This window comes from Molossus molossus, unplaced genomic scaffold (assembly GCF_014108415.1).
Source record: "Molossus molossus isolate mMolMol1 unplaced genomic scaffold, mMolMol1.p scaffold_m16_p_13, whole genome shotgun sequence".
Lineage (NCBI taxonomy): Eukaryota > Metazoa > Chordata > Mammalia > Chiroptera > Molossidae > Molossus > Molossus molossus.
The window spans coordinates 93,099,875-93,160,822 of NW_023425348.1; the positions used below are offsets into that span (position 1 = coordinate 93,099,875).

At 50.6% G+C, this 60,948-nt stretch overlaps 2 protein-coding genes across 4 annotated transcripts in view; one reads left to right on the forward strand and one right to left on the reverse strand.

The window, feature by feature from the left end:
• The window catches only part of TCIRG1 (T cell immune regulator 1, ATPase H+ transporting V0 subunit a3), a 9,421-nt gene extending 610 nt beyond the window's left edge, over positions 1–8,811 (forward strand). Inside the window, exons 2-20 of the mRNA XM_036258947.1 lie at positions 1,639–1,759; positions 2,086–2,164; positions 3,005–3,225; positions 3,308–3,393; positions 3,659–3,785; positions 3,869–3,951; positions 4,163–4,256; positions 4,376–4,588; positions 5,269–5,413; positions 5,892–6,031; positions 6,098–6,255; positions 6,341–6,431; positions 6,889–7,007; positions 7,091–7,304; positions 7,574–7,699; positions 7,840–7,950; positions 8,024–8,141; positions 8,386–8,569; positions 8,647–8,811. Coding sequence (XP_036114840.1) covers positions 1,643–1,759; positions 2,086–2,164; positions 3,005–3,225; positions 3,308–3,393; positions 3,659–3,785; positions 3,869–3,951; positions 4,163–4,256; positions 4,376–4,588; positions 5,269–5,413; positions 5,892–6,031; positions 6,098–6,255; positions 6,341–6,431; positions 6,889–7,007; positions 7,091–7,304; positions 7,574–7,699; positions 7,840–7,950; positions 8,024–8,141; positions 8,386–8,569; positions 8,647–8,725 — 2,505 coding nt within the window. The 5' untranslated portion in view covers positions 1,639–1,642 and the 3' untranslated portion in view covers positions 8,726–8,811. The remainder of the gene's footprint in view (positions 1–1,638; positions 1,760–2,085; positions 2,165–3,004; positions 3,226–3,307; positions 3,394–3,658; positions 3,786–3,868; positions 3,952–4,162; positions 4,257–4,375; positions 4,589–5,268; positions 5,414–5,891; positions 6,032–6,097; positions 6,256–6,340; positions 6,432–6,888; positions 7,008–7,090; positions 7,305–7,573; positions 7,700–7,839; positions 7,951–8,023; positions 8,142–8,385; positions 8,570–8,646) is intronic.
• Positions 8,812–10,825: 2,014 nt separating this feature from the next.
• CHKA (choline kinase alpha) lies at positions 10,826–60,491 on the reverse strand. Of its 3 annotated transcripts, XM_036259396.1 has the most exons (13): positions 59,911–60,251; positions 46,221–46,332; positions 33,407–33,436; positions 32,365–32,418; positions 23,802–23,915; positions 21,324–21,457; positions 20,841–20,945; positions 19,762–19,820; positions 17,797–17,884; positions 17,360–17,468; positions 14,578–14,684; positions 12,890–12,971; positions 10,826–11,956 (listed from the first exon to the last, which is right to left on the reverse strand). In XM_036259396.1, the coding sequence occupies exons 1-13, from the start codon at positions 60,249–60,251 to the stop codon at positions 11,897–11,899; spliced, it is 1,395 nt and encodes a 464-aa protein (XP_036115289.1). In that variant the 3' UTR covers positions 10,826–11,896. The 3 variants fall into 3 exon arrangements, with proteins under 3 accessions (XP_036115289.1, XP_036115286.1, XP_036115288.1); XM_036259393.1 differs by lacking the exon at positions 33,407–33,436 and having other exon boundaries at positions 59,911–60,491; XM_036259395.1 differs by lacking the exons at positions 32,365–32,418; positions 33,407–33,436 and having other exon boundaries at positions 11,731–11,956; positions 59,911–60,332.
• Between the last annotated feature and the right edge of the window lie 457 nt (positions 60,492–60,948).

A 60,948-nucleotide genomic window follows, 5' to 3' on the forward strand; every position in this document is an offset into this window, starting at 1 on the left:
CAGGGAAGGGGTCTAGCCAGGTTTCTACATACCCATGCCCACCACAGCTTATCCCATCCAGGGAATGCCCAGGCACGAGGACCCCGTGAGTCAGGACCCCAGGCTGTATTTGCCACAGCCGCTGCTTAGGGCTGCTACCCCCCATGAGTCCCCAGACCTGGCTTCCTACGGCCCCCCATTTGGCCAGCTCTTCCTTTCTGGGTGCCCAGGGCAGAAAATAGCTCTCCCCTGAGCACATATTTGGCTCTGGGACTCCCAAACCTTCAGCCCGGCCTGGCTCCTGCCTGACTTGGCCACCTGCTGACCATGTGATCTTGAACCTCACCTCTCAGTTGACCATAAAACGAGGCTACAGTGCCTTCTCCCTTCAAGACTGCTGTGAAATTTAAATGAGATAGTGTGGGTGAAGGGATTACACGGGGGCTCGGTCATCTCCCCATCCAGGTCCTGTCTCTGCTGGGGGTGGCCAAGTCCCATTTCCCCAAAGAGGAAGTGGAGGCTCAGAGAGGGCAAGAGACTCCCCCAAGATCACACCGCCAATCACAGCTTGGGCAGGGCTCCTACCAGTGGTCCCTGACCCTTCAGGAACGGAACCCAGCTCCTCCTACACGCCCATCCTGACCAGGGCCGGCTTCTGCAGCCTTGGGCTGCCTCCAGGGCATTCTCTCCTCTCCTGGCGGACCGGACTGCATTCCCTATTTAGACTTAAGTAAACCAGGCCCCGGGGGGAGGAAGTGACCAGTTGGGCAGGCCCCACCGGCCCAGACAGTGGGCCAGGCACTCTGGCGCCAATCCTTCACCCCCAGTGGGGGCCTAGCTTGTGCCTGCCTCCTCCCTGCAGTTTGAGAGCTAAGGAAAGTGAGTCCCACAGAGGGAAGTGGCTGGCCCTGGGTCCCAAGAGCAGTGGCCACAGAGCCCTGGCTTGTGGGTGGGAGCATCTGCAGGGCCCGTCGGAGCCACCACGGCCACCCGTGCCGGCGACTGAGCAAGGCCTGGCCAGACCCTCCAGGCTCATTTTCAAGTTTGCAGTTTCGCTTTCAAGTTTAGACAACCTGAAAGGCTGCCCCCGCCCATACCCACAATGCCTATAGCCACAATGGCTGCTGCCAGGCAGCCCAGGCCTCAGGAGAAGGGCCCCCATTCATCGGTGTCCCCTCTGCTTTCTGCCCTTCCTGAGCCCCGGGAACCCCGTGCAGACGCCCATCCCCTCGGCACACGGTCATGGCGGGAGGGAGGAGGGCTCCAGCTGCCTGTGGGGACAGGCCCGACCTACGCCTGGTGTCGGTTGTCACCGTTGCTCCCTGGGATAGAAAGACAAGGACCAGTGAGGGCCGGGGCAGCCAGGAGGCCACTGCTGGAGGCGACCCTTGGCCTGCGGCCCCAAGGATGAGTCGGCTCCAGGGTAAGGGCAGGTCGCAGAGCAGGGACAGTGGGAGCAGAGGCCAGGGATGAGAAGAGCCACTGTCACCAGGAGCCACCAGGGTGGAGGGCAGAGGTCTCAGACACGGCAGAACGGGCGAGGAAAGAGCTTGAAGTTGGGCTGTGGGTCAGGATGTGGGGTTACTTACTTCATATGTGACCTCAGCACCCTATCGCACAGTGGCCCCCGACTGAGCCCCGCCCCTGCCCGCCCCACAGAACCATGGGCTCCATGTTCCGGAGTGAGGAGGTGTCTCTGGTCCAGCTCTTCCTGCCCACAGCTGCCGCCTACACCTGTGTGAGCCAGCTGGGCGAGCTGGGCCTCGTGGAGTTCCGAGATGTGAGTGGGGCTGGGAAGGGCTGGGAGGGGGCCCCTCCTCTCCTAGTGGCCCGGTTCCTGCTGGACTCCCGCAGCCCGGCCCCAGATGCCCTGCTCTCAGGAAGGGCAGGTGTTCTCACGGCTGAGGTCCCCTGACCTGGCCCAGTTCAGCCAGACTTTCTGGGCCCTGCTGGGCCCTCCTTGGCTGTGGGGTCTGCTGGAGGTTCACGGTGTACCTAAGACCTTTGTGGGGGAAGCAGCTACAGCTGAGGAGAGCCTGGGCCTGGGAGTAGGGACCTTTCTGGCCCCCACCCCAGAAAACTGAGCCCTGCACACCACCTCCACAGCTCAACGCCTCAGTGAGCGCCTTCCAGAGACGCTTCGTGGTGGACGTGCGGCGCTGCGAGGAGCTGGAGAAGACCTTCAGTGAGTCGGCCCGGCCCGCATCCCAGGCGGGCTTCTCGGAGGAGGAGCTTAGTCTGAAAGGGGGGGTCTGGGTCACCCAGGTGGAAGACAGAGAAGGGAGGTCCAGGCTGGGCCCTGCAGAGCCAGGACAGGGCATCTGTGGAAAGGGGTCCCTCCCTTCCTGGGAGCAGAGCAGACGGGTGAGCTGAGCAGAGGGCCTAGGGCTGGTTGGAAGGAGCCTTGAGTACTCCGAGGGCCCAGGAATATGTCCAGTGGAGCCACCATGGTTTCTAAGCACGAACAGAGTTTCCCCTGGTGCAGATGAACTGTGGTGGGCAGAGGCCAGGGTCCAGGGTCAGGTGCCCCCAAGGAGCAGCTCCTTCTTAGACCCGGGCAAGGGGACCTCGGCTCTGGCACCTCTCTGGCAGCCCCTCCTGGAGGAGCCTGCGGGGTGGGAGGACCGTGCACGCTGTGTAATGGTCTGATAGCTTGACTGATGGCGTGTAAGTCAGGCAGGTAGTGGGTGGGCCTCCACGCAGGCTCATGTCCCGAGCCCTGCAATGCTAGGGCCGGCCTGCCTGGAGGACCGCGGTGGGGCCCAGGCCCTGGGCTGCGCCGGGGACAGGGGCTGGAGAGGGAGCGTAGTCTGCCGAGCTCAGCAGAAGCGGAGCAGACCTGTGAGTAGAGGTGTGGCCTGGGGTTTTCCTGGGGATTTCAGACTCTGAATCAGTTAGCTGGTGGCCAGTGGAGTTTGGGCTGCTTGAAATCCCCTAGACATTAGCCAGCCCTTGGCTGACAGTGGCCATTAGCTGGTTGGGGCTCCTGCGTGGTCTCCCCTGACGCCCATCCCTCTGCACCCAGCCTTCCTGCAGGAGGAGGTGCGGCGGGCTGGGCTGTCGCTGCCCCCACCCGAGGGTAGGCTGCCGGCGCCCCCACCCCGAGACCTGCTGCGCATTCAGGAGGAGACAGATCGCCTGGCGCAGGAGCTCCGGGATGTGCGGGGCAACCAGCAGACCCTGCGGGCCCAGCTGCACAAGCTGCAGCTGCACATGGCCGTGCTGGGCCAGGGCCAGGGCCCCCAGGTCAGCCCTCGCCCAGAGGGGCGCAGGGGAGGGGGGGTGCCCACCCCACTGGGCCCGGCTCACAGTGCCTCTCCACTCTCAGCTGGCAGCCAGCCACACAGATGTTCCCTTGGAAAGAACACCCCTGCTCCAGTCCCCGGGGGGGCCGCACCAGGACCTGCGGGTCAAGTAAGTGGGGGGCAGCGTCATACTCTTTCCTGTCAACCGTCATGCAGGGGCCAGGCCAGGCCCAGCTTGGACTCCTTGTCTAGTGCTCTCCCTCCTCCTGCCTCCTCCTCAGGCCGGGAGTTTTCCTTGCTCGTAGGGGTTTCTCCTGCTTGGGCGCAGCCTGGTGGCCTTGCCTTCTCCCTGGGGGCAGGGCCTGGGGTGGCCTGGGGTGGCCTGGCAGGGCGGTGCAGGGGGAGGCGCGGCTCACCCCGCCTGCCCCCTGCAGCTTCGTGGCAGGCGCCCTGGAGCCCCACAAGGCCGCCGCCCTGGAGCGCCTGCTCTGGAGGGCCTGCCGCGGCTTCCTCATCGCCAGCTTCAGGGAGACGGAGCAGCAGCTGGAGGACCCGGTGACGGTGAGTGGCCGGGGACACCCAGGCTGGGGCCCCGTGCTGGGCAGAGCCCGGACTGCAGGGTAAACCGGGCCCCACTCTGGCAGGGTGAGCCTGCAGCGTGGATGACCTTCCTCATCTCCTACTGGGGCGAGCAGATCGGGCAGAAAATCAGGAAGATCACTGACTGGTGAGCCCTTGGGGGGCTGGCCACCTGCTGCCCTTGTGCCCAGGCCTGCTGTTCCCTCCAGGGAGCCCACTCTGTCCTGGGGCTGCCCCTGCCTGTCACCCTGTCCCCGCCACTAGCCCACCCTGCCACCTGCACTGCCCTGTGAGCCTCCAGCCTTCACACAGCCCCAAACCCGGGGCCCACTCACGTCACCCGTCGTCCTCCCTGCCAGCTTTCACTGCCACGTGTTCCCGTTCGAGGAGCAGGAGGAGGCCCGCCGGGGGGCCCTGCAGCGGCTCCAGCAGCAGAGCCTGGAGCTGCAGGAGGTGGGCACCCACCCGGGCCTGGCCGGACCACGCCTCCCCTCCCGCCCCACCTGCCTGCTCCCCACTCCCGGCTCCCCCGCCCTCCTGCCTGCAGTTCCTCACTCCCGCTCTGGCCACAGGTCCTGGGGGAGACAGAGCGCTTCCTGAGCCAGGTGCTGGGCCGCGTGCAGCAGCTGCTGCCGCCCTGGCAGGTGCAGATCCGCAAGATGAAGGCGGTGTACTTGGCTCTCAACCAGTGCAGCGTCAGCCCCACGTACAAGTGCCTCATCGCCGAGGCCTGGTGCGCCACGCGCGACCTCCCCACCCTGCAGCAGGCGCTGCAGAACAGCTCGGTGAGCCTGGTGGGCTCTGCCACCCTCCCCTGCCCCTGGGCAGCGGCCTGTGATTGCCTCACAACACACTTCCCGTTCCCGGTGCTATGCCTTTGCCAGGGCTCCCCCTCCCCCGGGGAGTCCACCCTGATGGCCCTGGCCCAGCAAGGCCACCCCCTGGCTTCCCAGAGCCCCTTGGGTGGGTCGTCAAACCTTGGCTGCTGCAATCGCGTTAAATCAGAAACCAGGTTCAAATCCAGGCTTCAAAGGCACTGGCCCTGTGACCTCAAGCAAACGAGGGAGCCTCAGGCTTCTCATCTGTGAAATGGGTGCAAGGACTCTGCCTCCAGGGGTCGCTGTAATGTAAACACATCCACAGGCTGCTGGTGCCTAGTAGGTGCTCACAGGCGGCAACGGGGCTCCCTCTCCCGGGCCACCTAGATGAGCAGCGCAGACTTCCATTTCCCAAGGACTCTGGGCCAGCTGGTTTCTGGCTCTCCCTAAATCCTCCTGAATGGGGGCAGGTGGGACTGGTCGGCCTGCTTCACAGAGAAGGGAGGGTTCGCCCCGGGACCCCCAGTGCTCCCCCAGCCAGCCCCCCCAGCGTTCTGTGTCTCCATCTGGCCTGGCTGGGGGGGCTGCGGGTCCCCGAAGACCCTGCCACCAGTCTTGTCTCTCCGCCTGCCTGCCGGATGTCCCAGAGTGATGAGGGTGTGAGCGCGGTGGTTCACTGCATCCCCTACCGGGACATGCCTCCCACGCTCATCCGCACCACGCGCTTCACGGCCAGCTTCCAGGGCATCGTGGACGCCTACGGTGTGGGCCGCTACCAGGAAGTCAACCCCGGTGAGAGCCACAGGGCCACCGCTGTTTGGTGGAGGCCTGGGAGGGCGGGGTCCACACTGGGCCTGTCCCGTCCTCCGGAGATGAGAGGCACAGTCCCCGTCATCCCCGTCACTCTGGGGCAGTGTGTGGGGGGTGTTCAGCATCCCCCAGGCGAAGCTCACAAGGGGGCCGCAGGGTGGAGCCGGGAGCAGCGGCCCTGGGTAGGGGCGGCCGCGTGGAGGGCTGACCGCGCACCTCAGTGAGCGCTCTGGGGTCAGACTCGGAGCCGCTCTGGGAAGGGGCACAGCCGTCGGGGGTTGCAAACCAGCAGTCCGGGGCCAGAGTGAGCCTGCCGGTGCCCTGTTTGGCCACACTGTGCTTTTGAAGAAGTTTGAATCAGGTGCTGCCCCAGAGCCTGGGTTCAAAGCCTCTGTGGCGTCTTGCACAGAGTGGTGTTGGCTGCAGGGTCCCGGCTGACCGCAGGGCCCCTCTCCCGCAGCGCCCTACACCATCATCACCTTCCCCTTCCTCTTTGCCGTCATGTTCGGGGACGTGGGCCACGGGCTGCTCATGTTCCTCTTCGCCCTGGCCATGGTGCTGGCCGAGGACCGGCCAGCCGTCAAGACGGCGAAGAATGAGGTGAGGGCGCGGGGCGGGGGCGGGGCGGGGGCGGGGCCGGGCCTGTCTCACAGCCTCCACCCTCAGATCTGGCAGACCTTCTTCAGCGGCCGCTACCTGCTCCTGCTCATGGGCCTGTTCTCCATCTACACCGGCTTCATCTACAACGAGTGCTTCAGCCGCGCCACCGTCATCTTCCCGTCGGGCTGGAGCGTGGCCGCCATGGCCAACCAGTCTGGCTGGAGGTGAGGCCCGCCTGCCCCACTGTCCCTGGGTCCCCGCCACCCCCAGTCCCCACTGCCCTGACCACCCTGCCCGTTGTTGCCACAGTGACACCTTCCTGGCCGAGCACCCGCTGCTCGCCCTGAACCCCAACATCACTGGTGTCTTCCTGGGACCCTATCCCTTCGGCATCGACCCTGTGAGTCCTGGCTGCTGGCCCTGGGTGCTGCAGGCGAGCGGGAGGGCAGCCCAGTTCTGGTGAAGGATGCCGGGGGCCCCAGACAGATGAGGGGCCTTCTTGCTGGACCCTCCCTGCACAGAGAAGCGTGTCATGGTGACAGCAGCGTCACCGTGGAGCCCCCTCTGTGCCAGGTGCTGTTCTGAGCCCTGTATGTGCAATGACTTTATATTTGGTTTCTGTGCCAATTCCACAAGGCACGCATTAGCATCATACCCATTTTACAGACGAGGAAGATGAGGCACAGGGTCACCCAGTTAGGGGGAGCCGGGGTTGGGCCCCGGTTGTCTGGCCTCATCTGTGCTCTTAACCAGTGCTCCCCGCTGCCTCTTGGGGGGCAGGTGATAGATTGTGCTAAGGTCCCAAAAGGGACAAACAGGAGGCCCCTGCATGACACCCACCCCTCCTGCCACCCCAGATCTGGAGCCTGGCCATCAACCACCTGAGTTTCCTCAACTCCTTCAAGATGAAGATGTCCGTCATCCTGGGGGTCACCCACATGGCCTTCGGGGTGGTCCTAGGAGTCTTCAACCACATGTGAGGGCCCAGGCTCTGGTTGGGGAAAAGTGGGGACTGCGGGGCCAGGGTGGTCCAGTGACCCTGCCCTTGTCCCGCCCCAGACACTTTGGCCAGTGGCACCGGCTGCTGCTGGAGACCCTGCCCGAGCTGATCTTCCTCCTGGGCCTGTTCGGCTACCTGGTCTTCATGGTCATCTACAAGTGGCTGCGAGTCTCGGCCGCCAGCGCCGCCTCCGCCCCCAGCATCCTCATCCACTTCATCAACATGTTCCTCTTCTCCCGCAGCCCCACCAACCGGCCACTCTTCTCTGGACAGGTGGGCTGGGTGGGTGAGCGGGCTCAACCCCCTCACGGGGGCCCCGGTCACTAGGCGCTCAGAGCTGCCGGATCCTCGTCTGAGATATGAGGATGCAGGCCTGAGGCCATGGGACAGAGGTCCAGGTGGGAGGTGGGGTTGCACACCTGGGGTCCCGGAAGCCTGTGCCCCTTCTCCGAGGATTCCTTGTGCAGTGACGTCCCTGCGTAGTGAGGGCCCCGGGGGAGGAGCAGACTGTGGGCCCCCTGATGGAGCCCTCTCCCCTGCAGGAGGTGGTGCAGTCTGTGCTGGTGGTCCTGGCCCTGGCCACGGTGCCCGTCCTGCTGCTCGGCACGCCCTTGTTCCTCCGCTGGCAGCACCGCCGCCAGGCAAGGTGGCGCACTGGCCAACTGCAGGTACAGGAGGTGTGGGCGGGGCCTGTGCGGGAGGCGGAGCTGCTGCCAGCCTGAGACCTCCCTCCTGGAGACTGGCTGCGCAGGTGGTGGGGGCAGTGTGGCCCGTCGGGGGCTGGGCCTGCTGATGCTGCCGCCCCCAGGCCCAGGATGAGGCCAAGACTGAACTTCTGAACTCAACCGACGCATCTGTGGCTGGCTGGGGCTCTGACGAGGAGAAGGCGGGGCGCCCGAGGGACCAGGAGGAGGACAAGGTGGGTGTGGTGCCTTCCTGAGTGGGGGCGGTCAGCTGGCCCGGTCTGCCCCTCACTGCTGCCCCTCCCCCAGTTTGTTCTCTCCGAGGTCCTCATGCACCAGGCCATCCACACCATTGAGTTCTGCCTGGGTTGCATCTCCAACACGGCCTCCTACCTGCGCCTCTGGGCCCTGAGCCTGGCCCATGCCCGTGAGTGACCAGTGTGGCGGGCGGCCTGGCCACGGTCAAGTCCTGCCTCCATGTCCCACACACACAGCTGCTGGCTGGGCGGCCTGGGCGGGTCGCTTCTCTGGGGATCAGGAACCCCCTCTGTAAAATGGGGACATCATAGGAGGTCCCCTGCCAGTCCCACAGGAAGAGGGGCTTCGGGCTGCCAAGGGCGTTGGTGGGCACCCTTGGCCCCTGCTCTCCATTTGCACCCCTTCGCCCACAGAGCTGTCCGAGGTCCTGTGGGCCATGGTGATGCGCGTAGGCCTGGGCATGGACATGGGCCGAGAGGTGGGCGTGGCGGCCCTGGTTCTGTTCCCGGTCTTTGCCGCCTTCGCCGTGCTGACCGTGGCCATCCTGCTGGTGATGGAGGGGCTCTCGGCCTTCTTACACGCGCTGCGGCTGCACTGGTGAGCGGCCCACCGGGTGCCCGGGCGGCACGGGGCAGGGTGCGGGCCTCCCCTCACCAACTCTCCCCTCACCCCAGGGTGGAGTTCCAGAACAAGTTCTACTCGGGAACTGGCTACAAGCTGAACCCCTTCACCTTTGCTGTGGAGGACGACTAGCACCCACCCGTGGCCACGCCCTTGACCCCGCGACCCCCCCACCCCTCTGAATGGAGCAGAAAGGGAATAAAGAGGAAGGGCCGGCACTGTGTTTGGGTCCTGTCTGCCGTGCGGGGGCTGGCGAGGCTGCAGCAGAGCCTGGGCTGACGCTGCAAGGCAGGGCCCGGGAGCCTCTTGGCTTCATGGACCCTGTACCAGCCTCTATGCCCGTCTCATACGCACCCTCCTCTGCAGCTGAGGTGGGTGGGATGCACAGGTCAGGGATCTGAGGCCTCAAGAAGTGGAGGAGAGGACCCAAGAGTGTATCTGTAATAATCCCAGACTCGGGGTGAAGGACCAAGGAGGGATGCTCCCAGCACGTGCTAGCGCAGGCCGGGCGGGGGGAGTTCCCATCCGTGGGGGTGCACACTGGCTGTGAGCATGTTCAGGACACGCTGGGTGTGGAGGGGCGTGGTGTCTGGCCCGAAGCGGCCAACATTCCCATCGCTCTTGCTGGCGCTGGCCCCGGGCGCTCGAGATGCTCTGAAGAGCCTGGCCCGACACTCCACACTGGGCGAGCAGCGGTGCCCTACACCGGGGGCCACCATCCCGCAGAGAAGGGCAGAGGCTGGCCGGGATGGCGCCTAGGGTCAGAAGAGGGCTGAGCCAGACCCCAGGCCCTGCCTCCCCAGCGCGGAAGGTTGCAGCCCCCCATCTCCCTGGGCCAGGTAGGCCCGCTCCTGAGGCTGTTCTTCAGCTGGTGGGGTGGCATTCTGTAGCTTTCTGGCCTGGGTCGCCCCACCAGCTGGGAGAGCCAGTGCTCAGACCTTTCTCCAGCCAGATGCCCCAGGAACAAAGGCCGATTTGAGGCCAGATGTCCTGGGCACCATGAGCCCAGTGGCCCGGCCCCATCACTGTGGCTCTCATCTGGCCAGCTGCCGGGAGGAGCCTGTCCCTCAGGCCCCCAGATGCCAGGCTGGGGTACAAGTAGCCAGATGGCAGTCCTGTATGCCTGGCACACTTGGCTCTGAGAACTGATAAAGGCTGTCTGGGGAGGGACACGGGAAACTGGGGCATGGGACTCCGGGGCTGTGGACGGGTCTGGACTGAGCCCAGTCCCCAAGCCTTACACCTTCCTGGGGGGCAGAGCTGGGCAGACCTGCAGGGTGGGGATGACGACAGAGGGACCCTGAGCAGAGGCTGAGCCCAGTGTAGTTTTGTGAGGAGGCAGGTCTGACCCCAGGGAGATGCTGGCTGACACATGGATGGCTGGTCACCTGGCTGGAGGTCTGGTTGCCAGGGACCAGCATAAGCAAGGGCACTGGAGTGGGCACTCCTGGGGCGTGGAGTCATCAGGAGACACGAGGACGGGTGGTCCCCTGAACTGAGGGTAGGCCTGGTCCCTGCGCAGTGTAATGCAGGAGACACCTGAGTGAACAGGTCAGAACTTCAGGAAAAGCCATGTGTCTGGAATACAGGTGACGGGCCAGAGAGGCTGTGGAGGGAATGGTTTCCAGATGGCACTGCTTCCGCCAGAAGCTTTGAGCTGACGGAGGGAGGAGACTGAGCCCGCGCCTCGGGGAGGAAGGCTGGTGCACAGGGACAGGCGGAGGCAGCGGGACATGGCCAGCTGGCCCTGAAGGAGCTGGAAGCTTTATTCTAGGCGAGCTCTCCTGCGGCTCAATATCACTTATCGCTTGGACATCAAAACACACTCTGTTTACGTTGTAAATGTCTGCAAGTGGGAAGTGTCCCCCTGCCCTGGCCCAGCACCCAGACACCCAGACACCCCGACACCCCACCGCGCCTCCCTTCTGGGCGCTTACAGCCTGCACGCCAGGAGCGGACACTGGCGCAGACACTGGGGTCCCCGCCACGACTCAGGGCACAGCCACTGGAGACAGCCAAAGAGGAAATTTTCTTTCCCTTTTTTAAAAACTGATTTTAGAGGGGGAGGGAGACAAACATTGATGAGAGAGAACATCAATTGGCCGCCTCCCGTATGCCCCACACTGGGAACTGGGCCCACAACCTGGGCATGTGCCCTGACCAGGAATCGAACCGGTGATGGGTCAACACTCAACCACTGAGCCACACCAGACGAGAGTTTTTCTTTTTTATTGTTTGTATAGTACAGTCTCTGTGGTAGCAGAAATGTATGCACAGAAACAATTCAAATTAGAGTTCAGATTTAAAAAAAATTACCCCAAAGGATATTGAACATACAGATTTCACAGCTATATTCTATCCACGCCCTCACGTCACACACAGACTGCTGGTACCCACCAGGATGACAGGGTGTCAGGGAACAGAGGGCAGGGACAGCTGGCCACCGAGAGCCCCCTGCCAGGGTTTCCTGCTCCTCCTGAGGGGCCCAGGGCAGCCAACCCTGGCACAGAAACGCCAGCTGTGGGCTGCAGTTGTGGGGAAGAGGCTCGGAGGGGGCACAGCCTGCCCACCCGTGGGGAAGAGGCTCGGAGGGGGCACGTGTCTGCACACCCCCACAGCCCGTGCCCAGCCGCTAGCCCTCCCTGGCCAGGGTTAATGAAGCACATTCAGTGAGGAGGGAGCGGCAGAGGCTACCCCGTTAGGGGGACGTCTGTCTGGACAACACACGCCAGGCCCTTCGAGCTGCATCCATCACACGGAGACAGCAGCTTGCGCTTGTCGTGCGGGGTCTGTTTCTTGAGCATCAGTCATTTGGACCAAAGGGTGAAGGAGCAGCTTCCAGAGACTCACGGGCAGGCCACGGGCAACGTCACGGTCTGTCCTGTCCTCCGCCACCCTCGGGTGAGCAGAGGCTCCACTGTTACTACAGAGCTGGCACAGTGCTCACCAGCAGGGTAACCGAAGTCCTGTAAGAAGGTCAACGTGAGCCAGAATGCGTGGTGGCACGCGGCTGTCTGCGCGCCCGGCCGCAAGCTCCCGGGCCTCGGGACTACAGATCCGCACTAGCGCGCTACTGAGCCGAGTTTCTGCTGCCGAGCTCACGCCAGGCCTAGTGAAGTCGTAAACGAGATATGAAATAAAGGTTACTCAATTTTAATACAGTCTTTCGTATCATACACATCTGTGTGCGGCAGCGAAACGTCCCAGCTTCTTGCCGCAGGGACAGTAGTCGGAGCAGAGGGCCCCACTGGCTCGGCCGCCCCACGCAGTCCAGGAATGAAGTGTACGAAGTCCTCTGCACGGTCACACCCCCAGCTTCCGCTTCTGGTGGAAATAGGCATCAAACCTCGCTTGGGCATAGTCCTAGGAGACAAGGAACAGCGGCCTGACCCAGGGCTCCTGCCAGCCCGAAGGCCCAGGTGCCAACAGCACAGCACAGCTCTGCCCGCTGCAGGCTGCCCAGGAGCCCACCTTCTCACGCTCCCCACACCGTGGTCAGCCTGGCCCCGCCAACCCAGACGGGATGTGTCTACACAGTTGGCACTGCCTGGTTCCCCACTTGTTTGCCCTGCGTGCTCAAGACACTGACTGACAGAAGTTAAAGGCTCCTTTTCAAACGGAAGATCCCGGGCACGCGCAAGCGCAGAACAGAGACGTCTACGTGGTCTCGGCAGCCTCCGACGGTGACTCTACACTTGCTTTAAAATCCAATCCCCCTCCTGCCTCACAGCACCTGTGCCTTCCCGAACCTCTGCCCGGCAGCCGAGACCATCCTGACACAGGACCGAGGAGGAAACTGAACTTGTCACTTCCCGCCACTGTCCCCGAGCAAGGTGCTCACTCCACACTCCTGTGTGCCCCCGCCCCGGACACCCCACCCGCACTCGTGGAAGGTAACAACAGTGTCTGTGACAAGGACAGCCTGGCCTGGCACAAGCTGTTTACAAGAAGGATGTCTTACTCAGCCGCACACCTTCTGCCTCTAAGTTGGGGCTGGAGGCTGGAGAATGGAGTGTGAACAGATGACCGAGATCCCACCCCCTTCACGTGTCACCTCTCCAGCCACCTACGCCCAGGCCCACGATGCACCTCTCTGACGTGGGAGGAACGAGGGCGGCCCCAGGGCAGGCGGCCCCAGCCAGAGGGCTTCGCTGCCGTGCCTCCCCCGCAGCTTCCCACTGGGCCTGCTGCCCGGCCCTGGTTCAGGTGCTCGCAGGGGACGGCAGCCCTCTGTGGGGACACTCCCGGCGCTGTAGCCATTCTGCCCAGGAGAAGAGAAAGACCGCCCACACATACCATGTAGCCAAATTCGATGGATGAAATCTTGGCCTGCACGATGGACCAAAGTCCCCAGAAGAAATGGGAGGCGAGGGCAAACCTGCAATTACAGAAGCAGGAAACACACATGAACAGGTATGTGGTGCCCGTCAGAGGATGGCGAGGTCACTTCTGCTAGACGGACACTCTAACTCATGTCTACTCATCTGGATGCACGACGTCTGCCTGGGCAAACTCAGAGCGGGCCGTGTCCCATGGCCACAGCAGAACCGCCACAGCGCCCTCTGCCCACCTCCGCAGGTGTGAACACACCGAACTGCCCGTCCCCAGCACATGTAACTCCTTTCGCAGGCTCACCTAGAGGCCTTGGTGGCCATGCCAGCAAAGCCTGGGCCACACAGACCCTGTGCTGCCCGTGTGTGAGGGTGCAGCCTCCACACCAGCAAGAGGGAACGTGGGACTGCCACCTCTGCCTGTCCCCGAGGACCCCACACAGAAGTGAAACCGAGCACAGGCCCGTGGGAGCCACCACTGGAATCCCAGTTCTCCCACGTGCACACGGCGGCTCCGTGCGAAGGAAGGAGAGCTCTGACCAGCCCCGTGCTCTGGCCCCACCAACCCAGCCGCCCCGGCAGGTCTCTCTCGCTCCCTTCTGTTTGCTGTGGGGGCAGCCGGGGCGGTGAGCTCAGGGAGGGCTGTGAACACGCCTGACCCACCAAGAGGTGATCCGTGAAGTGCGGCAGACAAGGTGAGCCCGACTGAGTTAAGGAGTCATTTTACCAAAGACTCTCCTGGGAGACCCCAGTGATTCAGAATAATTCAGCCTCTTGACTAAAGAGCTGAGTGGGAATCAATAGATGTCGAGGCCTTGGTGGAATCTGAAAGTTTCTGAACCCTGCTTTGAGAGCTCATGAAAAACAACTGAAAGCAAAACTCAGCCCTGGGCAGGTGGCAAAGTGGCTGAGCATAGTCCTGTGTACCAAAGTTTGCTGGTTCGATTTCATCAGGGCACGTGCCGGGTATCAGGCTGGACCCCCTATGTGGGGCATGCAGGGGGCAGCTGATCCATGTTACTCTCTTTCCCTCTCCCTTTGCTTAAAAAAAAATATTTTGGCCCTGGCCAGTTTGGCTCAGCAGTTAGAGCGTTGGCCCGAGGTCCAGAGACCGGCTTCAGTTCCTGCTAGGGGCACGTACCTCAGTTGCAGTTTGGCCCCAGCCCGTCGTGTGGGTGGCAACCACTCAATGTGTCTCTCACATGGATGTCTCTCTCTCTCTTCCTCCCCTTCTCCCTCCTGCTCTATCTGAAGATGAATGCAAAAATGTCCTTGGATGAGGATAAAAAAAATTTTTTGAATTACAAAAAAACAAGACTCAGAACCAAGAGACATGGCTTCTAGTTATTTCCTAGGAGACGTAGACGGCACCAGCAGGTCCGACTTCCGCAGGGACAAGAGCGCAGCAGAGCCTCACGCACGGATCCAGTCTGGACTCCATCCACGCCTGCCCTCCCACACGCGGACCTGTTCTCACACCTGCTGACGCCCGAGCACACTCAGCCACAGAAGCACCCTTGTTCTGTTTTGGATAGAGTACAGGTCCTAGAGGTGTCCGGTTAGTACGGTTTCTCACATGCCCACAGCCGGCGGCATCCAACTACACTCCAGGCAGAGGTAGGCCATCTTTACAGATCAGCAAGGGAAGATTACCTATTGACTTCAACCAGCATTTCTTCTTCTAGAATGAACTTTTCTTCATTACTGAGGTTTTTAAAGTCATTTGGGAATGCAGCCAAGTAACTAGAAATAAAATGGAGCTAAAAAGAAAAAAGAAAAATTAAGGATCAGTGACGGTTAAAGAGACGCTGTCCTAAACTGCTGCAAACACACACATCTGCCATGTCAGCGGAGCCGGAGGAAGCCTGGCCGAGCCGCGCCTCTCCGCCCAGGAGGGGACTTGGAGGTTCCCTCGTCTCACGGCAGTCACCGGGTGCAGAGTTCTAATGGGCTCCATGCTGTGCTGGTGACAAGACAGGTACAGGGAACTAAGGCTGCTTGTGGAGAAGTAATTCAGCTAGAATCTTTATTCTGATCCCCGCTCATGCTTTCCCCCGTCTGAGCAAAGCCCGGCCACGAGCACGCCAGGCACCAGGCTCTGGCTATCCTGATGCTCCCTCAGAGCCGGGGCTGGGGCAGACAGTATGGGGCCCCCTAAGACTCCGTGATTTACCCACTTAGGCTCATAAAGTGGCAATGTCTAATTTTGGTTTGGAGAAGAGACAGTTTACCTAAGGTGGCCCCAGGCTGCACATTTAGTCCACATGTCAGTTAGGATTAGGAGCTCCCTGGTTCGACTATTCCATACTCAGCAAAGGCAGTAGAACGCGGCAAACCATCGATACTTTCTTTTGTACACAAGAACATGGCTGTTGGTCATCATTCCCTCGTTCACTGGTTACCTAGTTGGAATGCCCACACTCCTCCCCCCATGTCCTTTGCCCGTATGGCCTCTTAAACCTTCCTTCTCTAAAGTCAGCTTTCACATTCCACTACCAAAGAGCACCACAAGTTCAAGCTCTGTCCCCGGCAGTGCTCCTGGAGTGCCAAGCCCCGGCCAGTGTGGCGCACTGCTGGAGTCCCCTGCACCGAAAGGCTGCCGGTTGATTCCCAGTCAGGACACATGCCCGGGCTACAGGCTTGATCCCAGGTAACGAGTGTGCAGAAGGCAATTAGTTTGTAAAAGCTTGAACCACCGCATTAGTAGGGTTAATTTCTGGGAGGCACTAAATGCTGAAACTGGCAAAGAAAGAAAGAAAACTTCAGTTGAACTGATCAACACCCTAATGAAATAGTAATCAATGACCCTCCCTCCAAAAATGTCCTAGGCCCAGACTGTTTTGCAAGCAAGGTCTATCAAACTTTCAAAGAACAGATATCATCTTCATTGTATAAAAATCTGCTCCAGAAAATAAGGAGGGAGACTCAGCTCACTTTAAAAGACCAGTATAATTCTGATTCCAAAAGATGCAATAATTTTAAAAATGAACAGCCCTGGCTGGTTTGGCTCAGCGGTTGGAGCGTTGGCCTGCGGTCCAGAGAGACCCGGGTTCAGTTCCCGCTAATGGTATGTACCTCGGTTGCAGTTTGTCCCCGGCCCTGGTTGGGTCGTGTGGGTGGCAGCCACTCTATGTGTTCCTTTCACGTCGATGTCCCCCCCTCCCCCGTCCGTCCCTCCCACTCTATCTGAACAAAATATGGGAAAGTGTCCTCGGGTGAGGATAAAAAAACAGAACATAAAAGGCCCAATTGACATACGTGCACAGATACAGAACTCCCCAAATAAGACAATGCCTAATTGACCCAGTGGAGAATTAGTTTACTGCAGAAATTCCAGAATGGTTTAACATTTAAAAACATCTCATTAACGAGTTAAAAAGAAAAAAGCCATGAGAGGCTTTTCTCTGCATCTATGAAGTAACCTGATGAAGACCAACAGCTCGGCGGGATCTGTAAACGCCCAGAAAGCAGAAGAGAACCGGCTTCGGTCTCCGGTCTCCACGCCGGGCGGGCGGGCGGCACTGGCAGTCACACGGCCCCCGAAGTAAGTCTGCCTCCGTCCTGAACAGCTCCCTCCGAGCTCTCACACCAAAGGTGCCCAGTTTTCACCAGTCTAATTTCTCTTCAGCAGGGCGAGGTGTCCTCTCGTCCCCGGGCTTTCCCCCACCCTTCCTTCTCACGCAGCATGGCCTTGAGGTGCAGACCATGCCGCCACTGTGGACATGCTCAGGGCCTCGCAGCCAGCTTTAAAATACAGCCCGAAGACAGCAACAGTTTCGCCCCACGATACGCCTGCCCTAGACAGTGCGCTGCCCACAGAAGACTGTCACTGTGCCTGACGGGTGGGTGGGTGCCGGAGAAGCACCTGGGAAGTCTGCTCAGTGAGCTACGGCAGCAACTAATGCAGCCTGTTGTCACCCCAGCCTCTGGGCACACCTCTGAGCAGGCGGGGTGCGCTCCTCCCAGCCCTGCCGCTTCTACGTGCCACCTACTTATCCTCACCAGGCTGAGGACTGCGAGAGGGATTCCTAAGAGGCACCCCAGTCACTGCTCCCGTAACTCAGGACAGGGCAGAGAACCGTCAACACCGCAGCAGCTACATCACGCTGCCCACGATGACGTCTCTGCGCAGTGGGACAGAAGTCAGTGACCGCCAGAAAGGAGCCAAAAGAAAGTAGAACAGGGCTGCACTTTTTAGAAAAAACTACAATGGGGACTGAGCTCCTCTGACTGAGCAAAGGGATCTCTGGCACAGAGCTGGACACAAATGTCAACTTTGCGTCTACATTTAACAAGAAGACATTGAAAGCCAAAAGCGTTTGCCTACCCACTACCAGTTTGAAAGGGGCATCATTCAAAATGCAGACGTAGTCAACACTAATTGCACAAAGCTGACGGGTAGCTCACTGACCACCAGCGCTGGAACCAGCCCTACCTGCTGCTTCCTGGTGGGGAACTTCAGGATGTTCGCTCTGAAAAAGGGATACTTCTCGTAGGTATAATCATACATCCACTCACAGAAATGGTTCCCAATGTCGAATCCCCTGAAAAAGAGGCCAGAAATGCAGAAAATGAGTCAACCTGTTCATTTCGAGGCTCCCTGTCCACAGAAAGAAAGAGGCTGATACATGAAAGGACATAATCTAAGCCAAAGAAAGCACTCTGGATCCTGATCACACAGCCCTGCTCCCTCTCACAGGAGCTAAGGACGGGTTGTGCCACTGCATGTGGCCATCGTGGCACGGGCACTAAAAGCACTGGTCCAGAAGAGGCTTTGGAATGCCCACGGCACTGCTCCCCATTTCCCCCATAGGCGGTCCATACACACATTCAAATAGAACAGCACGGAAATACACACACTTCACTGCTTACCTGTAGTTATAGCTGCTGTATTCAAAGTCGATGAGCATCAGCCTCTGTTTCTCAGAATTCTCTCTGCCTTCCAGCAACAAGATGTTACCTGCAGAAAGGTGTGCACATGACTTTCCTCTGGGGGGTTTATGCTCAAAGTCGTAAGTCCTGAACAGCAGAGCTGGCGTCTCTGACCCTTTTGGGGATGCTAACCACCAGGGAGTGAAGGTGGCTGCAGACCCAAGTGGCGCCTGGAGAAGCACTGTCCCGGGGCCTGGCCCTTGGCAGAAGGCCAGGGTCACAATCTGTTCACAGCAGCCTCAGGAGCACAGCCCTGGGCTCCCCCTCAGTTTTCACATGGGGCACAAAGGGAAATGCCGCAGGATCCCCTGGGAAGCTGTGTTCTGGTGTCCTCCCGATGAGGATGCTGCCAGGGGCGAGGTCAGCCCCCGCACGGCTCTGGGAACCACACCTGACCTCACCGCTCGGCCCTCGCCAGGTCTTAAGCAAGACCACAAGCAGCTCTGCACAACCATGTTCCCTTAGGGCTGGGTTCTGGGCCAGAAGTGACTTGGCCACCACACTGGCCCCCAGGCCTCTGCTCTGAGACTCCGCACTGTACACAATGGGCTGCACCACTGAGCCCATGGGGTGGTGGGCGAGCAGAACCCGCCTGTGCTCCTCTGTCGGGACGCCCTCTGCAGGGAGTCCGCAGCAGGCACGCTTCCTAGGCTCCTCGGTGCCTCCCAAGGAGCATGAAGGCACATTCCCACGGGAGCTGAGCCAAGTGAGTGCAGCTCCCTCTCTGTGCCCTCCACGGGCTGCCACCTCTGGCAAGCTGACCTCCCTCACATGCAAAACTGGCTGACATGTCTACACACTGCTTGACTGCACTTGGCCGGCTACAATTAGCTAATTAGTAAAAGGTACTTGGGCTTAAACTAAGGTCTTACTGAGACTGGTCTTCAACAGGGACTGTTCTCAAAATTAAAACCAACGGCTCAGCCTGGCCAAGGGCCCGAAGGTGGACCTCAGGGCAAAGCCACGCCGCAGCCAGGCAGTCGTGGCTGTCCAGCTAGATGGGGCCTCTGGTTCAACTCTGAGTCTGCAACACGCTAGGCAAAGCATGGCTGCAGAGATTTCTCAGAGCAGAGAAGCAGAAGTATTACTAGGTGGGAACTGACATCCCCAGAGGCGGCGGCTCTGGTACGGCCGGTGCTGTTCACTGCGGAGGCCGAGCCCAGGCTGAGCCCAGGCTGACCGAGAAGGCAGTCCCGCAGATTTAACCCTCTAATCTTCCAGATTAACAGTCACGTCCACAAAAGGTGTCAAATGCTGAGCGAACATGTGACTTAGGAAGGTGAAGGTCTTTATCTCAGTTCCCAGTTTAAGTGACTATTCTGATTTTTTCTTTCTTTTTTTTTATTCTCACCCGAGGACATTTTTCCACTTTTTTGTTAAGATAGAGTGGGAGGGAGAAAGAGGAAGAGAGAGAGAGAGAGACATCGATGTGAAAGGGACACATTGAGTGGCTGCCACCCACACGACCCAACCAGGGCCGGGGGACAAACCGAGGTACGTGCCCTTAGCAGGAACCGAACCCGGGTCTCTCTGGACTGCAGGCCGACGCTCTAACTGCTGAGCCAAACCGGCCAGGGCTGATTTTTTTTATAAATGTATTTTTTTTTACAGAAATGGGATGAGATATATACATGTTTTTCTAAAACTTACCTTTTTTTTTTTTAATGTATCCTGGAGATTTTTCTGTTGGTCTATATAAAACTCAACCTCTTTCTTTTTTTTTCTTTTGAAAATTGTTATGAGTTTATTTGAGCCAAATGTTCTCTTTCTTTTTAATAGTTATGCAATACTTCATGTCTGGCTGTGCCTTCATTTAATGCCTCTAACCCTCTCTTCCTGGACCCTGGGCACTGACACACACACCCTGGGCACTGACACACACACAAAATGGGCTGCAACTCTTACCTTCTTGACAGTCATTATGACAAAAAACAACTGGCGATGGAGTGGATTCCAGCAATGATCTGGAGAAGGAAGGATATGCTATTACTTATCAGACTTTTCAGTTCGATGCAAACAGTCCTGCTGCCTCAGCAAGCCCTGCTCTGCAATAGTGCTCCAAACACATGCCCTCTGGGGAACGTTTGTCCCAACCACAACAGTGCTCCAAACACATGCCCTCTGGGGAACGTTTGTCCCAACCACAACAGTGCTCCAAACACATGCCCTCTGGGGAACTCTGGGGAACTGCTGTGGGCAGGCCGGGCAGCCGAGGGACAGTGCTCAGGCCTCCCCTCCTCTCCTCCCTTTCCTGGAGGACCCCTCATGCAGCTGCTGCGTGGCCTGCAGTCCCTCCTCCAAGAGCCTGACTGACCACTGACCAGAGCACATCCCTGTAGGTTGGTCTCTTTTGGCCTCTGGTTTCCCTGATAACACTTATCACAACATACTATTATTTTGTTAACTTGTTTTCTGTCTCTCTTGATACAACAGAAGCTCCTTGAAAAATGTCTTGGTTACTGTTTCTTCGGCACCAATCACGAGGCCCAGACCAATAGGCCCTCAAATACTGAGTATTAAAAGCATAAATACTCCCACTCGGGGGACATGTGCTAGGAGCCTGCACGCCCCGGCCCCTGAAGACTCCATGGTGGTGTCTACTCAGAGAGATGTCAAGCTTCTTCCTCCATTCCCCCAAAGCTTGGCTTGAACTGTTCCCCAGCCTGCCCCAAGGTTTGTTGCTCTGGTTTCATTTAAGAAAAACCTACTGCCCTAGGTGCTCTGCTGCCCTCATCACCAACCATCCCTGAGGAACTGTACTCCCACCATGAACCTCAGGGGACAACCGCAGAAGTGACTTCGCTCGCATGAAACTAATTCTAGGTGACAAAATCACTGTTTAAACTCGTCTTGCAAAACCAATATAAGCACCAGGCCTGAGGCCATGCTTATAAATGATCGCTGACAGCTGTTCTAGCGACTACGAATGTTTACATTTCTGGACACATGTACTTGCTAAGTCAGGAAATGGATGCAATGCTGACCTCAGATTTTCCAGTTCCAAAGGCAGGTTGTAACTGAGGAATCTGTGCAGCTGCTTCACTTTGGGCTCCCCAGTGAACTTAATTCTCAGCACTTGATTGAGATATCTTGCAAAAAAAGAGAGAACAAGCATTGCTCAGTTCACCATGGCTTGCGATTGGGCTCTAGTTAAATATAACAACAGTGTCACACAAGGGGCACCCGATCGCCATGGCAGGGGAAGGAGGGCGTGGGTCCAGGACACTCTGGGAAGCAGACTCTCTGTCCATCCACCTGTTTGGTGGCATTTCTGCTGGTCTTTCCTGGTTCAGGAGCTGATTCTGGCATGGAAGAAAGACCTACTCCTGAGGCAGACCCCACCGACTCAGCGCTGCGCATCAGCGGACAGAGAAAGCCCTCCAGCCGTGGGGCCGGCCAGGGCTCCCCTCGGGCACCACCGGGAGCTGCCAATGTAAGACTCAGAGCCAAGTGATCTGACCACTTACTTTTCCATTGTTCCAAAAAGCCATTTCGGTTCCTTATTGAAAGGCATTTTCATACCATGGAATGTAGCCATTTTCTCAGCTATTTCTGCAGAAATATCTGGCAAACTTAATTCTTCAGTGTCTAGTCGCCGGCTCTGAAATAAAAAGGGTGTTAGAAAATGGCATTCATGCAGATAACCTAGGAAGTGTGAGCTCCACAAAATTCTCTTCAGAAATTTGGGCACTGTGCCCAAAGATGAAGACTCAGCAATTGTCAGGGCACCTCTTAGCGAGGGGCAGGCTACCACCAAAGGCCGGTTTCATTTCGAACTCTTTATTTGAGAGCAAGTCCTTCTCCCACACTGTGACTGCCCTTGATCACTCCACCCAACACTAGAGGTATGCTCCCTTCCCTAGGCTAGAAACTCCAGGTATTCGGCGATTTACCAGGTGACCCAGCACCTAACTCCTTCATCGCTGGACAGTCCACTCAGACACGCAAGTGAGATGTGGCAGTGCTGTGAGCTCAGGTGAGCCCTGTCCCAGTATTCACAGTGGTGTCCCCAGCACCTACCTACCTGGTACAGAGAAGGCTCTCAACCAGAAACCACCCCCAGTAAGTAGGACTTATTCCCAGCTTCCTAACACAGCCCGAGGCCACGCGTGTATGGCTGCCCTTCCACAGCTACTCACGGGGAGCTCCCAAGTGCCCTGACCTCAGCTCCACTCCCACAAGGCCTTCCCATCACTGAGTTGTGTTCAGTGGTTCCTCACCTTTTCTAAAGAGAAGTTTTACCACACATGTATGTATTAAACAATTCTTAATTTGCTCCTGCTGGGCTTTATTAAAATGGTATGATAGTCCAGCCGGCGTGGCTCAGTGGTTGAGCATCGACCCATGCACCAAAATGGTATGATACTATGTGCATTCTACAATTTGACTTTACCAATCAATATTGTTTTTAAGATGCAACCATGTTGCCAGTTATAAACATATAAAATCCTATATTTTCAAAATTCTTTCCAATCCATCATGACCTCATTTGATTCTTATACCAGATAGATGTTCCTGTCTTTACTGGGAAAAATATAAATCAAAGCACCGCCAGGTACCAGGGAAGAGACTGAACGTGGACTCTGGTGCCGGGAGTACCACCCACTGGTTTAAGCAGCCCAGAACGGCAGCTGGTGCACATGGCGCCATTGGGGAGATAGCACAAGGCTCCTGGCCTGTGGGATTAGACACAGGAACCCCTCCTTCAGCCCCAGCTGGACACAGGTGGAGTCCTGGCAAGCAGAGCACCCCCTCAGCCAGGTGTCCTTGTCCACCTGCACTGCTGTTCATAAGTGGCCAAGACACCACACAGGCAGGGCATGAAAAGGCAGCCATTCATGGCCTAGTGCTCAAGGGGCTCACGCAGGTTAAGAGGGGCACCCTTCACCACCTCTGCAGGTCTAGATGCCAGTGGGAACTCAGGCGAGCCGGCTCAGCATCTCCACCCGCATGAGCTGGGCCCACCTTCACTTTCACGGGAGCCCCTGAGGCCCGGGCCCTCTTGTGGGAGGGGATGGGACTCCTACCCTCAATTCTAAACAAGACAGGCTGGAAGATCTTACAGCAACAGTAACAATGCCTCAGGCCAGCAAGGAAGGGAAACCAGTCCTGACGGAAACAGAGTCAGAGCCAAGCTCTGAAGTGAGAGTGGAACCGGGGGCAGAGGGAGGGAGGACACCGGGAGACAAGGCAAAGGGCAGTGGTGGCCCAGAATGGTCAGGGCTAGGTGCTCTGCGGCCAGTTCTACGAGAAGGCCCTGCAGATGAGGGGAACAAAGTGAAAGGGGACCATTTCAGGGCCAAGCAGCTTTAAGGGACAACGAATGTTGTTTCATGTGTGTATTTTAACTGATTTTAGAGAAAAGGAAGAGAGGAGGAAGGGAAAGGAACAGAGGAGGAGGGGAGGGGGAGCGAGAAAGAGAGAGCGAGCAAGAAAAACATTGATTTTGTTGTTCCACTATTTATGTATTCACTGTTGTTTCTTGTATGTGCCCTGACCAGAGATTAAACCCGCAACCTTGGCGAATCAGTACAACACTCTAATTGAGCGACCTGGCCAGCACTCACATATATATATATATATATATTTTTTTTATTCTTACCCGAGGACATTTTTCCATTTTTTACTCAGATAGAGCGGGAAGGAGAGAGAGGAAGAGAGAGAGAAACATCGATGTGAAAGGGACACATCGAGTGGCCGCCACCCACACGACCCAACCAGGGCCGGGGACAAACTGCAGCCAAGGTACATGCCCTTAGCGGGAACGGAACCCGGGTCTCTGTGGACCGCAGGCCGACGCTCTAACCGCTGAGCCAAATCGGCCAGGGCAATTTTTGATCAACATATCTTTGTAGGAAAAATAGAGGTTCTGATGTAAATTCAATAGACTTGATTTTTCTTTATTTCTGACACAGCTTAAGAATGTGGTCGAGCACACATCTTACCGGAATAAACTGCTCCAAGCGGCCTTGCGGAAAGATGCCGTAGAGCTTCGGTCCCAGGGACCTCTCTGCAAGGATGGCGAACATCACGCTCTCCAGAACCATGGCCTCAGCCCCCTGAAACATGGCGACACGCCGGATGTTAGAGTGCTGCCGCAGAGCGCTTTCCCACGAGCAGCTTCGCACCAACTCTACGATCGGGCTGATCACCCACGTTTTAAATATGAAGAAACAGAGGTTAACACAGCTGGTATTTATTTGCAGGATCCATGTTCAAAGCACTATATTGATGAAACTTAAAATTCAACTTTAATTAAGGTCACTGACTCCAAAAATAGGGTAATATCTAGAAATATTTTAAAACTTGTATGAATCTCAACCTTGGCATCTTGTCAAAGGTCACAACAGTACCACCCATTCTGGCGAAGGCCGACTTGCTTTTCTGCGGACAGTGCCAAGTGAAGCAGGGCCGAGGCCTGCGCCCACTGACCGGCGCTGTTGCTGGTGAGCTTCACATTACTCCTTTAGGTCGGGGTCTGTTTTCTGGCCCCAAGAGCACTTAAGCTGGGAGCGTCAAATTTTCTATTTTCTGCTTTTATCCCCAAGTGTCTCGTCATTTAATGTTCATCTTCTTGCCAAAACCTCTACAATGCTCCTATGGTTCTGTCCTAAAAGCAAATGTGGATCTATAATCATTGTGCCTTCAAAATCCACGTTTTGGATTCAACTCAAATTCATTCCTTAGTCCTCTTTCCTCAAACAGCAAATTATAGCGTAAGCGTTTCCACTTGTTGGGGTGAAGGAGTGGGAGCAACTGTTCTTAACCACAGTGCACAGAATCTCTTAGGCAGTGGTTCTCAACCTTCCTGAGGCCGCGACACTTTAATCCGGCTCCTCATGTTGTGTGTGGGCGCATCTGCATGTGGGGGACCCGCCTGGAGACGGATAGAGGAGCGGGGTCTCGGAAATATGTTTTCCAATGGTCTTAGGCTACCCCTGAGAAAGGGTCATTCAATCCCCCAAAGGGGTCGCGACCCACAGGTTGAGAACTGCTGCCTTAGAGCGTTTCAAATAGGTGTGTGGGGAGCCACCAGCAGGTGTGCTCTGAAAATGCTTTGAGGGGGTTCTACTTCACCCCTTGTTAAGAAACATGCTGTGCTCCCAGGAGGCCCCAAAGCCAGCACACCCGGTGGACAGCTTCACCCACGCTGAAGGACCACCCACTCACACTCAGCGCGCACCAGAGCCCCCTGAAGCGAGTCCTGCTCGGCAGGGTGGGCCCCTGCCCGCTGGCACCTGCGCCAGTCCCTGCAGCAGTCGGCCTCGGCACACCTCCAACAGGAGGGAGTACACAGTCCATGCAGGGTGGGAAGGGGAGCAGGGTGGGCCCCTGCCCGCTGGCACCCGCGCCAGTCCTTGCAGCAGTCGGCCTCGGCACACCTCCAACAGGACAACAGGAGGGTGTACACAGTCCATGCAGGGTGGGAAGGGGAGCAGGGTGGGCTCCTGCCCGCTGGCACCCGCGCCAGTCCCTGCAGCAGTCGGCCTCGGCACACCTCCAACAGGAGGGTGTACACAGTCCATGCAGGGTGGGAAGGGGAGCAGGGTGGGCCCCTGCCCGCTGGCACCCGTGCCAGTCCCTGCAGCAGTCGGCCTCGGCACACCTCCAACAGGAGGGTGTACACAGTCCATGCAGGGTGGGAAGGGGAGCAGGGTACACAGTCCATGCAGGGCGGGAAGGGGGGTCAGAGTACACCTGGATTGCCCAGCTTGGGTGAACGGGGAGGCTGTGCCACTGGACCCTACAGGACACCTACTACCTTGGGCCACTCTATCAAGCCTAGGAGAGAGAACTCTACCTAATACATAGAAACAGAGAGAGGCTGCCAAAATGAGGAGACAAAGAAACATGTCCCAAATGAAAGAACAGAACAAACTTTAGAAAAAAAACTAAACGAAATGCAGACAAGCAACCTACAACTGCAGAATTCAAGACACGGGTTATGAGGATGCTCGAGAACTTAGGGGAAGAGTAGACAAACAAAGATAACTTCAACAGTCTAAGAAAGGACATGGAAACCATAAAAAAGAACCAGTCAGAAATGAAGGATATACTAACTGAAAATAATAATAATTTACAGGGAAGCAACAGTAAATGAAGCCGAGAATCAAAATAACAATTTGGGATATAAAAAAGCAAAAAACACCCAATCAGAACAGCTAAAAGAAAAAAGAATCCAAAAGAAATGAGGATGGTGTAAAGAAGTCTCCAGGACAACGTCAAATGTACCAACATTCACATCATGGAGGTGCTGGAAGGAGGAGAGACAGAAGAAACTGAAAACCTATTTAAAAATAATGACAGAAAACTTCCCTACCCTGGTGAAGAAAATAAACATATAGGTCCAGGAAGCACAGAGTCCCAAACAAGATGAACCTAAAGAGGCCCACATCAAGATAAATCATAATTAAAATGCAAACAGTTAAAGACAGGGAATCTTAAGAACAGCAAGAGAAAAGCGGTTAGTTGCCTACATAGAAGCTCCCATAAGACTGTCAGCTGATTTCACAATACAGACTTTGCAGGCCAGAGGGACTGGCAAAAATACTCAAATGTGCCCTGGCCAGTGTGACTCAGTGGCTAGTGTCGGCCCACACACCAAAGAGTTCTGGGTTCAATTCCCAGACAAGGGCACATACCTGGGTTGCAGGTTCCACCCCCAGCCCAGGTCAGGGCTCATGCAGGAGGCAACCAATTACTCGATGTTTCTCTTTCTCTCTCTTCCCCGTCCTTCCCTCCCTTCCACTCTCTCTAAAAAGGATCCTGGGGTGAGGATTAACAACAAAAATAATCAACGTTATAAAAAGCAAGGACCTGCAACCAAGATTACTCTACCCAACAAAGCTACTGTTTAGAATGGAAGGACAGATAAAGAACTTCCCAGACTAGAAAAACCTAAAGGAGTTTATCACTACCAAACCAGTATTACATGAAATGTTAACAGGTTTTTTTTTTTTAACTTATTGATTTGAGAGAGGATGGGTAAGGAAAGAGACAGAGCGAAACAATTTATTCATGCATTCACTGGTTGATTCTTTTTTTTTCTTTTTTTATTAGTGAGAGGGAGGAAGAGAGAGAGAAACATCGATGTGAAACACATCGACCAGCTGCCACCCACACAACCTCAACCGGGCCTGGGGACAAATTGCAACCGAGGTACGTGCTCTTAGCAGGAACCAAACCCGGGTCTCTCTGGACCGCAGGCCGACTGCTGAGCCAAACTGGCCAGGGCCAAATGGTCTTCTTCAAGGGGATAAAAAAAAAAAAAGCTCTGGCCGGGTGGCTCAGTTACTTGGAGCATTGTCCCATACACCAAAAGGTTGTAAGTTCGATTCCTGGTCAGGGCACATACCTAGGTTGTGGGTTCCATTCCCGGTTGGGGGGCATATGGGAGGCGGCCAATCAATGTCTCTCTCTCTTTCCCTAAAAATCAGTAGAGCCCTGGCCGATTTGGCTCAGCGGTTAGAGCGTTGGCCTGCGGTCCTGAAAGACCCGGGTTCGGTTCCCGCTAAGTGCATGTACCTCGGTTGCAGTTTGTCCCTGGCTCGGGTCGGTCGTGCGGGTGGCAGCCACTCGATGTGTCCCTTTCACATCGATGTTTCTCTCTCTCTCTGTTCCTCTCTCTCCCTTCCACTCTACCTGAACAAAAAATGGAAAAATGTCCTCGGGTGAGGATAAAAAAAAAAAAAAAAAAAAATCAGTAGAGACATTTCCTCGGGTGAAGATTTTAAAAAGAAGAAAGAGCCCTGGCTGATCTGGCTCAGTGGTTAGAGTGTTGGCCCGCAGACCAGACAGAGTCACAGTTTTGATTCTTGGTCAAGGACATGTACCTGGGTTGCAAATTCGATCCCCAGTCCCAGTCAGGGTCCATGTGGGAGGCAACCAGTTGACGTACATCTCTCATATAGATGTTTCTCTCCTTCTCCCCTTCCCTCCTATTCTATCTTAAAAAGGAAAAAAAAAATTAATGAAAAAATATACTCAGGTAAGGATTAAAATAAATAAATAAAAAAGAAAGAAAATAAGATAAAAAATATAGCCCTGGCTGATTTGGCTCAGCGGTTGGAGCGTTGGCCTGCGGACCAGAGAGTCCCGGGTTTAGTTCCCGCTAGGGGCACGTACCAAAAAATGAATAAATAAAATTTTTTAAAAAAAGATAAAAAATATAAACAATAACATGGCAGTACATACATATCCATTGAATTGCATCTAAACAAAACAAACAAGCAGATAGAAACAGACCAATAGACACAGAATTTTTTTTCCTTTATTGGTTTTAGAGAGAGAAAGAGAGGGAGAGAGAGAGAGAGAGAAACATCGATTAGCCACCTCCTGCATGCCCCCAACTGGGGATGGGGCCCACAACCTGGGCAGTGTCCTGACCGGGAATTAAACCGGTGACCTCTTGGTGCATGGGTTGATGCTCAACCCTTGAGCCATACCGGCCAGACAATACAGAGAATATTTTGATGGGGATGGGGGGGGGGGTGAAAAAGGTGAAGGAATTAAGAAGTACAAATTGGTAGCCACAGAACAGTCTTGGGGATGCAAAGTACAGCTTAGGGAATATAATCCATAACCTCATAACCAGGTATAATGTCAGAGGGGTACCAGATTTATTGGGATGATCATTTAGTAAGTCATATAATGCCTAATACTGGGGTGTACGCCTGAAATTAATATAGTATTGTATGTCAACTGTAATTGAAAAATAAAAAATGATTTAAAAAGAAAAAAGAGCCGTGGCTGGTTTGGCTCAGTGGTTAGAGCATCGGCCCGCAGACCGAAGAGTCTCGGGTTCAATCCAGTCAAGGGCACGTGCCTCAGTTGTGGTTTGGGCCCCAGCCATGGTCGGGGTCATGTGGGAGGCAACCAGTCAATGTGTCTCTCTCACATCGATGTCTGTCTCTCTCTTTCTCTCCCTCACACTTTGAAGATAAATGAAAAAATACCCTTGGGTGAGGATTTAAAACACAAAAGAGGAGGAAAGAAATAAACGTGCTGTGGGTGATACGATTGGAACAGATACTGTTTAAAATAATGCCCCAGACGGTTTAGCTCAGCGGTTCGAGTGTCAGCCTGCGGTCCAGAGAGACCCGGGTTTGGTTCCCGCTAACGGCACGTACCTTGGTTGCAGTTTGTCCCCGGCCCTGGTTGGGTCGTGCAGGAGGCAGCCACTCGATGTGTCCCTTTCACATCGATGTTTCTCTCTCTCTCTCTCCCTCCCTCCCTCCCACTCTATCTGAACAAAAAATGGGAGAATGTCCTTGGGTGAGGATAATAAAAAATAAATAAAATAAAATAAAATGGAGCTCTTTAGCCCTGGCTGGTATAGCTTACTTGGTTGGACTGTTGTCCCATGCACCCAAGGGTCTTCGGTTCAATTCCTGGTGAGGGCACATACCTGGGTGTGGGTTCCATCCCAGGCAGGGCGAATGCAGAGATAATCAATTGTTGTTTCTCACATCTATGTTTCTCTCTCTCTTTCTCCCTCCCTTCCTCTAAGATCAATTTTTAAAAAACATCCTCAGGTGAGAATTTAAAAAAACAAACCCACAATGGAGCTCTTTAAATCGCACTCACATTACAAAAATGAACTGAGATGAACCTTCATAGGCAAGGACACAAAAGTTAGTGAGGAAAAAAACAAAGAAATGCTACTTACAAGAAGACAGTATCGCATTCAAATAAAAGTAATGCAGTCACTTGCAGGTTTGGTGGGGGAAGTGGACTTGCTGGTCACTCCCCAATTCTCGTCTAGCCACCACCTGTGTAATCCCCCCAACTGTGGTCTAACCACCATCTGGTGAGGCCCAATCTTGGTTTACTAATTTGAAGTTTTGTATAAGTGATTGCTATAAGACAAACTGTGCCCCCAAATTCATACACTGCAGCCCTAACCACTAAGGCCATGGTATTTGGAGGTAGGGCCTTTGGGAGGCGAAGGGTCAGCTGAGGCCAAGAGGGTGGAGACCTACGGGATCAGTGTTATTTAGAAGAGACACCAGGGAACCTCACTACTTCTCTCTCCCTCCGCCAGCAAGGACATAGCAAGAAGCTGGCGTCCGCACGGCAGGAAGGGGGCTCCCACCAGAACCCAGTGTGCGGGCACCGTGCTCGGACCTCCAGCCTCCAGTGCGGCGAGAAATCCTAGCTGTTGTTTATGCCCCTGGGGAGTTGTTACCACTAAGACAATGAGAACAGGGACATAGCGTTGATCTCCAAAAGTTAATGAATTTTAGAGCAGCATCTGACTGACATCAGACAGGTTTTGGCTGGCCAAAAGCCTTCACTCATTCATATGACCTGACAGCAAACCTGTGTGGGGGCACGGTCATTGCTGGCCCCATCTGGCCTCAAGTCCAGCACCAGAACACCCACAGGAGTGTGCCATGGTCTGCAGAGCATCTTTCAAACTCTCCACTTGGAGCCCTGCTCTGCTGCCCCAGGGAGCCCTGCCCAGCGCCCCACCGCACTGGACGGAGTAAACGCGAGCGTAGGACGAGGGAGCTGACGTCGGTGCCCAGCCCAGCAGTCTGCCACTAGTGGCTCTTCGACATCTGTACAACCCCCACCCCAAACTGCAGCCCATTCCCCAGTCATTCCAAAGATTACAATCAGAGTTTCTTCTGTCTAGGTTCCCTGAATTAGGTGGAATTAAAATTTGTTTTTAAGTTTCTTTTGTGTAGGGTAATTAAGTTAAAGGGCATTAAGATGAGCACTGTATAAAACACATATAAGTATCTAATCTGCATATCCCTTAAAGTTTGAAGTTTCAAATCTCATAGATTTAAACCCCATTGATTATTTCAGTGAGTATTTTTGCACATCATGCCCATCGGTACAAAGGTTCTGGGTACTGACCGCAACTGACACACATGGTCCAGAACCCTCCAGGGCTGAGCCAACCCATCCCAGGAATGGTGAAGATGGGACGAGACAAGAACGTCCCAATCTCTGAAGCATGGCTCTGAACACTGTAAACAAGACCCCTTTGTTCTTAAGTGATACTGCAGCTCCTTACTTATTCACAGGAGGGAGAAAGAGGGGTGGTGTGTGGATGGAAGAATCTGGAAAGGAAGGAAATGAAAGAAAACACTAAGTCACAAGCAAGACAAACAGGCTGCAAGTAATCTTGGACTGAGCGCATGGACCACTGTGGTCTTTGTAACCACAAGGTCTCCAAGCCCCTCACTGCTTGCTCTTAAGGAAAAGTAAGCACCCAGGGCGAGACTGGTAGCAGATGGTGTGAATCCCAGGCAGGGTCTGGGTGGAGGACAGGAACTGTGAACCTTTGGCCTAAGGGAGAAATGCAGACAAGGTTTGGATCAGGTAGCCGGAGAGTGGCAGCACAGGAAGAGGGCCGTGGGCCACACTGGGGAGAGTTCTAGCAGTAAAGCAGACGGCAGGAGCTGAGGAAGGAGACGAGGATGAGCAGAAGAGAGACGAATCCTGACTTTGTGCCTGCGACCCAGCTGCACTAGGGAAGGAAATGTTTCAAAACAGGTGAGGGTCCTGCCACCGCTTCCGAAAAGTCCCAACGCAAGGAGGACTGATTTGGGTTTAGCCTCCTGGAGGTCTGGTGCTCCAACATTTCCAACTAGCAGCAGGTACAAAGGTCTACACACGAAGGGCTCAGTCAGAGTGGCTGAAAATACTGTCAATCATTTTCCACCCAGTGACTGACTTCTCAGTCAGTGCTAGATCCTCTGGACCAGGGTCTCCAGAGCAGGGCGCATGCAAAACAACCCACCAAATCATGAGGACAAGATATCAGCACTGTTATTCCTTTATAATCACACTTCTTTTTGATGCCTGTCTTGATTATTTAAGTAACCACTACACAATTAGTAATTATTAAACCAGTATGTTGATATGTGTGTGTGTGTGTGTGTTGTGTGTACACGCACTTGCACACACACCCGTGGCATACAAACTTGGGAGAGTATGCTCAAAAGTTGTTTCCCCTCTGAAGTGCTCCAGACTCCCCACTTCTGAGCCTCAACAAGGGGACAGGGTGACACCTCAGTGCTCTTGACCTCAAGCTCTTCTGAATATATGCACTTTGGAAAGTGGGTCACTCTAAATCAAATCTTGTAATTGAGGAAGACGCATCTCCTACCTGGGTAGCTTGCATAAGAAAAAACACTCCTACCTGCCCAGGAAGAGTGGTCACTGAAACAACTGGGCAGTGACAGACACCACTGAGACCCAAGCTGCCTCCATCAGAATATCACACACAAGTGTTACTCAAACTGCCATCTCTCAGCACCCCAAATGCCCTTCAGGTCGCCCTGAAGACACCACACGTGCACTGCCTCAGTAGGAACTGGGAACACCCACTGTCCTCTGTCTTACTGAGGTGGCCCCCATACACCAAGAGCTCATCCTCTCAGATGGACAGACAGACCAGGGTTCTCCGGGTACTACTGCCCCACCACAGTGGCCAAGGTCGGCTAACACGGTTACACCTCACAAAGATGCAGAATGGATTTCATTACTTACTTGAAATTCACTTTCATTCTGAGCTTGTTCGGATCCCTCTTTATTACAGGACCTCTATGAATGAGAAAAAGCAAACACTTCCGGTGAGAGGGGGACACTAAGCAGACACTAACTTTGCAACCACCAGAACAGCCAGGGTTAACAAAACATCACAGATTTGTAATGAGTGCTTCTCAGCCCACTGATGTCTAAAATGCACCACCAGTAACCAGTACTAGTACCAACACCTGAAGAAGCGCTTTGTTTCTTTACAAGGAAAGGGAAGTGCTGTTGAGACCAAGTAGCTGCGACAATCACTCTGGTGTACCATTTCACAATTTCATTGTTTGAGGAAAGTCGATAGAGGGCGCTCTTCCAATCAGGCCTTCCACAGACCAAAGGACAAGCTGAGTCTCACCAATAGCCAGGTGGCTCTCTCCAGAGGAAGGCCTTCGCCGGGCAAGAGCAGGGAATGTCCGCATGCCGCGGCAAGTGTGGTCAGCACAGAACTCAGACGGAGAAGAAAGCCCTGTGCAGGCAGGTGACTTGGCACAGAAACTGTGCAGACGAGCAAGCCCACCAACTTGCTTCTTTCAGACTAACTCTGCTCGTTCCATTCAATATAAATTTGTCCTCCAAAGAGGTTTGTGCAAATTTAGTATAGTCCCTAAACTTAGTTCACCTTTTGGGATACGTTCACATCATTTTCCACAATGAAATTGCAAATTACTGGTAACCAGGATCCTAGCAATAACAACAACTAAATCATGAACTCTGCCACTCTGGCTACTGTTCCTTCATGGCACAGACCATTTCTTCTCAAAGCAACCCCCCACCCCAAGTCCTTTAAAAACCTTCATATTGTCTTCTAACCAGGGCATGGGAAAAGCAAGTCAGAAACTAAGCATCACGTCAACATTTTATATTCAAATATTGCCTCTAGAAATATGTTGTTAAAATTAAACTAAAGTCTGCTTATGTCAGACACAGAAGGAAGCCCATAAAGGAAGCTCTTTAAAAATGTTAAGGTAAAAGATTCTTGAACATCCCATGAAAAACATACCTTTCCATTCCACAGCTTTATCAAAAACACCTGTACCAAGGGTGGAAAGTGTGGACAGGAAAAAAAATGCCACGTTAAGCAACACCAGCTACTCTAGCACCATTAAAAAAACAAAAAAAAACAAAAAAACCTAGTGATTTAAAGCAACACTCTCATCCATCATACACGGAAGTAACATTCCACAGACATTTTATTTAATGTGTTTGGCATCAACAGTGTGCATTCTAGCTTACTTGATATAAAGTAAACAATGTAAATATTCATGTGCATGAGGCTATCTGCAAAGCCTTGCACTTACATATAATTAATAGTATCTTTACCATCCAGTTAAGTACATTTTGTACAAAGTACAGAAAATACAAATGGGGTATATATAACATTTTGTGTACTCTGCACCTCTCTGATGAAAAAGGTACAGGTTAAATCCCGTTAAGATGAGAGCTACAAAAATGAAAAGGCCACTGAAATACTTTTAGACCTGTGCTGATGGCTTGGTGTAAGATGTGATAAGCCTTAGGGGGGAGTCATTAGGTATCATGAAAGCTTTACCCTAAAATACTCTCATGACTGCATGGTTACCTTAGACTTTGTCTCCTCAACCCAGCGGCCTGTAAGTTAACTTTTGAATATGGACTCCATCTTTTATTTATGTCTTTCCAAAAAGCACCAAGCAAATTCTGGTGCTTGAACACATTTTGGATGGCATGAATAAACAAACACTCAAGCACCGTGAAGTTCAAGGTGCCAACTTAAGGTGCAGCCTAGGGTGACAGAGCTGACTGGCCATGGCAAACTCACACGCATGCTCCTGACACTGGGAAACAGCTACAGTGTTGACTGGAACACTGAAGGGGCTGATATGCCCCCAAAACATTACATCCTTGGGCTTTTTCTCCCCAAGGTAAGTTTACACAAAAGGAGTTCTATTATATGATATATTTCCTATTGATACTTTGTAGGGAAAGCTTTAACACATAAGGAATTCAGATAGCCTACTGAAATTTGCTGTAACGGGATTTGACCTGTACAGAATTCTAAATGATTGGTTATCCCTATGGGATAGGAGTTATTTCTTGAACTGTATCTTCTTAAGGAGATACAGTTAAATAGGTTATTAAGCCAACAGAAGTCCCTTTTCCTTGTCTAATGGTGCTCTCAAAAGCAAGTCACTTCATCCAAAGTTAGAACTGGCTTAGTCCCCAAGGCCATTCCCTTTGAACATATTAACACCAGTAAGTGCAAATAATCCCCCCCGCCCCCCGCCAAACACATGCATTACTTATGCCATCAGAGCACCATCATGAAGGCAAGATGGACTTCTGTCGTGGTCAACCTTCTGTTCTGTTTCCTCAGTACAGAATGCTCAGGTTCCCTCAGTCCTGTGAATAAATTCAGGGAATCTCAAGCCAAGAAGATACTCATGAAAAGGTGAGAGAAGAGGCCTCCTCCTGAGGTGAGCCAAGAAGAGAGACTCACATCGCCAAATAGGAGGTCAGAGAACGTTTCTGTCTGGGAAGACAGTAAAATATATCTTGCGATCTGTGGGATTTTACTTCACAGGCCCAAATTTGTCTGAAGTAGATATTAAAATATATTGTACAAATATTTAACATGACTTCAAATTTTCTGCCAACTAACTCACACATCCATAAAAATTAGCTTTCGTAAATTATAAAATAAAACTGAACATTTTTTGCTCTGGCCAGTTTGGTTCAGCGGTTCGAATGTCAGCCTGTGGACCAGAGTCCCGGGTTCAGTTCCCACTAGGGGAACGTACCAAAAAATACATATCAATAAGTAAATTAAATTAAATAAAGTGGGAGTCCCCTTTAAAAAAAACCTGAACTTTTTTTACATTTATCAGAAAAGTGAACACTTGACTGGTTATTTAATATTAAATAATTAGTGATTTTTTTAAATGTGAACATTACTCTGGCCATTTTTTAAAAAATGGCCTTAGATACAGACTGAAACATTCATGGAGGAGCAGGAGTCTGGAATTCGCTTCAGAATACCACTGGAGCGTGAATGAGGGTAAAGAAGAAAGAAGACTGGTCAGAGGCACTTAGGGTGCATTAGACTCTTCTGGTCTACTTTTGTTACATCTGAAATTCTCCATAATAAAAAGTTTAACCCTGGCTGGTTTGGCTTAGTGGTTCAGCATTGACCCACAGACCAAAGAGTCGTGGGTTCAATTCTGATCAAAGGCATGCACCTCGGATGCGGCCAGGCCCCCGCCCTGGTCGAGTCCAACGGGAGACAGCCAATCAATAGGTCTCTCTCACACTGATGTTTTTCTCTCTCTCCCGCTTTCTCTCTTCCTCCCTTCCTCCCTCCCTCTCTCCCACTCTATCTGAAGATAAATGGAAAAATATCCTCGGGTGAGGATTACAAAATAAATATGAAGTTTATAAAAGAAACTGAAATTTCAATACCTAAGAATCAGAATGCATCAAATATACTAAGACACCCAACTCTATGAATATCCTAAAACCACTGAATTGTACACTTTAAATGGGATCAAGATTTTACCAAAAAAAGACATCCAGTGGGAATCAAAAATATAGTGCTTCTGATTTCTATCTTCCTCATTCTTTTGTTCCTATTTTGGTTTTCAAGAGAACCTGTTAAGTATTCATTATAATCCATGTATTCATTAGACAGTGATATAGGAAATAAAGTAGACTAGAGTGGTAGCAATAATAAAGGGGTATGCTTTAACATTAAAGAAGATTTTATTTTTTTATTTTTAATCCTCACTCCAACATATTTTTCTTTTCTTTCTTTCTTTCTTTAATCCTCACCCGAGGACAGTTTTTCATTTTTTGTTCAGCTAGAGTGGGGGGCGGGGGGGGGGGGAGAGAGAGAAACATCCACGTGAAAGGGACACATCGAGTGTCCCACACGACCCAACCAGGGCCGGGGACAAACTGCAACCCAGTTATGTGCCATTATCAGGAACCGAACTCGGGTCTCTTGGGACCACAGGCCGATGCTCTAACCGCTGAGCCAAACTGGCCAGGGCTCCAGGATATTTTTCCATTGATTTTCAGATAGAATGAGAGGGAGGAAGGGAGAGAAAGAGACAGAAACATTAACTGGAGACACACATCAATTGGCTGCCTCCTGCATGACCCCAACCAGGGCCTGGAATTGAAATGTAACCGAGCAACACACCCTTGACCGAATCGAACCCTTGACTCTCCAATCTGCAGGCTGACACTCTAATGATTAGAGTCTAACCGATGAGCCAAACTGGCCAGGGCAATTACAGAAGATTTTAAAAGCTGAAACAGATTTTGATTGGCCAAAAACATTTAAATTTAAAACCTACATTCTTTCCTGGCCGGTGTGGCTCCGTGGATTGAGCAATGGCTCATGGACTGAGAAATCTTGGTTTGATTCCCGGTCAGGGCACATGCTGGGGTTGCGGGCTCGATCCCCAGTGGGGGCATGCAGGAGCCGCTGATTGATGTTTCTCTCTCTCTCTTCCTCTCTAAAAAAACCAATAAGAACATATTTTAAAACCTAAATTCCTAAAAGCCTAAATTCTATTAGATAGGAAATAATAAGATGAGAGAATAGAGGACTTTCACTTTTTACTTTATATATGTCCATACTTCAAAAAGTGTTTAAAAGTATGTTACTTTAATAATAAATACATATGGTACAAAGTTTCCAATGTTGCCTTTTCTGACAAAATCGCATTTAAGTCTTCTGAACTTTAAAGACCATAAAAAAAGATGTTCGTATGACAGGTTATTAGTGTTTAAAATGTTCTATTTCGTGATTTGCAAAGATGAAAATCCACTGGTAATAAGACATCTTTAGGGGCAAAGATGAGGAAATACCACCTGATTAGATTTTGTCACATATAATTTTAGGGTTCAAAAACTTTCTACTTTAATTTACCTGACGTTTCACAATCTAACCAGTTTATTTCTTTAAATCTGTTTAAGCCATTGGGCAAGATAAACTCTTATTATGGGACACATTTTTTTTTTTTAATCCTCACCCGAGGACATTTTTACATATATTTTCAGACAGAGCGGGAGGGAGAGAGAGGGGGAGAGAAAGGGGGAGGGGGGGAGAGAGAGAAACATCGACGTGTGAGAGACACATCAAGTGGTTGCCACCCAGAGGACCCCAAACGGGCTGGAGACAAATTGCGATTGAGGTATGTACCCTTAGCGGGAACCGAACCTGGGACTCTCTGGTCCATGGGGCGACGCTCTAACAGCTGAGCCAAACTGGCCAGGGCTGTGGGACACTTCTTTTTTTTTTCTTTTTTTTTAAGAAGGATAACAATTTTATTTTTATTTTTTTTATCCTCACCCGAGGACATTTTTCCATTTTTTGTACAGATAGAGTGGGAGGGGGAGAGAGGAAGAGAAAGAGAGAAACGTCGATGTGAAAGGGACACATCGAGTGGCTGCCACCCGCACGACCAACCAGGGCCAGGGACAAACTGCAACCAAGGTACATGCCCTTAGCGGGAACCGAACCCGGGTCTCTCCGGACCGCAGGTGGGCGCTCTAACCGCTGAGCCAAACCGGCCAGGGCAAAGGCCTTTTTTTTTTTTTTTTTTTTTTAATCCTCACCCGAGGACATCTTCTCCATTTTTTGTTCAGATGGAGTGTGGGAGGGAGAGAGAGAGAGAGAGAGAGAGAGAGAGAGAGAGAGAGAGAGAAGCATCGACGTGAAAGGGACACGTCGAGTGGTCGCCACCCACACGACCCAACCAGGGCCGGGGACAAACTGCAACCGAGGTACGTGCCCTTAGCGGAAACCGAACCCAGGTCTCTCAGGACCGCAGGCTGACGCTCTAACCGCTGAGCCAAACCGGCCAGGGCGGGACACTTCTTAATACAAGACTCCTGTAACAATGAGGGAACCAGGGTTGTGACCAGACCACTCTAACACAGCCACATGCTGTGAGCAGCACTTGGTTCTCCTGAGTCTGTGTGTGCATGTAAATAAATTAGTCTGAATGACATGAAGTGGCACACAGCTATCAAAATGTGATTTGTACTATCTGAAACATTTATCTTCAAAGTATCTTTAAAGATCCAATATTGCTGAGCTGCTGGCAGGATAGACTGGGAGAAGTGACGAGTCAACTACAAAGAAGGACATGTCATCAACAGTGTAATAAACTGGAAATGTTATCTAAGAAATCCAATCATCAATTACAGAAAATGTCATAATACGGAAGTAGCCACTACGTTAAACACAATGTTGGCTACAGAGATAAAAAGATACAAATAAGAGTGTTTTATAGAAACATGAAGGACATTCTCTTATGTCCATCAGCCCTTCCCCACCAAAAAAGAACTAAATAGATTGTCTTTTTCAAAGGTTACAACTGTATGAAAGAGTAGTTGGTTGTGGCCTTTAAAAATGCTTTGGAGCCCTGACCGGTTAGAGCTCAGCGGTTAGAGCATCGGCCTGCGGACCAAAGGGTCTTGGGTTCAATTGCCGGTCAAGGACCCGTATCGCGGGGGCAGTTTGGCCCCGGTTGGGGTCGTATGCATGGCAACCACTCGATGTGTTTCTCTCACATCGCTGTTTCTCTCTCCTCCTCCTCCTCCTCCCGCTCTCCCTCCCACTCTATCTGAAGATAAATGCAAAAATGTCCTCGGGTGAGGATAAAAAATAAATAAATAAAAAAGAAAGAATAATCCAAATGTTAGCTAGACTCAACTTCTAGGGCATCTAAAATGTGGTCCAGAAAGTCCTCCCCCTCTCCATTGACCTGGGATTATCCTATGAGCCGAGTCCTGACTCATGCCCAGACTCTCAGCTTCACCCTCCAAGTGACAGCTGTTCGTACTCTTCTGAGTGCTCAGCGGTCGTGCCACTCACTGGTCCTGGGACGATGCGGGCTTCTTTACTGTGCAGCCTGCAGCTTTGAAGGCTTCTAAGACCCACCCTGGTTTCTGACCACACTCAACTCTCTAGGAGAGTTGCTTGTTAACGACGGGACCATGTTCCTCTCGTGTAACCTGGGGAAGAAGAGTGTGAGAATCTCGACCCCACAGAAGGTCCAGCAGACTCGGGCCCTTCCCACTGGTTCTGCAGCACGCTTTCTTCTCCGTGCCACCATGGACCCTAACCTTCCTTCTCCAGGATTTCTATGAGCTGTAATTGTATTTCAAAGTAAATTATTGCTTTTATGGTTTCTTACAGCATTTCCTGAAAACATTTTACAGAACATATTAAAATATGAGATGACAATGCAATAGTTTAAAATATAGTGTGTGTGGTTATTTAATGAGCACATATGAATGAAAAGTTAGACAGACCAGTGAGTTCTATTTTACAGTAGTCTCTAGCATATCTTCAATTAGCCCTGGGCAGCTTTGCTCAGCGGTTAGAGCATTGGCCTGCAGACTAGTCTCCCGGGTTCGGTTTCCGCTAACAGCACGTACCTCAGTTGCAGTTTGTCCCCGGCCCTGGCTAGGGTCATGTGGGTGGCAACCACTTGATGTGTCTCTCTCCCATCTATGTTTCTTTCTCTCTCTTCGCCCCTCTCTCCCTCCCGCTCTATCTGAAGATAAATGCAAAAATGTCCTCCAGCGAGGATTAAAAAAAAAAAAAGTATCTTCAATTAGCGCAAGGAACATTCTAAAACAATTTGATCCTTTTGAACTTTGCAAAATTGGATGATTTGCTGAACATCAACAGGAGACTAGAACTTCTAAAGACTAGGCCAGTAAGGATAGGTTAGTAGAAGTCTTGGTAAGGAAGGCTCCTTTCAGAACCTTCCCAAAATTTATGTCTGATCAAGGGTAAGCTGCTGCCCCAAGTCTCCCGAGGCATCCGAGGTGAAAATATCGGCAGCATGCGAAGAGCCCAAGGGCTGACGGGGAGCCGCGGTTCCCGGGAGGGTGGCCTGGCCTCTGCAGCCTGTGTAGCTTCCTGTCGGGTCAGCACTGCTGAACTCCACAAAGCCACCAGGCAGCAGGCAGAGACATGAGAAAGGGTACTAACTGATCGGACAAGGAAGAGAGTTTGTTTCCAACTCTGACCAAAATATCCATATATTCCTGGTGTTTCCTTAATGCTGAAAGTGGTATGAAGGAAGAAGGTTAACACTTCAGTTGATTTCTCAAGTTGAGGTCCATAAATTTCTAAAATTACTGTTTGTCATTTTCTACTGAGGAAACAGAAGAAGGGGATCTGATTTGCCTTGGACAAAAACAACCCCCCCCCCCAAATAAAACAATGAGTGGTATATTCAATACATAACATTCTGACATCTTAATCACTGTACCTCTTTAAACACAGCACAAACTGTAGCTGGTGCTACTTAACACAAGCATTACAACTTTCTTTTAAAAAAGCATTTCAGAGACCAAGAACTCAAAAGGAGGAAATGAAAGCTGTAGAGAACGCTCCGACTTCAGAGGACTCATACTATACCGTGAATCGTGTCTGTCACCTGGAAACCAGAGTGCTCCAGGCACGATCGCATGGACAAGCCTGCAGCAGAGAACACATGCACATACAGCTAAAGTGGTACATTACCCCAATGCCCTTCATGCCACCCAACACAAAGACATTCATTCCTTCCCAAGAGGGGTGGGCTGCGGTCACATCATCGTTCCAGGGGCCAGATATCTGTATGGGTTTCATGCTATAAATCTCAAACATAATTTAAGACCAGCAAGACAAAGACACTTTGAATATGTCAAAATAAGACACAGTCGTGTGTGGTTTATTTAGTTACCAAAAGAAGGCACCAAAGCAGGTATGAAAGAAGGACTGCAGTTCGTAACTGGGCAACTATCTGGCAAGTACGAGCCAAAATAATGCTGGGCGAGACCAAATGGGAATACAACAGAAGCAAAATGTTTGACTTCTGAGAAGGACATTTTGATACCTTAGAGACAGTTACACCATATTCAAAAGTATAAGCGGATTTTTTTTTAAAAGCACAGTAAACAAAACAACTTAAACTCATGATGACCCTAATATAATGAGGAAGAAAAATATAGAATTCAGAGTCTTCAGTTACCAGGGACATGTGCTTTAAGTCTCTTGGGACAAAGCAGGGCTCTTAGTGAAGGGGCATCAGTCACACTGTCTCCACAGTAAGGGTGACCTTAGTTCAGAGAGAAATGTCAATTTGTCAGTAGCCAATAGTTTAAAACTGACTATCTATGGGCTGTTCCATATTTTATTTTGGGTTAATTTTTAATTAAATTGGAGTTAAGAGGAAACAGGGAAGACCACATTTTGTTTTCTGCATTCAAAAAAGATCATGTACCAAATTTTAATCTTCTGAATCACTAACACATATCTGCGTTGTGCCTTGAGACCTTTAATTGTGTTATGGTTAGTACTCAAACAAGCACTAATATTAGCCTTCTATTACCCAAAAAACAAAACAAAACATTTTTCCAGAAAACACTTGAGAGATCTTTGATGGGTATTATAAACATCCATGCCTGTGAGACCGTTGAAAACGGTGAGGCCAAATCTCTCCAATCATGCGCTGAAGGGATTGGCTCAACACAGAGTCACTGTTCTGACAGAGGAAGGGACAAAGCAATCCTCTGAGACTTCCGCCAACTGGCACAGGTGACATTGAATGAACAATACGTACTGACATTTGTGTCTTCCACAATTCATGATAAATAAGCAAACTGGTTATTTGTAATCAGCCAAACTTGCTTCTTTGAAAAGGCTGCTACTGGCCGCTGCAGAGCTCATGTTCCTTCCCAGTATCAGAAAGGAAAAAAATCAAGTTACATTTATAGCTGGTTTTATCGCGTCACGCTCTCTTCTAGCAATGACATTTCTTACCACAATGGCAAAAAATAAACTAGTACTACTTCTCAAAATTCCTATTAAACCAAAAACAAACAAAGCAAAAAACTCCTATTAAACCACCCAATTTTAAGCTGGGGGCAATTTTATAGTTGAATTCAGTTTTCATTGTCTACACAGCTAATGTAAATAACATTCCTCCTCATTAAAGTTAACAGTAAAGCTAGTCTGTAAAATAGACACTAAATTACATTGACATGTACTGTTTTAAGATCACACCAATACTTTTATGAATAATGAATAATAATTCCCTACAAATAATAATATCGTACAGCTGTTTTTCAAAGCTGTGTCTTATGTTATTCACATTCTCAAATGGACCCATTCTTTCCCTTGTCCAACACAGGACTTTACATAAGCTCCTTAAAATCAGCACAAATCCTAAGCAAGACCGCCAGGACAGTTAGGGAGTCTGCTCATGGCTCATCTTACATAGAAATAAGGGACAGATGTTTGTGGGACAGAAACGTGGGCCCAGACCCAGTGGAGGGTTTTACCTTGGCTTTCTGCTACTTAACCCTTAGTGAACTGCACCCAAGAGCAGCCATTTCACTGCCACTACGGAAATAAAGGAAGTTAGACATCTCACAACACCAAGATACGGAAAAATGAAAAAGTTGAGAAATACTCATTATTTTAAACCAAGTCACTTGTAATTGATTGTAAATCTAAATCAAAAAAATGTTTTTACTTAACATATGATTCTCACAGAGATTAAAAATTTCAAAAGCCTAAGACAAGGACAAAAGGAAAGAAGGGACATACTAAACTAAACTTGTCTATCATAGAACTAAGCAAAACAGCAAAATATTTCAAAAAAATACATATTTATGTGCAGTCATCAATTAACACTTTTAAAGGAAGGAGCTTATTCTAACCCACCTCAAAGGGGTGTTACAACCGCATTTATACAGCCGACCGGTAGGGTGTGCCGGTTGTGTGTGTCGAGAGATGCTGTGCTTTCAGCTAAGGCAGAGCCGGCATAACGGAGAGTGTGCCGGCGGCGTCGTACTGTACTAAACTCTGCCTTCAGCCACATCTCTTAATGCCAGGCCTGACAAGTGACTACCAATCCTGGCAATTTCGTTGTTGTTATGGGAACAAAGTGTCATTGTATATCATAAATATCTCTTATTTCCTTATTGGCCAGATTCAAAGAATTGATAAGCTGGCAATGTAATTGCACCCATGGCTCAGCCAAAAAAAAAAAAAAAAATTTTTTTTTTACCAGAAAAGTGTACACTGAATTGAAAATGTCTGAAAACGGATTTAAATGTATGGTAAAATCCCTGAGTGTTGTGAAAGCTGAACTTTGAAAGCCCAGCTGCTGCCTGGCTCGCCTCTTACTGACTCCTCAGTCTCTAGTTCCCCATCCTTCTCGGGCACCGCAGTCATGTCTCCGAGTCCCTGCATTTCCCCTTGTGCTGTAAAAGTATTCGTTAATACCTGCAGTTCTAACTGGCAACAAGTGCCCCTGATAAATCCTGAAGAACCTAGGAACCAAAAATATTTAAATTGGAAGCTGTAGGTTTCATAGTTTTACCAGTTGAAACTTCTATTTTAAAAAAGAAAAAAGGGTACTTGAACTAAGGACTCAATCGAATAATTATGCTGGAAATATAGATTCCCACCTATGAAACAAAGGAACAGTTCCTTTCCCAACAAAAAAGAGTTCATTGTCTAGCAGGTCAGTGGTGACACTGTCAACATTTGCCGACTGCCCATCCTGTCAGCTACCCGCTTCCCTGTGCACCCAGCATGCTCCAGGCATGGTTCCCAGCTGTCATCAGTAGATGCAGTTCCAACGCTGGAAACTAACCTTGTCCAATCAAAATATCATCAAGAAGCTCAATGTAGAGTGTCCCATGCAAATGAGAACTGTATGTAAAATATTCTCCATTCTATTAGTTTGCTAAGAGTTAATTCCATTTTTAAGTGGCTTCAATTATTCTATTTATTTTCAGAGTTACCCAATAGTCTTTTTTGCCCCCTTAAAAGTGAATAAAAGCATAAAATTCCGTTAAAACAAATTATATTTCCAGGTACTTCCTTGCACAGAAGTACTTACTCACTAGAAGGTGATAACTCTAGGCTGCTAACATTTTAAAAGGACAAAATATGAAGTGCTGGTGGTGACTCTCTTAGGGCAAGTCACCGGCTATGCTGTGGCTGGTTCTAGGTGACCTTCCGGTGAGGCAGCACGCTCTGGGGCTGTGCTGTCCAATGCCACAGCCACCAGCTACGTGAGGCTACTTCAATTTACATTAACCCTGAATAAAATTTAAAATTTCCTTTCTTGACTGCACTGGCCACACTTTAAACATCCAACAGCCACGTGGCTGGTGCCCAGGGTCCTGGACGGCAGAGCCCCGCGCCCCGCCAGCGCACTGCTGCTCCAGAGCCCAGGGCCGCCCCGCGAGGTCCAGCACCTGGAGAAGCGGGGGCGCACGTTTATTTGTCTAAAAAAAAAATTTTTTTTGAGAGAGAGAAAAAGCACTTTGTTGCTCCGCTAAGTTATACATTCATTGGTTGCTCCTTATGTGCCCTGACGGGGAAGCAAACACCAAACCATGGTGTATTGGGACAACACTCTAAACAACTGAGCTACCCGGCCAGGGCCTCAGAGTACACGTTTAAAATAATATTTAAGTTATAAACAGAAACAAAAGCCTCATAAATCAGATTTAAAAATAGTCTTGTATCACATGCAATTCCAATATCTGGTTATTAAAGTATTTTTTAAATACTGCTTAAATAAATGAGCAGAAATGGGACTTGTTAGAGAGTATAAAAGTCCACAAAGAAAAAGTGGCTGAAGCTTGATTTTATTAAAAGTACCAAAAGGACATTAATTGGGTACTTCAAAAACTGTGATATAGAACAGCAACTTGATTAAATGAAAAAAATTTAAAAACCTGCACGGTAAACACGAGAGCTGTTTGTGCTTGTGAACGTCAGGGCCAAGGCCAGCAGCAGGTCAGCTGTGCCCCTAACTGTGAGCGGCCTCGGACTTCCTAGCAAAGGGCACTGGCCCTCACCGAGGCTAGCTTGTTTCCATCCCTTCAGACCCTAACCGCTTTCACAGCCTGACAGGGTCAAGGAAAATTATCCAATGAAAAGGTTCAGTCAAATTATGACAATTTTTAAAATAAATTAACATATAGAGTGCCAATCTTAACTTTTAATTCTTCTAAATGTCATTGAATTATCATAGACAGGGACATGACCTGCTTTTTAGATTGATCTGAGACTAGTGTTTTAAATATTAAATCAGAAAACCATTTTCCGTTTCATAAAGACAAAAATGGGCCCTTCCAACAAGATTTAAATGGATATCAGAATTCTACCACAGAAATATATCCACCGAACATTTATATGTGTGGTCAGCAAAATGGTAAACTCACGGTATAAAATTAGTTTAAAAAATCCAGACATTTGGGATATCCTATAATTGGTTAGGACAATGCAACAAATAAGGCACTTTAATTAAAAATTAGATTCAATTATTTAATATGAAAATTAAGAAAGATTATAAAGCTAACAAATTCAAAGCTTTAAAGACATCCCGAAGGGAGGCAGCTGGTAAATTCGGCTCCCCGCGACCAGACACCGCCCGCGGGGACCGCCCTGTGAAGCGCCGTGACCCTGCTGTGACCCTGCTGTGACCACGCCTGAGCCCCAGCTGAAAACCCAGACATAATCAGGCACCTTAAGGATTTAACCAACATTATACTTTCTCCGGATATAAAGCTGGGACTGTTTGTACTAGTTTCCTAATGAATATAAAAGTAGAAACAGGAATTCACTTAGAATTTACACAAAAAGCCAAGTTGTGCAGCCCAATTAAAATAAAAGTAACATATTTAAATAGCTTCAGTTAACACCACTAAAGTACTTAAAATCTCTTCCCAGGTAATTTAGGAAAGAAGATTAAACTGTTGGAAGGTCCCTCCCGTCCCCAAGCAGCCCAGGAACTCACCATCTTTAAAATCGCACCATACAGCCGCAGGAGCACCTTCCGGGGCTCGTCACCAACGGTGGCCACAGTGTCGGGTAAGGAGCACTGGAACAGCATGTTACTGAGGCCACCTCTGTGAGAAATAAAGGAATGGTAAGCATCTGTATTCTGAAGGGGAGCCAAGCCACTCTTCTTGGGTAACTACGGATGGATGAGAAGTCAGGGTCCCAGAAGCACCGTTCTCACCAAGTCTTCATTCATTCTCTCAGGATACTTGCAACATAAATGATTAACTCCACAGTTTTCAGATCCATTCCACAAGTCACATTGAAAACAGACAAATCCCCAGTCTGTTCTTCTAGATTGGCACTGGGGAAGAGTGTTTTTGATCACGTGTGCCCACCCATGGCACTGGCCTCTAGAGAATGACAAGGACCAGGAGTCCTCTCTCCAGCACTGGGAACAGCGGAGCCCCAGATGCAGTCCTTCAACCCCACATTCTTCTGTGATTCCAAACTTCCATTATACCAGAGTCCCACAATTGCCAGATTAAAATCTTGGGGAAGTACTTAGACCTCCTCCTCTTCCAGAACTTTCCACCTGAAGTACAGTTCCAATATCTACCCTTTCCATGCCCACGTCAGTAAAAATTTTTCAACTGATTTTGACTGACAAGTCTTTGTTGTTAATCCTCACCCAAGGATATTTTCCCATTGATTTTCAGAGAGAGTGGAAGGGGGGAGGGAGAGAGAAACATCGATGTGAGAGAGACAGATGAATTGGTTGCCTCCCACACAACCCCAATTGGAGCCAGGAATTGAACCTGCAACTCAGGTACATGCCATGCCCTTGACTGGGAATCAAACCCAAGACACTTCAGCTCACTGGCCAATGCTCTGACAAGACTTTTCAAAAACCCCGCAACATTAACTGGTCTTGGAGCATTCAGAGGAAATGGGAGATCTCAATACCCTAACCCTTCCACGTTGCCTACTGAAGACAAGAAACAAGTTACAGGGGTCATTCAAACAAGAGAGAATAGCCGTGGGGACAATCACCTCCTGGGTTGGAAGTGACTGGGTATAGAGGAAGGTTTAGCTAATGCAGGGATTGGAGTTAAATGGCAGAATACAAATTCTATACAATCAGGAATTACAGACAAGAGGCACCTCCTTACCCGTACTACCTTCAGAGTTAATAAATTCTATCTAGTCAATAATTCTTTTGTTTTTGTTTTTTTTATCATCCTCATCCGAGGACATTTTTCCATTTTTTTGTTCAGGTAGAGGGGAGGGAGAGAGAGAGAGAGAGAGAGAGAGAGAGAGAGAGAGAGAGAGAGAGAAACATCGACGTGAAAGGGACACATCGAGTGGTTGCCACCCGCACGACCAACCAGGGCCGGGGACAAACTGCAACCAAGGTACGCGCCCTTAGCGGGAACCGAACCCGGGTCTATTAGGATCGCAGACCGACGCTCTAACCGCTGAGCCAAACCGGCCAGGGCTAGTCAATAATTCTTTAAAAAATAATAATAATAATTCTTGAGGCATTATTACATAAGCACAGCACTCTGCTGGAAGCTAGGATACTACAAAATGGAAATACATTGCACGACCAGTGTGGCTCAGTGGTTGAGCATCGACCCATGCACCAAGACATACATTGCCAGTTCAATTCCCACTCAGGGCACATGCCCAGGTTATGGGCCCAATCCCCAGTGGGGGGCACGCAGCAGGCAACCAAAAATGTTCTCTCTCACTGAGGTTTCTACTTCTCTCTCCCTCTTCCTTCCTCTCTCTAAAATCAATAAAGAAAAAGAACAGCCCTGGCCGGTTTGGCTCAAAGGTTAGAGCGTCAGCCTGCAGACTGGGGAGTCTTGGGTTCGGTTCCCGCTAAGGGCATGTACCTTGGTTGCAGTTTGTCCCTGGTCGCGGGTGGGGTCGTGTGGGTGACGGCCATTCAATGTGTCTCTCTCACATTGATGTTTCTCTCTCTCTCTTCCTCCCTCTCTGCTTCCCGCTCTATCTGAAGATAAATGCAAAAGTGTCCTCGGGTGAGGATTAAAAAAAGAAAGAGGAAAAAGAATAAAAAACAAACAAAAAAATGGAAATATGATCTTGTCCCTGCTCTCAAGAAATGTCCACTCTGACGAAAAAAGCAGACATGAAACTGTAAAACAGAACTCAAAACCAGGAGCAGTGTCTGCAGCACATGCTTCAGCACTCCTGAGTCTACACCTGCATGTCAGATGCGTAGATGCCCAACTTTTAGATAAAAGGGAACTAGCAAGTCGAACCACAGCTTTCTAGAATGACATCCCCAGTCGTGAGAGCCACCAGCCTCTTTCCATGGACAGCCCAGCCTAATCAATATATGCTGCCAAAAGTGAGGCAGCTAATCTACATCACCATGTGCCCAACTGCGCAAGGATTGTGAGCACACAATGACAAGCACTGTCAAGAAATACAAAGCAAGAGAAACAGTTCAACTTGTGTGGGGAGGAAAGATAACAGGAAATTTTTTATCTTGAGGTTGTTAATGTTGCTGTATCAATGTCAGCTAACAACTCTGACAGTTCTGCTACAGTGGCGAACATTCCTCTCCCTTTCCTTGGCAGAACCCAGGGTTCATTCAGGCCGCAAAGTGCCCTGCATCAAGAGCTACTTAGCAGCTGCCTTTACAGCTAGGTGGGCCCGTGCGACCAAGTGCTGGCAAAGAAAACCTATGAGGCCGATATTTGTGTGACTTCGGGAAAATCAACTTAAGATACACTCGAGCCCTCCACCCTGCTGTCTGAAACAAGATGATGGTGTGTCAGCTGCAGAGCTCTTGTCTCTGACCTCCAAAGCCACAGGTGTTTTCTGCTGTGATGCTGGACTGGGACCGCACCAGTTCTAATCTAGATCTAGGTGTAGGCAGTGGGGCACTGGAGTTGGCTCGAAGGGAGGAGGAAGACGGTGCTGCTTTCTGCCCCTGTTCTCACTGCAGAAGCAACGTGGCAGCCCAGCCATGGCAGCTGTTCCAGTGCCCACTTCTTTCAGCAATCCCAGAACCAGCCCCAGGGCACCCTCTCAGAGGTACCTGCTCAAAGGTCTGGGCTTCAGCTCCACAGGGACGCTCAGGCTGAGATACCAGCAGCAGCCAAGCGGTACCCTGTCCTCGGAGGCTGGACCCTAATTCTGTGAGCCCCTCCTCGAATCCTCCAGTTTTGATAACGCCGCCCTCTTCCCTTTGTTCTCCAAGGCCCAGGAGTGGGGCTGCTTCCTGCAGTTAATTATTTTAATCACTTCTGCCTTTTCTGTTCCCAACACCTGTTCACCCAATTCCCTATATTAAATTATCTATGTTGAAGTACCTACTGTTACGCCCACCCCCACCCCCACCCTTTCTCTGTCAGGGTCCTGACTGGTGCATTTGGCCAGAGCTTTGGCAGCGTCTTAGATTACGGTAAGAAGAAAGGCATCCTAGGAACGGCAGAGCAGTCAGCTGAAAGGGGCCTGCATCCCCCCAGCCTGTGGAGCCACCATACCAGGCCCCGGCGGCAACTTCCGCACCTCTAACACAGAGGGAAATACATTTCTATGCTATGCAAGTTTCTGTTATTCTGGAGTTTTCTGTCATAAGCACCTCGACCTAGCTGATACAGCTTATCACCACATCCACTAATTTGTGTTCTTCCAATCTGGAAACTCCTCCTTCTCTGCTATCTAAAAACTACCTATGGTTTAAGACCAAGTTCAAAGTCCAACCTCCACAAGAAGCTTTCGCCGTTTTCCCTGCTAGCTCCTTGAAGTCTAACTTTAATTCTCAAGCCCCAGTGGTCCCCAAACCACAATTGTGGGTGCTCAATAAAGATTTTCCGAAAATGACAATAAACAGCAGCACTCCTGCCCCACTAAGTCTCCCTTCTGCAAGCTCCTCCCTGTTATGTTTGACTTGTGTTGCTCTCTAAAAGGTTTGGTGGATTCATCTTGGCTCCCTAATTAGACTGTAAGCTCCCTATGGGGCAGAACCATCTGCCTGGGGAAGGCATCATGCTAAGAGACAGCTGCAGGCTTCAGAGCCAGGGAGCCTGGGATTCAAATCCCACTTCTGCCATTTATTAGCTGCGCAATCTCAGGCAAATCATTAAACCTCTCTGACCCTCAAAGTCACTCCTCTGTAAAGGAACAGGACTCGGAGTATGAAGGTCCCGGGCTGCAGTGTTCTATGTATTTGACAAGGATTAACTCACTTCATCCTCCCAACAATCCTACAGGGGGACATCGGTATTGCTTCTATTTTATAGATAAGGAAACTGAGGCACAGGCAAGGGAGGAAGTGGCTAAGCCAGGATTCAAATGCAGGTGTATGGCTCCAAGGCCTTGTGTTTAACTCTGATGACATGAGACACACGAGACAAAGCAGCATCATGTGCCATGCTAAACAAAGTAGTAAGTGCTGTGGGCGCCTAGAGCCTTACATCAAGACTAGTCTGGCCCGGGCGGTGTGGCTCCATGGTTGAGCATCGACCCATGCACCAAGAGGTCGCTGGTTCGATTCCCCGTCAGGGCACAATACCTGGGTTGTATGCCAAATCCCCAGTGGGGGGCATGCAGGAAGCGGCCAATCGATGTTCTCTCTCATCAACGTTTCTATCTCTCTCTTCCTCTCCCTTCCTCTCTCACGGAAAATCAATAAAAGAAAAAAAATTTTTTTAAAGACTAGTCTGGCCCTGGTCAGTTTGGCTCAGTGGTTAAAGCGTCAGCCTGTGGTTTGGAGAGATCCAGGTTCGGTTCCCGCTAAGGGCGTGTACCTCGGTTGCAGTTTGTCCCCGGCCCTGGTCGGGTTGTGCGAGTGGCAGCCACTCAATGTGTCCCTTTCACGTCGATGTTTCTCTCTTTTTCTCTTCCTCTCTCTCCCTCCCACTCTATCTGAACAAAAAATGAGAAAATGTCCTCAGGTGAGAATAAAGGAAAAAAAAAAAAAAAAAGACTAGTCGGTACAAACTTGTACAAAACAAATGTCTACATCTCCTATGACTGCTGCAACATATGACTAAAACCTTACAGCTCAAAACAGCCGATTTTGCCCTGCCCAGGTGGTCAATGGTTGAGCATCACCCCATGCACCAGAGATCGCCAGTTTGATTCCCATCAGGGCACATGCCCAGGTTGCAGGCTTGATCTCCAGTAGGAGACTTGCAGGAGGCAGCCAATCTATGCTTCTCTCTCTTCCCTTCCTCTCTCTAAAAATCAATAAAAAATATTTTTACGGGCAGGAGGAGGGTCAATGGGAGAATGAAAGGGGGACATCTATAATACTTTCAATAATAAAGATTAAAAAAATCTTTTTAAAAAACAGCAAATTTATTATCTTTTCATTCTGGAGTTCAAAGATCTGAAAAGAGGTCTTATGGGGCTAAAATCAAGGTGTCAGCAGAGATGCACATCAAAAGTATACACCATATACCAGGAAATATACAAAACTGACACCAGATTCTGATTGCGCTAATGAATTTCAAAGGACAGGGGTTCCGAAGGGGAATGAGGAGTTGGTATTGAATGGACAAATTTTGGTGAAACGTTCTTGAGATGGAGGTGATGGTGGCACAACAATGTAGAACATACTTAATGCCACTGAATTGGACAATTATAAATGGTTAAAGTGGTAAATTTTATTATGTGTATGTTTTACTGCAATTAACAAAAAGGAATGAAGCACTGATACAAGCTACAACATGGATGATCCTCAAAAACATTATGCTAAGTGGAAGAAGCCAGTCACACACACACACACAAACACATACATTCCATTCATAAGAATGTCCTGAACAAGGAAGTCAATAAAGACAGAAGTTAGATTAGCGAGTGCCTAGGGCCAGGGAGGCAGGAGGCTAAAAAGGGCACAGGGTTTCTCTCTGAGATGAGGAAAAGGTTCTAAAATGTCTGTGGTGATGGTTCCATGTATCTGTAGATATTCTAAAAACCACTAAATCGTACACTTTAAATGGATGAATTGTGATATGTGAACAATATCTCAATAAAGCTGTTTGTTTTTTAATAAGAAAATTGACTCTTTTTCCTATGTAATAATATTTCTTAAGCAATTAAAAAACCTAAATGTACTTCCATGGAAACAAAGTGTCCCAGACGCAATTAAAAGTCATATTTAAGATTTTTTTCAGAAGCATAAAGAAAAAACAATCACGAGTACCTGGGACCCCCTCAAGAGTAAGGACCTATTTTCCCCAAGGGCAACTTAGTTGGGTACCCCAGTTAAGGAGGAACAGAAAGACAAGAGAACCCCAGGTCTGGTCTCCCCATCTCCTAGCCCCCTGAACAAGCAGCAAAGCAGATGAAAAGTACAAAGACCCTTCACCTTTCTTTTCAACTCGGGGCAGTGCCTCATGTGCACAGCTTATCAGAATTGCCCTGCCACGTCCAGTCACAGCCAACAAGGGCTCTGGCTCCCAGGCAACAGGACAAGCATTAGTTAAAAGCCCTAGTTCTCCTTCCTGTCACATCCTCTTGAAAGCTCAGTCCACAGGGAGAGCAAACAGATGAACTACTGTTCTAAGTTGTGTAACTTCATTCAAAGTTGATCCTTGTACTCCTAAAGAAGGAAGGAAGGCTGGCCAAGCTTGGCCAGAAACAGGCCCACAACCTGGAAATCCTTCTCTTATATTATCTGTAGCCTCTGTTGCTCAATAGGCTTTAGTGAGAGGAAGTAAACTGTCAACTATGTTTTAGTGACAATCAAAATAAAAGGTCACTGTCATGGATGACCAAACTGCGAAAAACCATCTAGAAGTAAGCCAGTTACAAATGAGCTAAATAATATGAGTAGGAACAAGGAGATACGTTAGGAAAATATGCCACAGAAATTACAGCAAAAAATCCAGCAGCCCAATTTATGGCAGAATTTGTCAACAATATCTGCCCAAGGCCCTGGCCAGGTAGTTCAACTGGTTCAAGTAACATCCTGTTATGCCAAGGTTGCAGGTTCCATGCCCAGTCAAGGCACATACAGGAATCAACCAATGAATGCACAAATAAGTGGAGCAACAAATCGATGTTTCTCTCTCTCTCTCTCAAATTAATTTTAAGTAAAAGAATATCTTGCCCTGCACAGTGTGGCTTTAGTGGTTAGAGTGCTGGCCCTCACACCAAAGGGTCTCAGGCTCCTTTGCCAGTCAAGGGCATATACCTGGGATGCAGGTTTGACCCCTGGCCCGAGTCAGGCATGTGTGGGAGGCAACCAATTGATGAGACACATCGATGCCCCCCCACACACTCTCTCTAAACATCAATGGAAAAAATATCCTCAGGTGAGGATGAACAACAACAAAAAAGAATATCCGCCCACGTTGAACCCCAGGAACTATTAAGGATTTAAAAGAAGTTTGAAACTACAAACTTTATCATCTGGCAGGACAGTTTTACAACCGACATACATGTCAAAATTAAATTTAGGCCCTGGCTGGTTTGGCTCACTGGTTAGAGCGTCAGCCTGCAGACCTGAGAGTCCTGGGTTCAGTTCCTACTAAGGGCGTGTACCTTGGTTGCAGCTTGTCCCTGGCCCGGTTGGTGTCGTGTGGGTGGCAACCAGTCAATGTGTCTCTCACATCGATGTTACTCTCTCTTCCTCCCTCTCTCCCTCCCACTCTATCTAAATGCAAAAATGTCGAATGAGGATTTAAAAAAAAAAAATTTAGGAGGCACAACATATTCATGGAAGCAAATAACATGAAAATAATACACTCACTTCACATTCAACACGTATAAGCAACAGATGGCAGGTTGGAAACTGAAGAGCAGAGTCACTGCTGGGAATTCTAACCAGTGCCCTCCAGACCTAGCTGAGTGCATATCACTACCCCCAGCCTGCTTCCTTCATACACTGTTAATCAGATACGAAAATCATCATTTCCATTTCTCTTGATATACGGGAAGTCAAGAACTAACTTACACCCTGGCCGGGTGGCTCAGTTAGAACATCCTCCCATACACTAAACGGTTGAGGGTTCAATCCCCGGTCTGTCTCTCCTCCCACTCCCCTCTCTCTAAACATCAATGCACATGTCAGCGGGTGTGGGTTTAAAAAAAAAAAAAAGAATAAGAAAAAGGAAAATTTTCAGTAAGTTGCACTCCACTTAAATTGAAACCTAACTGCAAATTTCCTTCTTCTGGTTACACAACAGATAATATTCTGCATACTTTTTATGTCTAGGCCTTCTCTTCCGCCCTGAATTTCCTGATCTAGTCCTTTAAAAAGCCAAAATGTTTTTATTACCAATCTATAATAAGAACAACAAATCTGCCCTGGCCAGCTTTGCTCAGTGGTTAGAGCGTCAGTCCACAGACCAAAGAGTCGAGGGTTTGATTCCAGTCAAGGGCACGTACCTTGGTTGCAGTTTGTCCCCGGCCCTGCTTGGGTCGTGCAGGTGGCAACCACTCAATGTGTCCCTTTCACGTCGATGTTTCTCTCTCTCTCTCTTCTTCTCTCTCCCTCCCCCTCTATCTGAACAAAAAATGAAAAAATGTCCTTGGGTGAGGTTAAAAAAAAAAAAAGAACAGCCCTGGCCGGTTTGGCTCAGCGGTTAGAGCGTCGGCCTGCGGTCCGGAGAGACCCGGGTTCGGTTCCCGCTGGGGGAGCGTACCTCGGTTGCAGTTTGTCCCCGGCCCTGGTCGGTCGTGCGGGTGGCAGCCACTCGATGTGTCCCTTTCACATCGATGTTTCTCTCTCTCTCTCTGTTCCTCTCTCTCCCTCCCACTCTATCTGAACAAAATATAAATAAATAAATAAATAAATAAATAAATGAACAAATTTGTTTCTTGGTGACTTTTCCATCCTTCAACTTCAGAGAAAGTTCTGGATCTAGCAAACATGACTGTTTTCTTCCCCTATTTGTCTTTCTCGACATTAACTACACTGTCCAGAGCCTGCAGCACAGCCCTTTCCAACAGAAGTCCACTATCCCAGCAACTATCTTATTAAAACCTCAGTGGGGAATTTACACGTCACCTACACCCAGGGCAAACCCATAAAACCCCCAAATAATCAAGGTTAAAAATTAATCAAGTTCCTCTTAATTTCCTACTAGGTCACTACAAGTCAAACAGATCATTCTAACATTCAGCATACAGTACAATTAATACCCAAACCTAATGACAGTGGAAACAGGCATTTTCCCACGGAGACGAACAAGGAATACCCTTCACTTCAGAGACCCAGGAGCTCGCTGTATTTCACCTGGGAGCCAGAGGTGGCAGGAGTGCTCCCCCTGGAAACATTACAAGAGAAACCAAGTGTAATGTGAGGAAGCAAAAAGATGGTGGCTGTGGCTGGAAAACAAAACAAAACAAAACGCTCCTGCCACCTCCCCTCTTCCTAATGTTCAGTCCTTCGGGATGGAACAGCGTGGTCCTGAAACTCATCCTTCCTCACAACCACAGTGCCATTGGGCAAGATGTCCTTTTGGTTTCATAGCCCCTACAGAGCAAACAAAGGCCACTTCACAAACCCCTCCAGCTAGTCACCCGCCTTTCCAGAAGCACTTGATACTACCATGGGGTGTGGGCTATGAAAACTATGACTTTGGTTGCCCTGAAAAGTTCACGTCGATTGTACATATACTCCATGTGTAAAAGGAAGTCAAATCCGAGTCGATGTCATCCAAACCTGCTCGGCCCCAGGAAAAGCGGAATAGTCTAGTAGATGTAATTTAGTCCAGCTGTATCACGTGACCCACTCCCCCCAGCAGCAGGGAGCTGGCACACACAGGACAGATCTTGAGCGCTTGTGCACTTGTGAATGTCACATCCTAGGCTTCCAGTGCTCAGTTTGTGATAGGAGGCAGTTGGTAGTTTTGCTGAAGAACAAGTTCTAACTACAAGTCACACGGGAAATGCACAGGAGCACCCCTGAGCGGGTGCAGCAGGTCTCTACCTCCAGGAGAGGCTTCCATGTTGGCAACTCTCTCACAGAGAATCATTTTTCAAGTTCTGGAGTCAGCTCACTTTTCCACATAGTGGTTTATTGCTAAAATCTTTTTATTTTAGTAGCATGTATTTAAATAGCTTTACGAATGGCCTGCACCACCCTTCATTTGTAGACTCAGCAGGTCTTACAGAGGTTATGTAATTTGTTTTATTCTACAGCATTCTCAGCAAGAAATATCCATGCTACAGTGATACAACAGTGGAGAGTCCATGGTCTTAAAATACATCTCTATATTTTTTCCAATTAAAAAAATTTTTTTTCTTTATTGATTTTAGAGAGAGGAAGGGAGAGGGAGAGAGAGAGATAAGAAACATCGATGTGAGAGAACATCGACTGGCTGCCTCCTGCATGCCCCTGGACTGGGGACTTGGCCCACAACCTGGGCATGTGCTCTGACTGGAAATCGAACCAGGGACCTCTTGGTGCATGGGTTGATGCTCAACCACTGAGCCACACTGGCCGGGCTCATCTTAACCACTTTTAAGTGTACAGTTAAGTATATTCACATTTTTGTGCAACTATCACCACCATCCATCTCCATAACACTTTTTTATCATGTAAAACTAAACACTAACTTCCCGTGCTCCCCTCCCTCAGCCCTTGGCAATCACTAGTCTACTTTGTTTCCATGAATCTGACTACTCTAGGGACCTCACAGAAGTCAATACAATATTTGTCCTTTGTGCCTGGTTCATTATACTTAGCATAATATCCTCAAGGTTCATCTATGCTGTAGCAGTTCTCAGAATATCCTTTTTTAAGGCTGAATAATATTCCACTGTATGTAAATATCACACGTGCTTATCCATTCATCCATCAAAACCATATACATATATATATACACACACACACACATTATATATATATATATATATATATATATATATATATATAGTTAATCCTCACCCCGAGGATATTTTTCCATTGATTTTTAGATAGAGTGGCAGGGAGGGAGAGACACAGATGTAAGAGATTCGCATGGATTGGTTGCCTCCCACACAACCCTCCCCAAGGCCAGGGATGGAACCTACAACCCAGGTAGGTGCCCTTGACCAGGAATCAAACCGGAGACCCTTCGGTGCGTGGGCTGGCACTCTAACTGCTGAGCCAAACTGGCCAGGGCACATCTACATATTTTTAATCATTTGGGAAAGAATTCATATCTAGGTGAGTCACCTCAATGCTAAATGATTAACCCAAGAAGCCACCTGCTCCAGAGAACCCTTTAAGACAAAGATTTTCATCTGCTAAATTATCTGGTCTGCACCTAGCCAACTATATTTTCCTGAAAAACAAAAAAGGCACTGAAACCACTGCAAACTGTCCACAAGTAACAGGCACTAAATCCAGCACACACAGGACGAAGGCTCCCAAAAGCATCATCTAAAAGTCAAAATGACTAGAGAAAGAAAACAAAATTTACAACACAAACAGTGTCTCAACAGAAAAACAATCCTCAAGTCCAAAGGACTGGCTACATAGAAAAGAGACGGCAGCACGATACCAAAAAAGCTACTGAATTTAGAGCGCAAATGAAAGAAAAACTAAAAAGGATATTTGGAAAATTTCTTCTAATCGTCTACAACTCAACTTGAAACAACAAGAGCGCAGGTGAAATAAAAAATACTTCAGTAAAATGACAGCATCCATATGTAGTGATCAGGAACAGGTGCCTTAACCCCAAGCCTAGAGGTTTAGTTAAAAGCCTTTGCTGGCTCTGCAGACAGCTGCATGGCCTTGAGCAAGTTACTTAGTGCCTCTAAGCCTGTTTTCTCACCCTAATATAATGTATCTAACAGGGTTTATGTGATGATTACAGGAGAGAATGTCAGCTGAACATCACTAGGCCAATCAAAAAGCAAAGGCTAACCTTTAAGAGTATGGCCAGGTGGATGAAAGAGGAAAGCTCAATCTTCAGTCCTCCACTCCAGGGTTGTTCAACCTCCGCGATGTGACATTTGGGGTCCAATCATTCGTTGTCAGGGGAAGAGGAGGGGCTGTCCTGTGCACTGGAGAATGTATAGCAGTTTCCCTGCACTCTGCCCACTAGATGCCAGTAGCACCACCACCACCACCAAATCCTGACAACCAAAAATGTGTCCAGACATTACCAAACATCTCTCAGAAAGTGTTCCTAAAATACCTATTTCGAGCCACTATCATTGGCATCCTTGGAACACAGCATGCTTTTCTGCCTACTCTTCCCACCTGAAAGGTCCTTCACCTTTCTGACTTCAGGGATGCTCCCATTTTCTCCACAAAGTGCTCCACGTCCCTTCTAGCCCACACAGACCTCCCAGGCCTTTATGCTTTTTTAACTGTTTCATCATCAACCCCAGGCTACTATGATACTCCACAAAAGGAGTACCAGGCACAGTGAAATGTGTAAGTACGTTATGAAAGATACAGAGATTACAAAACAGATTCAAGGAAAGCTACAGACCAGGCCTGTCCTAGGGCAGTACAAGGTTCCCTGCCAGCCGTGGAGGAGAACATGGGCATCAGTGTCAGAGCTGGACAAACCAAGGGACCAGACTGGAAAAAAAATTAAAAAGGGAGCGGGGGTGGAACACTCCTGGAACTAACAAGCAATTACAGCAAGGTTATAGGATACGAGGTTTACTATGTAAAAGTCAACTGCTTTCCTACATACCAGCAATGAACAGGCGGAAAGCGAAATGAACACAATTCAGGGATTATCTACACACCTTGGGCTCTCTTTCCTCGCCTTTCCCCTTACTGCTGGGGAGCGTATCTGCAAGGGGCCAGGGGTGCCAAAAGGAAGTGAAGCTCAGTTCATTCTGCTGCATTTGCAGCTCTGGTGAAAGGCTGGGCACAGAAAAGGAATCAAATGACTAAAAGTGAATTTGGGGAGTATCGGGGACAGCCAGCCAGTTGCTAGATACTGCCCTCAACCTGGTCAGCCACGTACAAGGAAATTCGCAGACAGAGACAACCCGGTTTTAAAGGTCCAAACAGGAGGCGGCACAGGAAATGTTAAAAGGTTATCTCCTGGGGACAGAGGGGAGACAAAAATCAAGGGGGTCTTTATGTTTTCCTGTTAAGTGTGAATATGTACACACACATTTAGGGTTAAATGGGTGATGAAAAACTTTTAACCTTAAAATAAAGGGCAAATAAAAAAAAAATGCTTTCTACTTTACCCCTGGTTATCTTTGGAGCCACACCTCCTAACTTTGGTTAGTAACACACCTAACAGGTTTGAACAGGGTTAGTGGGGAACGAGCAAACGTTACCCCGTTGGCCACTAACAAATGACTCTTTCAAGGGGGGGGGGGGCGGGGGGGGCAACCGTAGGCTCGAGGGGTAGAAGTGCAAGTTTCCAGGTGACCGATTTAAGGCCGGCCAGACCGTCCCTCCTTCATTTGAGACCCTAAACCGCAAAGGAACTTCCTAGACATATTTTAAGCTTCTGGACAAAACGTACTTTGTGATCGAACGGCATTGTTCTCCTTAGAAGAGACCTGTTTTCCGACGAAACCGAATTTTTATTATTGGAGGGGGGCTTTCTTTGGGGGGGAGGGGGGTTCAAAGGCCTGTCTCTTGGAAGGTCTTGGGCGGCCTTGGGGCCTGTTTCGCGGGATCTGGCTTGGATTTCACAAGCCTTCGAAAGGTGGCTTCTCCCAGCCCCGCGCCCCCGCCCGGCCAGCGTCACCTGACCCGCGAGCGGCCGGCCACGTCCAGCCCCCGCCCGCCAGCCACCGACCTGATGACACTGATGTGAAACTGGTCCTCGCGAAGGCCCCGCCAGGCGCCGGGCAGGAACTCCTTGCACCACAGATAGGCCCTGCGCCGCGTCCGGGGCTCGGGCTGCTCGGCGGCCGGCGGCGGCGGCGGCGGCGGCGGCAACGGCAGCGGCGGCGGCGGCGGCGGGGGCAGCGCCAGCGGCGGCTGCCGGCCGCCCAGATGCTTGGGCTCGAGGTCGCTGGCGGCGTCGCGCTGCTGCCCCACTCCGGGGGCCGGGGCTGCGCTGCCGCTGCCGCAGCTCAGCAGCAGCCCGAGCGGCGAGGGCTCCGCCTCGCCCCCAGTGCAGAACTTGGTTTTCATGCCAGGCGGGCGGCCGAGGACGCGCGGGCGGCCGAGGCGCGAGAAGGCGCCGCTCCGGGTCTGGCCCGGCGCAGAGGCCGCTCGCCGGCTCGCAGAAGGGCCGGCCCGGGGGCGGGGGCGGCGGCGGCGGTTGAGGGAGCGCCGGGTGGGCACCGGTAGGCGGCGGCGGCGGCGGAGTGGAGACCGCGGGCGGCGTGTGGCGGCGGCGGCGTTCTGTTGGCCGCTCTCGCCGCAGCGCTCGCTCCTATACCGCCGCCGCCGCACGAGGAGCGCCGCCCGCGTCACTGCCCGCCCTCGAGCTCCCCGCTGATTGGCCGCCGGCCGCCGGCCCGGCGCGTCACAACCGCCACCGCCCTTGACACGCCGCCTTCCCATTGGCTGCGGCGCCGCCCCCGCCTGGGGGCGCTACAGCCGCGGGGGCGGGGCTGGGGCGGGGCTGGGGCGGGGCGTCGAGCCCGCGGCGAGGTTCTTGGTGTTGGAGAGAAGTGGGCAAGGCCCTGGGGCACCCCGGGGGAGGGCCGGGCTGGGGTAGGGGATGGGGGGTGGGGGTGACCCCTGAGCCTGGGGTTCGGACTCCGGGCTTGGCTTTGGGGGCCGAAATTTTCCGTGGACCCCCCGCAGAACCCCAGGACATTAGAGGTCGGGGCCTGGCGCGGGGCAGGCATGAAGCTGATGCCGGGAGGCTGGCTCCTCTTTC

Coding starts and splice junctions, on each gene's coding strand:
- CHKA (XM_036259396.1), bottom strand. CDS start 60,251: ATGAAAACCAAGTTCTGCACTGGGGGCGAGGCGGAGCCCTCGCCGCTC. Junction 23,916..32,364: donor AGAATGAAAGTGAATTTCAA/GTAAGTAATGAA, acceptor GCCATGTTTCAG/GGGGCTGAGGCCATGGTTCT. Junction 20,946..21,323: donor CTTTTTGGAACAATGGAAAA/GTAAGTGGTCAG, acceptor TTTTTTTGCAAG/ATATCTCAATCAAGTGCTGA.